At 57.9% G+C, this 65,581-nt stretch overlaps 5 protein-coding genes and 1 long non-coding RNA gene across 18 annotated transcripts in view; 2 read left to right on the top strand and 4 right to left on the bottom strand.

Moving 5' to 3' along the window:
* NPR2 (natriuretic peptide receptor 2) overlaps window positions 1–19,001 on the top strand; it is a 32,201-nt gene extending 13,200 nt beyond the window's left edge. Inside the window, exons 2-22 of one of the 4 annotated variants that reach the window (XM_088153042.1) lie at window positions 5,938–6,140; window positions 7,467–7,580; window positions 11,535–11,670; window positions 11,909–12,003; window positions 12,176–12,302; window positions 12,626–12,710; window positions 12,906–13,026; window positions 13,193–13,267; window positions 13,354–13,431; window positions 13,550–13,654; window positions 13,735–13,806; window positions 14,043–14,202; window positions 14,374–14,529; window positions 15,377–15,545; window positions 16,436–16,582; window positions 16,667–16,790; window positions 17,675–17,743; window positions 17,837–18,011; window positions 18,100–18,198; window positions 18,561–18,700; window positions 18,864–19,001. In XM_088153042.1, the coding sequence (XP_088009168.1) occupies window positions 5,938–6,140; window positions 7,467–7,580; window positions 11,535–11,670; window positions 11,909–12,003; window positions 12,176–12,302; window positions 12,626–12,710; window positions 12,906–13,026; window positions 13,193–13,267; window positions 13,354–13,431; window positions 13,550–13,654; window positions 13,735–13,806; window positions 14,043–14,202; window positions 14,374–14,529; window positions 15,377–15,545; window positions 16,436–16,582; window positions 16,667–16,790; window positions 17,675–17,743; window positions 17,837–18,011; window positions 18,100–18,198; window positions 18,561–18,700; window positions 18,864–18,917 (2,504 nt within the window). In that variant the 3' untranslated portion in view covers window positions 18,918–19,001. Of the gene's footprint in view, window positions 1–5,937; window positions 6,141–7,466; window positions 7,581–11,534; window positions 11,671–11,908; window positions 12,004–12,175; window positions 12,303–12,625; window positions 12,711–12,905; window positions 13,027–13,192; window positions 13,268–13,353; window positions 13,432–13,549; window positions 13,655–13,734; window positions 13,807–14,042; window positions 14,203–14,373; window positions 14,530–15,376; window positions 15,546–16,435; window positions 16,583–16,666; window positions 16,791–17,674; window positions 17,744–17,836; window positions 18,012–18,099; window positions 18,199–18,560 lie in introns of all 4 variants that reach the window. The other 3 variants (XM_088153043.1, XM_088153038.1, XM_088153041.1) reach the window with 3 other exon arrangements.
* A 475-nt stretch (window positions 19,002–19,476) lies between these two features.
* Window positions 19,477–24,821, bottom strand: SPAG8 (sperm associated antigen 8). 3 transcript variants are annotated; one of them, XM_088153044.1, is made up of 7 exons: window positions 24,676–24,821; window positions 24,164–24,461; window positions 23,632–23,806; window positions 22,119–22,164; window positions 20,103–20,220; window positions 19,935–19,997; window positions 19,552–19,690 (listed from the first exon to the last, which is right to left on the bottom strand). In XM_088153044.1, exons 1-7 carry the CDS (start codon window positions 24,687–24,689, stop codon window positions 19,568–19,570), a joined length of 837 nt encoding a protein of 278 aa, XP_088009170.1. In that variant the 5' UTR covers window positions 24,690–24,821; the 3' UTR covers window positions 19,552–19,567. The 3 variants fall into 3 exon arrangements, with proteins under 3 accessions (XP_088009171.1, XP_088009170.1, XP_088009172.1); XM_088153045.1 differs by lacking the exon at window positions 20,103–20,220 and having other exon boundaries at window positions 19,477–19,690; XM_088153046.1 differs by lacking the exon at window positions 19,935–19,997 and having other exon boundaries at window positions 19,568–19,690.
* Window positions 24,822–40,392: 15,571 nt separating this feature from the next.
* On the bottom strand, window positions 40,393–42,287 carry HINT2 (histidine triad nucleotide binding protein 2). 4 transcript variants are annotated; one of them, XM_088152948.1, is made up of 5 exons: window positions 42,097–42,237; window positions 41,727–41,861; window positions 41,542–41,646; window positions 41,255–41,327; window positions 40,393–40,617 (listed from the first exon to the last, which is right to left on the bottom strand). In XM_088152948.1, exons 1-5 carry the CDS (start codon window positions 42,154–42,156, stop codon window positions 40,478–40,480), a joined length of 513 nt encoding a protein of 170 aa, XP_088009074.1. In that variant the 5' UTR covers window positions 42,157–42,237; the 3' UTR covers window positions 40,393–40,477. The 4 variants fall into 4 exon arrangements, with proteins under 4 accessions (XP_088009074.1, XP_088009076.1, XP_088009077.1 ...); XM_088152949.1 differs by lacking the exon at window positions 40,393–40,617 and adding an exon at window positions 40,820–40,982; XM_088152950.1 differs by lacking the exon at window positions 41,542–41,646 and having other exon boundaries at window positions 42,097–42,287.
* Window positions 42,288–42,359: 72 nt separating this feature from the next.
* TAF1C (TATA-box binding protein associated factor, RNA polymerase I subunit C) lies at window positions 42,360–47,481 on the bottom strand. Of its 2 annotated transcripts, XM_088152938.1 has the most exons (12): window positions 47,152–47,481; window positions 46,968–47,063; window positions 46,807–46,877; window positions 46,400–46,650; window positions 46,174–46,302; window positions 45,971–46,088; window positions 45,658–45,729; window positions 45,024–45,159; window positions 44,767–44,895; window positions 44,327–44,504; window positions 44,070–44,207; window positions 42,360–43,461 (listed from the first exon to the last, which is right to left on the bottom strand). In XM_088152938.1, the coding sequence occupies exons 1-12, from the start codon at window positions 47,479–47,481 to the stop codon at window positions 42,437–42,439; spliced, it is 2,673 nt and encodes an 890-aa protein (XP_088009064.1). In that variant the 3' UTR covers window positions 42,360–42,436. The 2 variants fall into 2 exon arrangements, with proteins under 2 accessions (XP_088009064.1, XP_088009065.1); XM_088152939.1 differs by lacking the exon at window positions 44,767–44,895.
* Window positions 46,836–52,497, top strand: LOC112542999 (uncharacterized). Its single transcript, XR_015798294.1, has 4 exons — window positions 46,836–46,988; window positions 48,280–48,396; window positions 50,243–50,404; window positions 51,283–52,497. It is a non-coding gene; the product is annotated as an uncharacterized LOC112542999 (long non-coding RNA).
* On the bottom strand, window positions 50,084–64,345 carry FAM221B (family with sequence similarity 221 member B). Of its 4 annotated transcripts, XM_088152943.1 has the most exons (7): window positions 64,195–64,341; window positions 63,214–63,722; window positions 62,421–62,564; window positions 61,852–61,962; window positions 57,976–58,179; window positions 51,218–51,337; window positions 50,084–50,415 (listed from the first exon to the last, which is right to left on the bottom strand). In XM_088152943.1, the coding sequence occupies exons 2-7, from the start codon at window positions 63,713–63,715 to the stop codon at window positions 50,216–50,218; spliced, it is 1,281 nt and encodes a 426-aa protein (XP_088009069.1). In that variant the 5' UTR covers window positions 63,716–63,722; window positions 64,195–64,341; the 3' UTR covers window positions 50,084–50,215. The 4 variants fall into 4 exon arrangements, with proteins under 4 accessions (XP_088009069.1, XP_088009071.1, XP_088009070.1 ...); XM_088152945.1 differs by lacking the exon at window positions 61,852–61,962 and having other exon boundaries at window positions 64,195–64,344; XM_088152944.1 differs by lacking the exon at window positions 64,195–64,341 and having other exon boundaries at window positions 63,214–64,188.
* Between the last annotated feature and the right edge of the window lie 1,236 nt (window positions 64,346–65,581).

Raw genomic sequence — 65,581 nt, 5'->3', positions numbered from 1 at the left:
ATAAGGGCCCGTAGTATTTCTCCTCCCTTATTGCATCCTCCGGTAGTCATCTGATAGCCCTATTTAAGATGACCCAGTCATCTGCTGGGAAAGGACAGGCCAAAATTATATCTGCAGGGCCACTGTGAAAAATATTCTAATTGTATGATGGATAAAACTGCTCAGATCCTTGTGGAGGTGGACTCTGACTGGGCAAGTCCAGTTGAGGAGCCCGGGGTGGGGTTATCTGGGATGAGTTTATGACTCCTGAGATTGTGGACAGGGTCATCTAAACTCTGAGTTTGGCCACTTGTCTAGTAGATCCAGGTCCCTTCTGGGTTGTCATGGCTGCCTGGGAGGTGACTTGTAGTTGGGTCCATCCTGTACTCTTAGTGTCTTGGAGGCAGCGGTGTGGCCCCCACTCAAGGAGCTAACAATTCTGGATAACTATCCTGGACCTGACAATTCTTGAAAACTATCATCCTGTCTCCAGCCTTCTTCCAGACGCTAGGAAACAGCCTTGACAGCATTCCTTGGCCTGGGGTAGACGTGTACAGTTGTGTGAAAAAGAAAGTACATCCTCTTTGAGTTCTATGGTTTTACGTATCAGGACATAATAAAAATCATGTGGTCCTTAGCAGTTCTCAAAAGTAGGTAAATACAACCTCAGACTAACAACAACAGACGACATATTACACCATGTCATCGTTTATTTTACAAAAATAAAGGCAAAATGGAGAAGCCATGTGTGAAAAACTAAGTACACCCTTACTGCTTCCATAAGTATGAAGAGGCTAAGTAGCAGCCAGGTGCTGCTAATCAAATGCCCTTGATCAATTGATCATCAGCAAGTGTGACTACCTCTATCACAGCCGAAGTTTTAGGAGTTTGCTGGTCTCGAGCATTGAGGTGTGTGTTAACACAATGCCAAAGAGTAAAGACATCAGCAACGATCTTAGAGAAGCAATTGTTGCTGCCCGTCAATCTGGGAAGGGTTATAAGGCCATTTCCAAACAATTTAAAGTCCATCATTCTACAGTGAGGAAGATTATTCACAAGAGGAAAACATTCAAGACAGTTGCCAATCTTCCCAGGAGTGGACGTCCCAGCAACTTCACCCCGAGGTCAGGCTGTGGAATGCTCAGAGAAATTGCAAAAAAACCAAGAATTACATCTCAGACTCTACAGGCCTCAGTTAGCATGTTAAATGTTAAAGTTAATCACAGTACAATTAGAAAAAGACTGAACAAGTATGGTTTGTTTGGAAGGGTTGCCAGGAGAAAGCCTCTTCTCTCTAAAAAGAACATGGCAGCACGGCTTAGGTTTGCAAAGTTGCATCTAAACTAAACACAAGACTTCTGGAACACTGTCTTTTGGACAGACGAGACCAAAGTGGAGATGTTTGGCCATAATGCACAGCGCCACGTTTAGCGAAAACCCAACACAGCATATCGGCGCAAACATCTCATACCAACCGTCAAGCACAGTGGTGGAGAGGTGATGATTTGGGCTTGTTTTGCAGCCACAGGACCTGGGTACCTTGCAGTCATTGAGTCGACCATGAACTCCTCTGTATACCAAGGTATTCCAGAGTCAAATGTGAGGCCATCTGTCCGACAGCTAAAGCTTAGCCGACATTGGGTCATGCAACAGGACAATGATCTTAAGCACACCAGCAAATCTACAACAGAAGGGCTGAAAAAGAAAAGAATCAAGGTGTTGCAACGGCCCAGTCAAAGTCCAGACCTCAACCCGATTGAAATGCTGTGGCGGGACCTCAAGAGAGCTGTGCATAAACAAATGCCCGCAAATCTCAATGAACTGAAGCAATGTTGTAAAGAAGAGTGGGCCAAAATTCCTCCACAATGATGTGAGAGACTGATGAAGTCATAGAGAAAATGATGACTTCAAGTTATTGCTGCTGCTGTGGTTCTACAAGCTATTGAATCATAAGGTGTACTTAGTTTTTCACACATGGCTTCTCCATTTTGCCTTTATTTTTGTAAAATAAATGATGACATGGTGTAATATGTCATGTGTTGTTGTTCATCTGAGGTTGTATTTACCTACTTTTGAGAACTGCTGATAGGTAAAACCATAGAACTCAATGAGGGTGTACTTTCTTTTTCACACAACTGTATATCTGAGGATCATCCATGCCAGTGACTGCCCACTGGCTTCATGTAGATGTTAAACAGGAGCAGGAAGGGTGTAGAGCCCTGAGAGGCTTGGAGGGGATAGCTTCCTCTCTAAACACCAACTGGTCTAGAGGAAGAAGGAGGACCATACAACGTCGTGCCCCCTGCTCCTAGTATCTGAGCTGGTTCAAAAGGAAACCATGATCAATAAATAGTATTGAAAGCTGCTGAGAGATCAAGGAGAGCCAGGATGATGTACCACTCACATTCTTCTCCCACCAGAGGTCATCCACAAGCATGATTAATTCTGCCTTGGTACTATACCCTGAAACTGAAAGAGGCCCAGATAATCCACTTCCTTCAGAGCTCTGTGAGGCAGCACCTTCTCAAGAACCTTCCCTAAGAAGGAGACAAAAATCCAATAACTCGTGGTCCAGTGATAGTCTCTTGAGTGGATGGACCATCCCCTCCCTCAAGGATCAATTCCAAGCCCTGGTATCGCCCTACTGGGTAGACCTGGCCAGGAGATGAGCCCCGCAAGCAGCACCAGAGCTCTGTTGATAGAGGCTATAATAACAGAATCTCAAAGGCTGGCAGGATTTCTCTTTCCCTCACTCTTATGCTAAAGAGAGTCTAGACAGGGACATCTTTTAATTTATTTCTTCCTGAGCTTAGCTGATGTTTTTGCGATGGCTGCCCCATATTTTGTTCAAGGCTATATCTGTACCTGGACCCAAGCACACATCATCTCCCAGGAAGCCTTAGCTAACCAGGAAGAATATCAGAACAAGTGGACCAAGTTGCAGCCCTGAGGACCCTGTCCACTTCCTCAAGATTAGCAGGTTCAAATTCTTGCCAGGTAACCAAGGCAGACCGTGCCTTGGTTAGCTCCAGGGCCTGCCCAGCCAAACTCCTACTTGGAGCAAATTCTAGTGACTATCTGGGAGATGCCTAGCAGGTTCAGCACAGCAGCCCTGCAGGTGTTCCTTCGCTTCCCAGGAAGGACCGAGTCCCCTTGAATAAGGCTGCCAGTTGGCTGTCTACAGGCCTGACAAACAGTTATCACCCCGAAGTCGTCCTTAAAAAAGGCTCTTACTGGCATTCAGTCAGATTTGCTCTTTGCCTTTCTTCATCAGCTTTCCAGGTGTTTCAGCTGTTCCGTCACCCAGCATTTCTCCAAAACCCAGGGGAAACTCTGGGATCCCCAGACAGAGGCCGCCCAAGCGAGGTTGTTCCTCATTCCAGGCGGCGGCTGAGGAGTAGCAGAGTTCAGGAACAACCCCAGGCTCCCTCTGAAACCCAGCAGGGCCCATCGGGTGCCTGTGGTGGACCAGTTAAGGAGGCCAGGTCTCCCTGAGGTGGGGAGTAGCACCAGAGCACACCAAAGCAATCGGGCAAGGGAGTGAGTATAACCTCCCCCATATCCAGAGCACACTGCCATTCCCTGAGGAAAAAAGCAGATCCAGCGTGTGACCTCCGCTGTCCATTGGGGCTTCAGTGACCTGGACCAGGTCTCTCCTGCTTGGCTTCTGCCTGCCCCTGCTTGCAATATATGGCTTCTGCTAGTATGACTGTGTGCGTCTCGTCAACTGCAGTTAGCGTGCGCTTACAGCTAAATTCTCCACATTCTTCTGCTGAAACTTAGCGGGCGGCCTCTCACAGCTAGCCCAATCTTGATCATCTTGTTGCGTCTTTGGGTCCTCCTCTTTCTCTGGATGCCTGCCCTGGGTAGGCAGATCCTACTGTTTTCTCCTCCTCTAGCTGGTTCCCCTGGAACGATCTTGAATCGCCTGGAGTTGCGTCTCTGGGGCTGCCTGAATCTGCCCCGGTTTGCTTGCCCCTGCAGGGAGGCCAGCCCCAGCGCGCCTGTTTTTCAGCTCCTTGGCCCATCTCAGCTTGCCCTGCTGGTCTGAGACATGCCTCACCTTTTCTTTTTCAGCAATTCCCCCGACTCTGATTATTCCCCTTAACTGCAGTTTGTACATTTGGGCAATCCCAGGACGGGATGGCCGAACATGTTTGCCTTCTCTGTTCTGTTGCATGGCTTCCGGTGCTGCTAATCAAAAGGCATTGTCGTGTTTTCCATCTGAAACTGACCTGAGCGGTTTCCAATTATATAGGGACTCTGTCTCATGTTCTTAAGGGGAACAGGATGAGGGAGGAGAACTGCCCAAGAAGAGTATTTTCTGGAAGCCCCCAAACTGCAGTTACAAAAACCAAACCAAGAAGGCAGCTTTGGGAAAATGGAATCACCTGACCAGGTGGCTGGTGCCCTTACCTGAGGGTGAAGAGTGACAGGTGGAGTCAAGCTAATGCTCTCCATTGCCTTTCCCTGCGCCTCCCAGGGGCCTCCTTCCACAGAAAGTTTGCTGCTTAGGGGCTCTTTGATCTTGGGGTCTTCTTGTGGGCTTGACACAGTGGCAAGGAGGACCTGTTTATTTTATTTTTATTACTAAGCTTGTATGCCGCCCATCTCCCCCAACGCGTGACTCTGGGCGGCTCACAATAACAAAAAAGAACAAACACACCAATCCCTCCAACAGTAACTAAAATCCATAAATAATTAAAATACAAACATACATTAAAAGCAGTTTGCAGCTGCAGGGGATGGGTCTCTCAGTGGCATCCATTCCTGGAGAGGTCTGAGTGGCCACTGCTATCCACAAGTTGCCCACCGCCCTTGGGATGATTGCAATGCGCACCTCGTGGGGGGAAAGCTCGGAAATTCTGGTGGCCGGGTTTCTCTGGGGCTTCCCAACAGGAACACGTGCCGTCGGCTCTGAGCAAGCTAATCCCGCTGCAGTGCCTGTTACTCCATAGAAATCCCTAAAAAGTTTGAGTCCCGCCTATCTGGCGGAACGGCCCTCCCCACCGTTGCGCCAGGGAGCTGTGGTCTTTGGCTAAAGGCTTGTTTGCACACGCTCATCCGGGAAGAGGCCCACCTGGCGTCAAGCAAGGCCCAGTCTTCCTGGTGGTGGTTTTGGTCATATGGTGTTCCCTCCCGCTGAACATTCAATCTGCATCTTCTTTGGCTTCTTTCAAGAATTTGAAGGCCCATTTTACACTCTAGTCTGTGTGGTTTTCTATGATAATGGCCAGTATTATGCGATGTCGGGTTCTTTCATTTTTTAAAAAGTCTTATATTTGGTATACCTACTTTTGTATTTATTGTTGCTGATTATTGGATGTGGATCAGATTTCTTTGCTGCACTATGAAAGATAATTAAATATCTTCTGCCCCAGATGCATCAGTGGGGTCAGGTGGGGTTCAGCCAGAGGCATCTGCAGCCTTCCCTGTTGGAACCAGCTTGGGGGTTTCAACATAGTACCCAGCCAACTTTTGGGGAAGGGCAATGTACCAGCTGCAGGAGCCCGTCTCACAGTCATGGAGCAACCACAGAAGAGGCCCTAATGCGTGCTTCTGCATGCTGCTGCTGGTGGCCATCATGCGGCTGCAGGCATGGCCTTCCTTCCGCTGTGCAGGAGTGCGCTATCTTTTCAGGCCGAGGCTGTATGTGTTCTCTGAGCACAGGGGACTGCGCTCAAACAAAGCAATAAATGTGCTTTTATCTGATTTAAATGTAAGCTATATTTCACATTTACTGAATACAATTACACTTGATGCGTCCCATGACAATGTGGTGGTAACTTTCAGAAACATTTGGGAGCCACACGTGGCCTTGGGTCCGCAACTGTCAGCTGTGTAAGGTTCCAGGGAGAGCACCAGCAATAAATTGGTCTCCAAGGAGACTGAAAAAGAGAGCAGCTGATCAAATTGGGGTTCCTCCCCCCCTTTTGTTCCTTGCCTTTCTCTTGGCAGTCATCTACATCTGTGGTCCCCTGGAGATGCTGCACCAAGTCATGCGTCGAGCCCACTACGAGAGCATGACCAACGGTGACTATGTCTTCTTCTACTTGGATGTCTTTGGAGAAAGCTTGCAAGGGGAAGGGAGACAGGGAGCTGCCAAGCCCTGGCGGAGCAAGGAGGGCCAGGACCCCAGCACCCTACGGGAGGCCTTCCAGGTCAGTCCAGAAGCATGCCAGGGTGGGGGGAGAGAAGAAGGAGCCCTGGACCCATGGACTGCTCAGGCTTGGGGAGGAGCCGGCGGGAGTGGAGTGGGCCAGTGGAGTGGGCCAGTAAGGAAGCCAAGGCTTGCTTGGGAGGCTGACGGGACTCACCTCTGTCACGTAGCACCTGAGGTTAGGTAGAAGAGTTCCTGGGCCAGGGAGGATGGAAGCACACCAGCCACTCTTCTAGACATGGCTCTAACCTCAGGGACGAAGATTCAGACTGTGGCGACCAGGGTGAAGCCTCCCCCTCCCGTGCAACTGGGGGAGCATTTGCACCTCCTCTGCTCTCCAGTTCTCTTCCTGTGCCAACAGCTCTTGACTCAGGCCTCTCTTGCTTAAAGGGGAAGAACTCTAAGGAGGAGCCGTGCATGCCTTTTTCCTGCCAGGGAGCAGGCCTGGCAGAAACTTGACTGCTAAAAGAGCTGAGCTGTCTGGTGTGGAGTGTCAGGGAGGATGTACCATGGGGCTTCACCACTTGCTACCGTGGCCTGCCCATAAACTGCTGCCAGCCTTTTCTGGAGCCCCCTCCCTGTGCCGCAAGGGGAGAAGCAAGGATTCTGGAGCTCTTGTGCAAAAGGAGTTTAGAGGGGACGGGAAAGCTGTTCTGAGACCAGGGAGCCAACAGAGGGGCCAAGGCATTCTACCTTTTGCTGAGGGGCAGTGTGGGAGGCCAGCCGGGCAGTGCTGTGAGGGGTGAGCAGAGTAGAAGCATCTGGAGAGCAGGCAACTTCAGACCTCAGGCAGCGGTAGCTTCTTTTACTCTCCCGGTGCCTCTGGCTCTGAGCATTCAGCCAGACTTCTGTCCAGCCAACATCTGCCAGGCTCAGCTGCTTGCTTCAAAATGGGGGAGTTGTGATGAAGCCAGACCTCACTGGAAGTGCAGACCTGTTTCTTTGCACCTTCATCTCACACACTTCCAAATGCAGATCTTGAGCCTTGACAACAGTCTTTGCCCCTCCCTTGCACACCCCACTAAAGAAGCCAATGCTTTGCAGAAATGTTCAGGAGCAGATGGGAAGGGTGAGAGCGAGGCCTGAGGCAAGGGGAGCCATATGCAGCCCTCCAGATGTTGAAATGCACCCACACGTTGGCCGTGCTGGCAAGGCAGATGGGAGTCATGTTGCAGCCTGGTGTGAGATTTCCAGACAGCTACGTGCGGGAAGCACTGGTGGGGGGGGCAGGGTGTGATTGCGGAGAGGGAGAAAGCTGGTGCAGGCACCTCAGCTTGCAGGGGCACATGGGCTCTCGAATCCCTTCAGCCAATGGCTTTTGTTGCAGACGGTGCTGGTGATCACCTATCATGAGCCCCAAACTTCTGAGTACCGAAGCTTCCAGAATCAGGTGATCCTGCGGGCTCGGCAGGAGTATCAGGTGGAGCTCAGTGGTTCACTGGTAAGCCCCCTTCCCATCAAGGCACCCTTTCCTCCTCCCTCTCCTTCTAACCAGGGCAAGAAGAGTCCCCCAAGGTCAAAGCTCCCTGGATGGTTGGAGGCCTTTGGGATTTTTCCAAGCGTTTTACAGAAAGGGATGCCCAGGGTAGTGGCCATGGATAAACATCACCCGTGGCCGGGTTCACCTCACCCACAGAGCCCCAAGCCAGGCACAGCAAGACCTGGGCACAGACCAACTAGCCTCATGCTGCTCATGGAATGAAAGAGGGTGGGGTTCACACCCCTGCTCTGGGACCCTGTCTGCAGCAGAGCTGGCCGGTCAGCCTGCTGGGGCTTTGGATTGGGAAGTCACCCTTGCGAGCAGCAGCTCCTTGTTCTACTTAGGGCTTGAGGTCACTAAGGTCATTCCTAGAGACACGAATGGAGCCCCTGGGTTATCTGTCCATCATCTTTATATGCTTGCAGTGAAGTTGCTACTGTGTGGGGCCAACTTTAAAGTGTCCTAGAAATAACTCCTGGTTCTATTTCCTGGTCTTGGCTGAAGACAGCAGAGAACTCCAACATGGCTGTGGAGCACCCTTCTTGAAGCATTAAGGCAGCCACGTCCTTCATGCTTGGCTTGGTGCAGCTGCTTTGAGGGCCTTCCCAGAGCGTGTGCTCCATTTCTGCTGGAACCGTCAGCAGAGCTGCTGGGCACGCAAGCATGTGCGCAAGCAACTGGCGAGGGGCCTCGAAATAGCGGCACCAACCTTTGAGAGGACACGGCTGCCTCTGCATCGAGAAGAGCACTTCACAGAGGCTAACTCGCTTTGCCAAGTGCCCTTTGAGTGCTCATCCCAGTTTCATTGGTTGCCAATTAAATGCTGGCTTCCCTAGAATGTGCTTCAGATTCAGCCAAACCACATGGATGCATTTCAGTACTGAACCTTAAGCCTCAGGTTTGCACAGTGCGCTGCCCACAAAAATCCTAACCAACCCAAACCAGGTTTAGCTTGTGTGAGTGCTGGGGTCAATTAAGACCTTTGTATGATCATGGCTAAAGTATGACTAATTGAAGGGAAGGAGAATGTCCAGAAAGGAAGTCACCAAACTGGGAGACCTTGGGGTTACGTCTGTGAGTCGGCTGCATTTCCCACTTTCCACGACTCTTGCAAGAGGAGACCTGCCCTCTGATTGCAGGGAACTGGTGGCTGGGGCCCCTCCCAGAGGATCGGGTATACTTCCGAGCCCCCTTACCACCTTCCCCAGGTTGGTGGAAATGGAGGCCCTCAGAGGGATCCAGCAAGCGGATCCATGAAGGAGAAAGGCCTTGAATGGCACTGCGGTGCCTCGGAGCCCTCTGCACGGCCATGGGAGGTCATGGGAAAGCCTCAGGGACCATTTCCATATCAAAAAATGTGTGGTGGGTGAAGATGGGCTGCTTGCGATCTTAGGAAACTTGACGAAAGTGCTCACTTAGAGAGCAGCCTTCCAAAAGAATAGAAATTTTGTGTTTTTCTGTGCTGTTGACTCTGTGACTCCCTGCGCCCTTCGCTCTCTGCAATACGTGTCAGAGTGCTGGAAGAGAGAGGGAAACAGGCTCCCCAGATTGGTGCACCCCAGTTAGGGAGTTTCTGTTCATAAACACCATTCTTCAGACGCGCGCACACATGAATCCCCTCTGCAAGTTGTCTAATCCTGTCAAAAACCCCACCAGCTAGTGCATTTCAAGGAGTTAGTGCCAGATCTGCCAACCTATTTCTCATGGACTCAACATTCTTCCTCTCCTGATGGTTGTCTAAATGTTTCTGTACATCTCACCCTGTTTGGTGGAGACCGTTGCATCTGCAGGGATCAGTGGGAGACACACAGATTGTGTGTTATAACAGGACCAAACCACAAAAACCCGCAGAATGAAAGGGACCCTTGCCCCACGCAGTCCGCCCGTTGGTGGAGGTCATGACGGTGTTCCTGCCTTTGCAGGGATCCAGAGAGTTTTGGCTCCCTTCCTGAATGGGGGGCTCTCGGGGTTCTTTCTGGCCTTTGCGCAGCAGGCCAGGGGAGCCTCTCCCAGATGGGAGAGTCCTTGCTGGAGCCGCCAGGTGCCCCCATGCTGTTGGGGGGCTTGGGGTGGTCTTTCTCGGCCTCCTGAGGATCTGCTTGCAGCCTGCTTTGAGGGGCTGGCATGGCGGAGGACCGCAAAGGCCGTAAGCCTGTCCAGCACTTGGGGGGAGCCATGCAGGTTCTTGGCTGCCCAGAGAAGGGCCCCCCAACGCGCTTCTGGTCCCTCTTCAGCTGCCGATGGCCAGTGCTACGACTCCAGGGGGCTGGGCTGGGCTGTGGGGGGGGAATTCACTCTCGGTCCAGGCAGCCAGCAGCCTGGGGCCTGGCGGGAGGGAGGTATGTGGCTGTCACGCCCATCCAGGCCAACAGCCATCCCGTTCTAAAGCAGAGCACATGCCCAGGCTCTGCTCAGATGGCTGCTCCCTGCTGGGTACCCGGAGCTGCCCCAGGATAAGCTTCATTGTGCCCATCCCGGTTGGCACAGGGGAAGGGAGGGAGGGAGGGGAGAGCGCTCTGCTTGAAAGAGCCCTCGACCCAGGCCCGCCTCTGCCCTCTCCAGCTCCTTGAGGGAGGCTGGGAGGAGGAGCTTGCCTGTCTCTGCCCCCCACTGCCCAGGTGATTGGCGCCTCCTGGAGAGGGGTTTGGCCTGGAAGCCCTCAGGAAGAGCAGGTGGCCACCCCTGCGGGGAGAGCGTTTTGGGGTGGGAAAGGACTGCCTGCCATCCCGGGGTGGGCCACACCTTGCCTTGGGAGGGGGGACCATGCAGTCCCCTTCTGCCAGAGGTGGATGTGAGGAATTAACCACTTCCTTCCCAAGGTGGAAGAAGGAGCGGAGCCAACTCTGGGCGCAGGCAGGAAGCTGCCTGCCACCCTCCCACACACATCCTGCCCCCTCCCCACCCGGTGCTGCTCCTATTTTTAGGCTCCCCTTCCCCTCCCCGCTTTCTTTGCAGTTTCCCAGGAATCCATGCAGAAAAAAGTGCTAAAAAGATAACCTCAAGGGAACCCAGGGGCTGCATTCCCACCTCTCCCCTAATCGCTTCCTGGGCTCTTCACGTGCCTTGAAGAATGTGCTGACTGCATGAGCCGGGCTTGCTCCACGCGCTAAGCCCCAACAGAAGCCACAGAACGGTCCAGCTGCGTTCCCCCCCCCCCAGGAGGCCCACAGCAATAAAGCCCCCAGCTCGCCCTGGCTGTCTTCCGGGAGGGCGGCAGGCGAGCAAGAGCCTCGAGGCGCCTAGTCCCACTTCAGCCTAGCTTAGCCTGGTGTGTGAACCCGGTCAGGGTTCTTCCTCCCACCCGCCGTGGTCTTTGGGGCAGAGAGGCGTGGGGCACGGGAAGGCAGCAGGCTGGAGACCCTCTTGTCTCTGGGCTGCAGCCCCATCGGCAAAAGCTGAGGCTGGCACTTAGAGCAGTTCCGGTCTCGCGTTTTAAGAAAGTGGAAGGCACAATGTTCCCGTTTTCTGCCTTGAAAGAGGGGCAAGTTCCAGCCTCTTGATCAAAGAGCCTGGAGTCATGGGCTCCTCCTGATCGCAGGGGGTGCACTGGGGGAGGAAACTCTCTGCCCCCGGGGCGTGCCAGCCCCTCCGTAGCAGAACAGAGAGGGGCTTCTCTGTTCTGGGGGTTAGACATTTTTGCCTGCTGTGGAAGGGAGACCAAGAGGAATGTGGTGGTCTGAAAGGAAAGTTCCAGCAGCTGGGAGCAGCCAGACTTACCTTCTTGGAAGGCACAACCAATGCCAAGCTGAAGGAATGGGGGTGCCATGCCATATACCTGCTGCCTCCCCAGACAAGGGGATCCTCATGAGGGTCGTCCCTCCAGCTGTGAACGAGGTCACGGCATGCTACGAGGGTGTGCCTTGGAGGGCACAGAGCAACGCCTTCACCCCCTCTGTTTTGCTCCCTGCCACACAGAAAAACCTGGTGGCTGGCTGCTTCCATGATGGCCTGGTCCTCTACACCATGGCCCTGAACGAGACCATCAACGAGGGCGGAACAAAGGGGAACACCAGCCGCATCCTGGAGAAGATGAAGGGGCGCACGTTCCAGGGTACTGGAGGGTGGGGAGGGGGCTGCAGGGAGGGAGGGGGCTGCCAGACTGAGAGTGAGGCTGAAGGGGCCTGGAATGGCCAGAGGGGCATCCAGGTCTGTGGCCTGGGCCAGCCTGGGTGACCTGCTATGGGGGAGTGGCACGTCCGCAGCTCCATCCGAAGGGGGGCAGCGGTGCCAGCCCCAGCTGCCCCTGGAGGGTCTGACCAAAACGCATTGCCGGACTTCTGCTCCTCCAGGAGTCACCGGGACCGTGAGCATGGATCAGAACAACGACCGTGACACAGACTTCAACCTGTGGGCCATGGCAGACGTGAAGAGTGGCGAGTACCAGGTATGCTGGTGTCCAGGCCCAAGCAGCACCCTGCCCTCCCTGGCCAGGGGACTCTGGCGCTGCTTCTTCTGGACCAAGAGGGTCTGGGGCAGATACCGCCACTCCCTGGCCAGGGGCCAGAGAACTGTAGTGTCCAGCCAGGCGTGCTGACCATCCCCGCTTCCCCCCACAGGTGGTTGGACACTACATAGGGTCGGAGAAGCAGCTGAAGTGGCTGGGGCCCATCCACTGGGTGAAGGGGGAGCCGCCTCTGGATAACCCCCCCTGTTTTGACATAGACGACCCCTCCTGCGACAAAAGTGGGTCTCTGGAGGCAGCAGGGTCCCTGTCTTGCTTCCCAAGTGAAAGCTGGGGGAGAGACAGGGGCTCCCTTTACCCTAGGAGAGCTTTGGGGAATCCCTGACCCCCACTTTCTGCCCAGCGCTGCCTGCCGGCTACAGGCAGCTGGTTCTCTTCTGGCACTGCCCTCCCAGCGAAGGGAAGTGGGCTCATCCCCCCTCGGCTCCCTCCCCAGCAAGACCCACCCCGATGGCACCCAGCTGCCTGGCCATGCCCCTTCAGGGTACCTTTGTGGGTGTGGCCGGGCAGCGGAGCCCCTCCCCGACTTGGTGTGTCCTTGCAGGTGCCCTCAGCACCCTGGCGATCATGGCACTAGGGGCCGGACTCACCTTTATCATGTTTGGGGTCTCCAGCTTCCTGATCTTCAGGTGCGTGAGCCACAGGGCAAACTCTCTTGGAGGCAGGTGGCCGGAAGGGAGGGCCCCCAGGCCAGACAGGCGGTGTGCAGCCTGGAGGAGGAGTGGGGGCTGCTGGAGCCGGGCACCCCTCTGATGTTTAACCCTGAGCTCGGGGGCCATGGCTGGGGCACGGAGCTCAGACCGGCTGCTGGCCCTTCTCCCTAGGAAGCTGATGCTGGAGAAGGAGCTGGCCAGCATGCTGTGGCGGATCCGCTGGGAGGAGCTGCAGTTCGGGAGCTCGGAGCGTTACCCCAAGGGGGCAGGCAGTCGACTCACGCTCTCACTGGTGGGTAACCGTGGGTCCCCCCTTGCAGGGTCCGGGGCCCACCAGGCGCCACAGGAGCCCCATCCTCCCCAGCTGCTGGGCTTCAATGGCGCCCTCCCCCCACACTCCTGCCCAGCCACCTGGAGGCCTTGGCTGGCTGTGAGTCTGCCCCTTCTCTCCTCTCCAGCGCGGGTCAAGTTACGGCTCCCTCGTGACCGCCCACGGCAAATACCAGATCTTTGCCAACACGGGACTCTTCAAGGTAAGGCCCCCCAGCCCTGGCTGCATCGGGAGGCCAGGTGCAGGCCTGCATCACCCCACCCTCTTCATTCATCTGTTGTCCTCCAGGGAAACGTGGTGGCCATTAAGCACGTCAACAAGAAGCGAATCGAGCTGACGAGGCAGGTGCTCTTCGAGCTGAAGCACGTATGTATGGGGGGGCTGTGGGGTGGGCGGCAGTCTCTGGGCAGGAGGGCACAGGCGACAGCTCCCCCCGGTCCATGTTTGCTCACATTTGGGGGGCGCTGATGTCTCTGCCCCTCAGATGCGGGATATCCAGTTCAACCACCTGACGCGGTTCATAGGGGCCTGCATTGACCCGCCCAACATCTGCATCGTGACTGAGTACTGCCCTCGTGGCAGTCTGCAGGTGAGGCGGCTGTCCTGGGAGGGGGGCAGGGCTCGGGGGCAACCAGGGCAAGCACTGACCCCTTCCTTGCCCTGCCCCAGGATATTCTGGAGAACGAGAGCATCAACCTGGACTGGATGTTCCGCTACTCCCTCATCAACGACATCGTCAAGGTGAGGGAAGTGAGCGGACCAGCATCGTGGCCTTCGGACTGCCATGCTGTCCCCGCCCCCCGCCGGAGCTCCTGAGGGTGTCTCTGCAAGCTTCTCCAGGCTTCTTGCTGTGCATTCCGAGGACCCCCAGCTCCCCCCTCCCCACTGGGGCTCAGCCTCAAGAGGGCCTTCCTCTCTCCTTTGGGGATCCCCTTTTCAGCTGGTTGTCCCCCTCTCCCCCCTCCCGCCCCACACAGGGCATGGCCTTCCTGCACAACAGCATCATCGGCTACCACGGCAGCCTCAAGTCCTCCAACTGTGTGGTGGACAGCCGCTTCGTGCTCAAGATCACGGATTACGGCCTGGCCAGCTTCCGGCAGAGCCACGACAGTGAGGGCAGTCACGCGCTCTATGCCAGTGAGTGCCCGGCAAGGCCCCCTGCGCCCCGCTCTCCTCCTCTTCTCCAGAGCAGTAGGCTGCGAAGGAGAGGCATCCTGGGGTTTTGTGCCCCCCCCCGTGCTGTTCCCCAGGGAAGCCTGGTGAGCCCCCGCACGGCCTCTGACCCAACTCTCCGGCTCCTGCTCTCAGAGAAGCTGTGGACGGCTCCAGAGCTCCTGCAGAAGGGGACCCTGCCCCCCCCGGCCATGCAGAAGGCAGACGTGTACAGCTTTGGGATTATCCTGCAGGAGATCGCGCTGCGCAACGGGGCCTTCTTCGTGGAGGGCCTAGACCTCAGCCCCAAGGGTGAGGAGGGGTTGGAGGGGCGAGTGGAAGCACGCAGCCCAGGAGCCATTCCTGGCAAAGCCCAGCCCCGCTCGCCTCCAGCCTGGCCTGACCGAGGGGTGGGGCGCTGATTTACAAGCCTTGCATTATCCCCCAGAGGCGTCAGGAAACGTAAGCGGCAGAGGCCTCCCTCCCTCCTCCCTCCCTACCCGAGCTGCATGGGCAGGAGACCTCTTGCAGCCGAGGAATTCCTCTGGTCTGGATGGGCTCGGCAGCAGTGGCGGTCCAGCCATCTGAGACGTGCTGGAGGAGGAGGAGGAGGAGATCGCGATGGGTGCCCTTCACCTGTCGTCTTCTTCGGGTGCGCTGGAGAGGCGCTGCTGAGAGCCCCGTGCCATCAGGCCAACAGTTGGGCTATGCCTCCATCTTCCAGGGTTCCTCATCCTCAGAGGGCAGGCAATGCTTCTCACCTGGGGAGCCCCCTGGAGGCACCCCCAGCCGGTGTCCATGCCAGCTCACTCGGGCTCTGGCTGGGATGGGCCGGGCCTGGGGGGGAGGGGAGAGAGGGGAGGGGAGGGGAGGATGGTGCTACCCAGAACCAAGACTGGGGTTTCCATGCGAGAAAGGGGAAGGGGCGATGCCGTTTGCTGGTTTTGGCTGCTTTTGACCACACAGGTTTGACCCTGTGACATCTGTCTCTCCGGTCCTCCCCATTGTCCTTCACCACCACCCCAGGACGCTCATGCTCCCCTTCTCGCTCCTCATTGCCCCAGCGGCCTGTCACCCCTCCCCCCACGAGTCAGCTGCGCCTCCATCCCATCGCCCACACATTCACTCCTGTGCATCCCGCCCCACTCCTCCTCCCCAGAGATTGTGCAGAAGGTGTGCAACAGCCAGCCGCCCTACTTCCGGCCCACCGTTGACACCCGCCTGCACAGCGAGGAACTGGCTGTGCTGATGGAGCGCTGCTGGGCGCAGGACCTGGGTGAGCGCCCGGATTTCACCCAGATTAAAATCTTCATCCGACGGTTCAACAGGTAGGGTCTCCATTCCACACCCGCTCTTCTCCCACCATGCGGGGCTGGCGTGCATGGGGGGCACGGGGAGTCACAGCAAGAGCCCTGGTTTCACCTCCTGCCCCTCTGGGCAAGAAAGCGCAGAAGGTCTCCTCCCCCCACAGCTCTGGGGACCCATCCCGAGAGGGCCCGGGCAAGGCGTCTGGTTGCAACCATCCCCAGGTTTCCTTTTCATCGTGCCAGAGATGCCAGCATACCTCAAGAGGGCACCTGTTTTCCCCGAAGAGGATCTCCCTCTTCTCCCACTGACAGAAACAGGTCTGAGCGTGAGCTGAGCGCCTCCATTGCGGAGGCCCCCAAGGGCCTATGGCTGCTTCTGCTGCAGCCCCGAGACAGTTGCGTGGCAGGACAAAGCTGCGGCAGGATCTGTCGCAAGCCAGAGAAAAACCGCCAGTAGAGGCTGCGCGTGAGCGTCAGTGACATGCTCCCCAGGGCAGCATCCGTCTCTGGGTGCGATACCGATGGCTCCCGTGAAAGCTTCCGCAAGTGACTTTGGCTGTGTGGAAAGAAGGGCTCCCAGGCTGGGTCCCTGCCCCCAAGTCAAGCCAGCCTTGACCACCCTTGCCTCACTGCCCCTCCCCTCCCTGAGAGCGCCCCCGAGAAGAATTCCAGCAGAGCTCCAAGGAGGGCCTTGTCTGGAGGAGAGGCCAGTGCTGACGGAGGTCGACCCGGGGGGCAGATGCTCCCGTGGTCTCTGGGGGTAGGCGCAGTCCCCTTCCTGTGATGGAAGGATCCGACAAAGGCCTCCACAGTGAGGGGCTCCTGGGTGGAGGCGTGATGCCGTGCGCCTGGCCCACCCGCTCCTGGAGCTCCCTCGCCCGCTTGCGCCAGCCTCACTCTCCCCGCCTCAGGGAAGGCAGCACCAGCATCCTGGACAACCTGTTGTCGCGCATGGAGCAGTATGCCAACAACCTGGAGAAACTGGTGGAGGAGCGCACGCAGGCCTACTTGGAGGAGAAGCGCAAGGCGGAGAACCTGCTCTACCAGATCCTCCCTCAGTAAGCCCGGGGGCCCGGGGCCCGCTCCCGCCTCTGAGCGCGTGGGGCCGAGGGGTCAGCAGCTCCTGTCCTTTCCTCCCCCAGCTCGGTGGCTGAGCAGCTGAAGCGGGGCGAGACAGTCCAAGCCGAAGCCTTCGACTGCGTCACCATCTACTTCAGCGACATTGTGGGGTTCACCTCCTTGTCAGCAGAGAGCACCCCCATGCAGGTAGGGGCGCGGGCGGGCGGGTGCCTTGCTGCGTGTCTGCAAGGGATGCGGCTGACTCTGGCCGTCCTGGTTCGTGGTCGGGAGGCCCTCCTCGCCCAGCCCGCCGAGCAGTTCCCACGACAGACCAGGGATCTTTCCTCCCTGGAGGGGGAGCCGGTCCTTGCTTTGGCTTGCTTTCCCCACCCGACCCCGCTGCGGAGCCACGTCCTACTCGCGCGCGGCGCTGCGGCCGAGGAACACGGCCTGGAACCTCTGGCCGGCCTTGCAAACTGCACCAGGCCAGTCCTCAACTGCTGATTGCTGAACAAACCGGAACGGCTGTGTTAACCATGGCCTGTGGTTAGGACCGTAGCCAGCAGGCCTCAGTGGCTGTGTTCTTATGCGACCCATTGCAGTTCAGGACAGTTGGGAATCTGGCTGCTACTTTTAAGTCCTCTGGTAAATCATTGATTTGGGCGTAGCGCATTACATGAACACAGCCGTCCTGTCTGCTGGCGCAGCTTTAGAGTGCTGTGGAAACACAGCCGCAGAGAAGCAGAGGAAAGGCGGCGCTTGCTATTAACGACACCCCCAGTTCTTGGCGACCACTTCCGCAGGGCCTGTGTGTGGTGCCCCAGTCGATTCTCTCTCTTTGGGCAGCCCTCGCCTCCCCCCTCAGCTTTGTTAATTGTGCTCTCCTTGCTTTCCAAAAAACGCCTTTCCGCCGGCCCCTTTGCTCCCAAAAGCGCCTCCCTGCCTTAGGCCCGTGCGCACCTGCACAGCTTCGCAGCCTGATCCGCATCGTCCACCAGCAGTCTTGCCCCAGGATGGTCACCTGCTCTTGCTAGACTAGACTCCCCTGGCCAGCCCAGCCTGCTCACCTGCGTCTCCCCCAACCCCGCCAGGTAGTGACGCTCCTCAACGACCTCTACACGTGCTTCGATGCCATCATTGACAACTTTGACGTCTACAAGGTGAGCGCTGCTGCGCCCGGAGTCTCCTCTCCCAGCCCGGGCTCAGAGCAGCACCGCTGGGAGAGCCCGGCTCACGCTGCTCCTCGGCCGTAGGTGGAGACCATCGGCGATGCCTACATGGTTGTGTCTGGCTTGCCTGTTCGGAATGGCAAGCGTCACGCCCACGAGATCGCCCGCATGGCCCTTGCACTTTTGGAGGCTGTGAAAACATTCCGCATCCGGCACCGGCCCGGTGAGCAGCTGTGTCTGCGCATTGGTGTACACTCGGGTGAGTCTGAGGCAGGCAAGACCCCGGGCCCATCTCATTTGGGGGGGTAGAGCACCCCGGTTAAGCCCCTTCCTCTGCCTCCCTCCAGGGCCGGTGTGTGCAGGAGTGGTGGGCCTCAAGATGCCGCGCTACTGCCTTTTTGGGGACACAGTCAACACAGCTTCACGCATGGAGTCCACCGGCGAGGGTGAGCCTCCACCCTTCCTGGGGAGCCAGGCCCCGTTGTCCCCGCAGAGCCTTCGGCGGCCGCTTCTCCCAGCCTGGCGTTCCTTCCGGGGCCCGCCCGGCTTCACCAGGAATTTCCTTTCCCTTTCTGTAGATGCTCCGGTTGGATGCAACCCATCGTGCCCCATTGATGGGAGGCAAGGGAGGCTGAGGCCCAGAGGCCTTGCTTCTCCTTGATGGCCCTGTCCTCTTGAAAGCGAGGGGGGCTCCCTCAGGAAGAGTTGGGGTTTCATTAGTTTATATTAATTCACTTTTTATTGTGGTACTTAAGAATTGTTGTGAACCACCAAGGCTCACAAGCATGCCGCCGCCCCCATTTGGCAGGGGATCGGGGGTTACTGGTGCCGACCCTCTACCACCGGTTCCTTCCAGCCTTGAAGATCCACATCTCTTCCACCACCGAGGAGATCCTGGACGAGTTTGGCTGCTTTGAGCTGGAGCTGCGGGGTGACGTGGAGATGAAGGTGGGCTTGGGAAGGAGCACGCCGGCCCCCCGCGCAGTTGGGGGAGGGCAGACCACGGCTGCGCACCTCGCCTTCACTGCTTTGAGGGGGGGGGGGTTTGCAAGAAAGGGGGCAAGGCTCTCCACACCCTTTATGTACCGGCTCCATTTCTGCTTCCCGGCAGGGCAAAGGGAAGGTGAGGACCTACTGGCTGCTGGGTGAGAAGAGCATCATCTGATTGGCTCCTCCCTCTTTGGGCACTGGGCAGCCACTCCTCCCACGAAGATGCCTGGGAATTCACTTTGCCTTGGAGCCGGGAGGGCAAGGAGGGGTCAGCCTGCAGGGAAGGACGCCCCCTGCCTGGGGAGGCTGCGGCTAGCCCTGAAGGCGGTGGCCGGCCTCTTGCTGCCCTGGACACCGAGGGTCTCCCTTGCCCAGCCTACAAAAGCCGTGCACCAGGTGCTGGAGAACCCCCTGCCTGAGCCCAGGTCACACAATGATGCCCTTTGCCCAGCCGGGTTCCTGACCCCAGCCTGTGCCCCCTCATGGCTCAGCTGGCTGAGACAACCTCTCCCGCCCACTTTTTCCCTCTGGTTGTAAATACAGGAATCGGGAAAACAATGTGGTCAAAACAGAAAGAGGGAGGGGAATAGCAGCCCACTCCCCCCACTATTTAGCTGGAGAAAGGATGGCACATGGTCTGCCCAGCCCTGGCATGCTTTTGTGGCTGGGGGCCAACACGGAGGTTTCCTGGAAACAGCCCTGGAGTTGCCAGGGCTTTAGCTCTTGCAGGGGAGTCAGCTGTTCAAGGAGGGGTCTTCACACCCCCTCAAATTCCTGCCTAAGCTTGGTGCTTTTCCACTGGCCCGGATGGCGGCAAGCCTGTTTCTACAGCTTGGGACAGTTCTCCGAGTCGTACGGCAGCGGCTGGCCAAGGTGTTCGGGGACAGGTGTTGTGAATGTGGCACACTTCTTGAAAGGGGTGTCGCCAGTCCGGATGCTGGAGGTGCCCTGCGGGGAGGGGGAAAGAGCCCTGAAGAGCCAGCAGGCGTACCTGACCTCCTCCCGCGTGCCCTGGGTTGCTGGGCGCAAGCCGCCTGGGCAGAACATACCCTCCACACGAGAACAACAGGTGCTCGGGCTGCCAGCCAGCCAACCGTGCCCTTCACCGCCCTTCCAAGGACGAGCCTCAGGGGGAGGGGGGCAGTAAAGGCATGCCAAGCACCAGGTTGGCACAGGACAGGATGGCACTCACCGGCACCTGCTGGGCATGTTCGAGCCAGAATGTCTGTGGTTGCTCCAGCCAGTAGTCGTGGGGCTGCGGGGAGGAAAAAGTCACATGGCCCCCAGGAGCTTTCTGGGTGGGTCCGGGTGAGGGAGGCAATGGGGCCTGGCTGCTGCTCTGGCACGAAGGGGCCCTTACCTGGGTGGGGGGCGGGGGCACAGAAAGGAAGCCTTCCTGCTTATAGTCCCGGCGGGTGGTGGAGAGGGACTCCATGGGCTCCAGCGGGGGGTAGACCTCGTCCTCAATCAGGCTCTTGCTGCAATGAAACGCCGCCGGCGGCCGCTAAGCCAGAAGCTGAGCACAGGGCCTGGGCCCAGCCCGGGCGGTGGCTGCGGAGCCGGCTCCCTCGGGCCCCCAGGGCAGGAATGGCCTCCGGGCCAGCGGGTGCTACAGGGGACCTCCAGCACCATCAGCAGCATCGATCCCAGGAGACCTTTGTCACCAGCAATTTGGGAAATGAAGGCTGGGGAGCCGGTCCACCCCCCAGCAGGTAGAAAACTCATCCTTCCAGTCCATTTCCCGGAAAGATTTTATATGTTCACTTTTTAGACAAAGACAGTAGAACGGTGAGGCTTCGTTTTTCAACTTCTTGTGCAAATGCTTTAAGAATAAAAGGGAGCACCCAGCACCGAGTATGGTTATTTCATTTCTTTCCTGAACAAAGTGGCTTTCTGCAGGGAAACGGCCCCACTGGAAGGTTTCTTGCAGGGCTGCTAATGCTAATCTAAGAGAAAGTCAAAGAGTGCCACTCCCACTGGGTAAAGGGTCGGGACCACATGGCAAATATTGATCGATCGGGCTGTTTCTTCCGTCAGGGCCAGGCTCTAACTTCGCTGCCCCCTTGGCTGTCAAATCACAGCAGCAGATAAGACCGCAGCCGGGGGTGGGACCGCCCCCAGGTCACGGGAAAGGGGGCCAGGAAGGGCTCGCGCAGCCCGTGCTGGATTTGTGCAGCGATGCCCATCCCTGCTGGGCGGGGCTGGGGGACAGGAAAAGGCCAGCAAGCAGCAACCCCACCGCGCAAGGGAGCTTCTGCTGGCCAGGATCCCCCTTCCATGGCTGGTAAACGCACTGCAGTGGTGCTCAATGGGGAGAGCTGGAGTGCGGGCGTTAGTGCTCTTTGTACAAATAAGGGGGGAGTGGGTTGTGCCAGAAGACTGATCCGCGCTCCTTGGCGGAGCCCTCTCTCCAAACCGCTCTGCAGCTGGGATATAGATGCCTTCCTGGGGCTGCCACGGGCCCCAACGTGTGTCCTCGCAGGCGTGCTGGCTAAGGGCTGCTGCTGCCATCGCCCATCTGGATTTCTTTCAGCCCAGGGACCCCCCCCCCCCGTCAAGCGGGAGGAGACGGTGCTTTGTGGGAACGGCCTGCCTCCCCTTCCCCAGCATCTCTGCTGGCCTTTCTTCCGCTTGCAGAAATCCACACGCCCGTTGCTGGTTGCCTGTGCTGCTGCCGCCCCCTGCCCCACCATCCTTCACTCGCCCATTTAATTATTTCTGCAACATCCCGCTTGGGAAGGACCGCAATAGTCGTTCCTCCCTTGGCCTGCCCTGTTTCCCCTCATCCCCTTTTCAGCTTCAAGGGTTATGCAAGGTGGCCTCCCGCCAGGCCTCTGGCAAGACTCCCAGGCAAAAGGCCCTTCAAGGACCCCACCAGTTCATGCCAGCCCTTGCCCTCTCCTCCCTGGGCAACGAGGAGCCCTTGGGAAGGCTCTGCTAAGCAGGCTGAGGAAGCCCACTGTGCCCGATCCCCCCAGAGCATTCCTTTAGGCAGCTAAAGCAAGGCGACCGTGACTCGAGATCCTCGCTAGCTGATGTGACTAGCTGCCTAGGCTGTGGGGAGCCAGAGAAGGCCCCTGACGTAATGGGGAAGGGCTTCCATGTTAGTATTTGAAGCGTCACCCAGCCATCTGACACAGAAGGGCGACACTCTAATCTGCTACTACAGAAGTCCTCCCACTCTCTGCCGCTCCGTGGCCTACAATAACCCCAGGGCCCTGGTCTGGGTCACGGCTCCGGACCCGCGGGGGGCAGGCGGCTTTAGGAAAGTCCAGGCCAGTCGGAGTGCTGGGGAGGAAAGAGGCCCGTCCTTTGGCCCTGAGAGGCCCACAGGTTTCTGGCTGCCTAGTGGGAGGGAGAAGGTCCTGATCCTTACCTGTGCTTCTGGTACAGAAGATGCTCCATCATAGCCTCTCGCTTCCCTGGGGGAAAGAACGCCGTCCTTAGAGGAGCTGAGTGGGAGAGGGTGAGCGCAGCAGCGGCTGGAGAAGAACCTCTCCTGGGGAGGGAGGCAGGAGGGGGGCTCTCAACCCTCCGCAGGGAGGAAAACGGGAGAACGCCCCCCACCAGCGCCCACCCTGGTGTCCCAAACTGACCCAGGCATTATACCAATTCCGACCCACCCCCGACCCCCTGCATTTCATGCAAGGGAGAGCCACATCGGAGGGCCATCCGCTGGAAGGCCCAGCTTCCTGTCCTGAGGCAGGTTATTTGGCTCCCCAGCTGGCTCAGGGACCCCGCACAGCCTCCTCTAAGAGGCTCTGGGCGGGCTCCTATCTCTTTGATAGCAATGAGCGAAATCCAGGCCTGCACACCATGCAGCCTGCCATTTTCCAAAAAGTCGTAAATTTACAGCTGCTGCCCTGGAAGGCCCGCTGCCAAGCACCTCCAAGACTCCTGCAGCCACCAGCTCCGGCGGTAGCCACAGAACAGCTGATCGGCCCACCAGGATTTTTAATTTAGCAGCGTGGCCCTTTCCCCCAATGAGCTGTGCAGGCCTGGTATAATCCAGTCCAGTGCAAAATCGCTTCAGGAAGTTAAAGCCCTTCCTAGAAGCTGCTTCCTTTTCTCTGCTCAACCCACCCAAAGGCGTCCAACAGAAGGCAGAATCCACCAGTCCCAAGGAAGGAGATGACCTCACCAAGGATTGCAACTTGTCCCTCTGCAACCAGTGGTTTCTCCACCTTGGCAGCTTTTAGATGGTGGACTTCAACTCCCAGAATCCCCCAGCCAGCACGGGGATTCTGGGAGTTGAAGTCCACCATCTGAAAGCTACCAAGGTGGAGAAACACTGCTCTGTACTTTTTTACAGTATTTTTAAAAATAAACCTAGACGCTTTAGAGGAAAAAACGGGGGGGGGGGGGTAGAAGCCAAATAATCTTTTTGAAGTATCTTCCAAAGGAGCTGCTGTTCGCAGAAGAGGCTGCCCCAAGGGGCTGTTTGGGGGAAAAGGCCTGGAAACGGCAGGGCTGCAGTTGCACAACTGGACTGTCTATTTGCTGATCGGAAGCAGGAGCGAGAAAGGCCCTGCCGGGCGGCCTGAAAAGGAAAGCCAAACTCCGGACTCGGCCCGGGGTGCAGAGGGTTCGGTTCTGGCCACTAACGACAGCAGCGTCCTGGAGACAGCATTCTGGGGAGCGAGGAGCCTACCCTTCCAATGCGAGTGGAAAGCAGGGACCTCAAGCGGGCAGGGGGCTACGGGCTCCACCATAACTGGGTCTCTGGAGTAGCATCGCAGCACACCCTAACCCCAACCCCCTTCCTCTCTCTGCACATTTGGTTGCTTGATGAGCCTCAGCTCCACTGGACCAGCTCCGGTGCCCACACAGGCATCTTGAGCCTCCTCCTGGGCCCCCTCCCCCTCCCCACCCCCTGTCCTGCTGCCCACCTCGCACAGGGAGCCCCGTCTTCACAGGCCAAGGGTAGGAGTCCTTCATAGTGGTGCTCTTGGCCACTCCAGCTAGAAATTCAAGGGTGAGGAGGCCAGGATGCCCGTGCCGATAGAAGAATCCCTCGGTGCCATACTCAGGCCTCGGCACACGGTCCAGATCATTGGTGGCTCTCTGGGAGAAGTAAAACCCAAAGCAAAGAACGTTCTCCCTCCCTGCCCCCCCAGCATGGAGGGGCTTCCAGTCACTTGCTCCCCACGCCCACCAAGGAGGGCAAGGCTTGGGTGTGCCTCCCGCTTTGGCTCTGCAGGGCAGGAGTGGAGGGGGGTCCCCCTCAAGCCCCTGGTGAGGCCCTGCTCATCCCACAGACTTGTCCCAGGCTAGGCTAGCGCTGGAGCTGCGGAGGACGGGGAGGGGAGCGCCTGGAGGAGAGCCAGCCAAGGGGCAGAGGGATCCCAGCGGTGCCCGGCCTCTCGCGCCAGGGCCAAGCCTGCCAACGGGCAGAAGGGCCAGCCCGGAAGCCTGCCTCACCTCTTCCTGCCAGTTGCGCATCAGGCACTTTCCGCGAGCGGGCACCTCGCCCGGCGGCTCCGGGGCGCTGAGCGGGGGCGGCTGCAGATCCGCGGCCGGCAGCTCCCCGAGGTAGGGCCCTGGCACGCCGTGGCAGGGCGGCAGCTCCACCGCGTACGTGGCTGCCGCCTGCAGGCCTGCCTCGGGGCCCGGCGGCATCTCCGCAGGGCACGGGGCCGTCTCTGCTGCGCATGGCCGGGGCTCCTCCGCGCTGGCCGGGGCGGCGGCGGCGGCTTCTCCGCGGCTCGGCGGCTGGGGCCTGGCGCAGGGAAGAGACAGGAAGAGCGCCGGGTCGCGGGCAGCCGGCGCTGGGAAGCGGGAAGGGCGCGCCGCTGCTCCGGCGACCGACGGCCCTGCCCGGAGCGCCGCCGGGCCCAAGGACTCCCCTCCCGCACCCGGAGCGGCCCCGCTCCCAGACAGCCGCAAGCCGAGGCGCGGGCCGCGGGGGCCGCGAGGCCAAGCTCCGGGCTCACCCGTCCGGCTCCATCCCGGGCTGCGGCGAGCCGGCGCTTCGCTGGTCTCCACGGAGACGGAGACGGAGCCCGGCGTGGGGCGGCGCCGCCGGGCGGGACCAGGGAGGCGGGGAAGCAGCCGGCGCAACCGTTGGTCAGGCGAAGGGGCGAGCGGGCCCTTCCCCCGGCGCAGGCGAGCGAGGACGGGCGGGGAGCGGAGCCCCGCCGCGCGCAGCCCTGGACGGGAGTCTCTGCGGGGCGCGCGAAGCGAGGGAGCCGAGAGCGGTTGCTCGGAGGCCGGCGGCCGAGGGGTCCTAGGGCCCGGCCGCCCCCCGCCTCCTCCAGCCCCGGGAGGAACGGCCCGGCCCCGCCCCGCCCCGCCCCGCCCCGATCACACCGGGCCCCCGGCTCGGCCTCCGGGCTCCCGGTCGGGGGCTTCCGAGGAGGAGGGGCGGCCCAGCGGCGCCCGCTTCTCGCGCGCTTTCCGTGGTCCTGAGAGGGCCTGGCTCGGGCTGGCGCGTGCTGCGTGCCCGGAGGTTTCTCGACCTGGTGCGCTGGCGGGCCCCGTTGCTGTCCTCGTGGCGGACCGCCGGCAGCCTGGCTTGATAGTGGCGGGTCCAGAGCGGTCAATCCAGTCGTTTCCGCTGTGTTCGGCCAGCGCCCCACATGCGGGCAAAAGTATCGTGGCTTGTACGGGAGTCGCGAGACTGGGGATCCTGGGTCTGTAAAATAGCACGGGGGGCGGTCTGCGGGGTCTGGTCAAAAAAGTCAAGATGCCAGTTGCGACAATGCGATTAAAGCTCCACCCGGTTTTCAATGTGTCACATGTTGTCCAGGCCCTGGGGGGAGAGGCCGAGCCCCCAAGCCGGACGTGGCGGGAAGGCTGCATCTCCGCACGCGTGCAGCTCGAGCTCGGTCGGTCCAACCCCAGAGAGCGGTGTGAACCTCACGACTGGATGCTTCGGAGGGGACACACAAGTTTCCCAAGGCTGACCAGACCTACCCACGGAGGCGGGGACTCCCTCCTTGCCCCGCACCTACGGACGGTTCTCAATCCGCCAGCCCTCAAGCACAGGCTCCTCAGCCCTCCCGGGTCTACTTCAGCGAAGAACGAGGCTCTGGAGGCTGAAAAGCCTTATCAGGGCGGAGGGGGGGGGGCTCTTTGGACAGCATGCATAAAACGCGTGGCTCGCTGTCCCAGCTGCCCCTAGGGCCAGGAGGCATCTCTGCCACAAAGCAGATGGCCGCCACAGCAACAGGGGTTCCCCAGGCAGGGTTTCAGCTCAGGACCCTGGAACACAGGCAGGAAAATCCCAGAGCGATGTGCTGGCCATCCCTTAATCTCACAGGTGTGTGTGTGTGTGTGTGTGTGCACAGATGCACACACGCACCAAGGGAAGGAGGGGTCCCTTCTGTCCAATGTAGATGGAAAAGAACAGTTGAAAGTGGGTGTGGGGTGTGTCTGTGTGCACACAATCCGGAGTGCCAAAGAGGGTCCTTATTGCCCTTTCACCCATCTGGAGGTAGAGAATCTAGGTTCCTATCATTGGTGCCATGGCTAACCCCAACCCAGCACTAATTTGTTTGTTAACTAAATGTCCTGCGTTTCCCTGAAGTTGGCTGGCAATAATAAAACTAGAATGAAAAGCAACACCGAGCCTAAAGGGTGGCAGGGCCACTCTGGAGTGGGAGGAGGCCACTTCAGCAAGAGCACAAGGTCACCCTCTTAGAGATCTGCTCTCCCATTTTGGTTCCTGTGCCAGCCTCAGCACCAAGGAAGGGAGGAGGCACTCTGGAGACCTTTAGAGAGCCCATAGCTGTGGCCTCAGGGGCCCTGCTCTGAAGCAGTTGGGTGGGCAGGCTGTGTGTAAGTTGGACCAAGGACAGGTGGAGGGTCCTGCTTGAAGCCACCCACCCTGCTGCCCAAAAGATGCCCTTCTGGAGTTGCTGGACCGTGTTGCCCAGGTAGTCCTGGGGAATTCCACCTCCCACACTCCTTGTGGGATGTGGCAAGGCTCTGGAGGTCATGGTTTTCATGGTGACCCTGGGCCTATCCCAGGCCTGACTCACAGTGTCATGCGGGAGACCCCATTTTTGTTTCGGAGCAGTGGCTGGGTGGAGGAAGCGACTTTGACCAAGCCAGGCAAGAGGTCATGTTGGAGCATTCAGTGTGGCGCAAAGGGTGGTGAAGCATCTGGACTTCTCAAGCTTTCTTGGTCAGTCCAGTGACCCTGAGTAAGGTGGCCCCATTCCCAGCTGGGAAGGGATGGCTGCAATGTCTGTGACCAGCTATTGTGATGTGTCTGCGCAATGTTTGCCAATAAAGCTGCTTGAATTCCCCCAAACACTGATGCTAGGGCAATGTCCGGTAATGTGACCTTGGACTTATTTCACCCCACCGACTCCTGTGCAGCATGAGCTCTGCCACGTGGGCCTTGGATCCACACCCTTCCTGGCCTTGCAGGGGCGGGGCACGCACACGAGTGGCTGGATCCAGAAAGCTTTCAGGGCCTCTTTTGGGGAGGGTGGATCACTGCAGGTGGTGGGGCGGCGCTCCTGAAGCAGCTTTCCTTGGATCCAGCTATGTCCAATTGTCAAAATTCCACTTCCCAGGGGAGGTAACTGGGAAGGTGGTGGAGCTCCATCTGCAGAGCACCCTGGAAGTGGATTCTCTGGACACTTTTCAGTCAGGGTCATCATCACAGCATCGGTCACTCTGAGGGATGACCTTGTCCAGAATGGGGAGGTACGCTGACTCTGGCATCCTTTCAAAATGCCATCAAAGTCAAGTTGTTCCTCAGGGCCCCTGAAACTTAGCACTGCTCTTTGTTGGGTGGCCATGTCTGGAATAATTATTGCCATTTACTTGTTTTCACTTCTTTGGGGTAATTATATCAATGTTTTTAACTCTTCTTGTTTTTAATAATTTTTAAAGTAAACCACCATGAGCTGTAAGATTTGGCAGTATACAAATCAATGCATAATTCAATGAAAACTGTATTACAAAACCAATACATAACATCGAAGGTGTCATCTGGTTTTCCGGTATGCTTGCAGATGATCCCCAAAAAAGTCTGGAAAATCCATTAGATGGGACTTCCTTTGCAGGAGCCATGTGAGTCTTCCTCCGCGGGACTCGTCCTCCTACATTTTCTTCTTTAATAGCGCTTTGGTGCAGTTTACCCACAACTGGCATTATACTGGCCAGCTTGCAGTTTCCAGGTCTTTTCTAAACCCTGGCACCGCGCTAGGTCCTTCCCAGGCTCTCATACCGATGATCGTATTGTACTGGCCGGTGTTAATCACAGGACCCAAAGTTCAAAGAGGCCACTTCTACTAGGGTTTCATTAGGGGCAGAAGACTCTCAGAAGAGGAGTGCAAAGGAAGTGAACGTGCAAGTTCTTCACTTTCTGCCATTAGGGTGGTATCGTCTGCATATCTGAGGTTGTTGATGATTCTCCCTGCAATCTTAATTCCGGCTTGTGATTCTTCCAGCCTGGCATTTCTCATGATGCACTCTGCATATAGATTAAATAAGCAGGGTGACAGTATACAGCCTTGTCGTACTCCTTTCCCTATTTTGAACCAATCGGTTGTTCCATGACCGGTTCTGACTGTTGCTTCTTGGCCCGCATACAGATTTCTCAGGAGACAGGTAAGATGGTCTGGTACCCCCATCTCTTTAAGAATTTGCCACAGTTTGTGGTGATCCACACAATCGAAGGCTTTTGCATAGTCAATGAAGCAGAAGTGGATGTTTTTCTGGAACTCTCGTGCTTTCTCCATGATCCAGAGAATGTTGGCGATTTGATCTCTAGTTCCTCTGCCTCTTCGAAACCCAGCTTGTACATCCGGTAGTTCTCGGTTCACGTACTGCTGAAGCCTAGCTTGTAGGATTTTGAGCATAACCTTGCAAGCATGTGAAATGAGTGTAATTGTGCGATAGTTTGAGCATTCTTTGGCATTGCCCTTCTTTGGAATTGGAACGTAAACTGACCTTTTCCAATCCCGTGGCCACTGTTGCGTTTTCCAGACTTGCTGGCATATTGAGTGCAGCACTTTAACAGCATCATCTTTTAGTATTTTAAATAACTCAGCTGGAATACTGTCATCTCCACTAGCTTTGTTGTTAGCAATGCTTCCTAAGGCCCACTTGACTTCACTCTCTAGGATGTCTGGCTCAAGGTCAGTGACCACACCAGCATGGACATCAGGGACATCAAGATCTTTCTTGTATAGTTCTTCTGTGTATTCTTGCCACCTCTTCTTAATCTCTTCTGCTTCTGTTAGGTCCCTGCCTTTTTTGTCCTTTATCATGCCCATCTTTGCACTAAACGTTCCTTTGATATCTCCAATTTTCTTGAAGAGATCTCTAGTCTTCCCCATTCTATTGTTTTCCTCAATTTCTTTGCACTGTTCATTTAAGAAGGCCTTCTTATCTCTCCTTGCTATTCTCTGGAAATCTGCATTCAGTTGCTTATATCTTTCCCTTTCGCCCTTGCTTTTCGCATTCCTTCTTTCCACAGCTATTTGTAAAGCCTCATCAGACAGCCATTTTGCTTTCTTGCATTTCTTTTTCTTTGGGATGGTTTTAGTTGCTGCCTCCTGTACAATGTTACAGACCTCCGTCCACAGTTCTTCAGGCACTCTGTCTACCAAATCTAATCCCCTAAATCTATTCATCACCTTCACTGTGTACTCACAAGGAATATGATCTAAGTCATACCTGAGTGGTCTAGTGGTTTTCCCTACGTTCTTCAATGTAAGCCTAAATTTTGCAGTAAGAAGCTCATGATCTGAGCCACAGTCAGCTCCTGGTCTTGTTTTTGCTGTCTATATAGAGCTTCTCCATCTCTGGCTGCAAGGTATATAATCAATCTGGTTTCGGTATTGACCATCTGGTGATGTCCATGTATAGAGTCGTCTCTTGTGTTGCTGGAAAAGAGTGTTTGCTATGACTAGCTTGTTCTCTTGACAGAACTCTATTAGCCTTTGCCCTGCTTCGTTTTGTACTCCAAGGCCAAACTTGCCTGTTATTCCGATTACTCCTTGACTTCCTACTTTAGCATTCCAATCCCCTATGATGAAAAGGACATCTTTTTTTGGTGCTAGTTCTAGAAGGTGTTGTAGGTCTTCATAGAACCAGTCAACTTCAGCTTCTTCGGCATCAGTGGTTGGGGCATAGACTTGGATGACTGTGATGTTGAATGGGTTGCCTTGGATACGCACTGAGATCATTCTGTCGTTTTTGAGGTTGTACCCCATTACTGCCTTTCCCACTCTCTTATTGACTATGAGTGCAACTCCATTTCTTCTAAGGGTTTCTTGGCCACAGTAGTAGATATAATGGTCACCCGAATTAAATTCACCCATTCCCATCCATTTCAGTTCGCTGATTCCCAAGATGTCGACGTTCAATCTTGTCATCTCATGTTTGACCACATCCAGCTTGCCTTGGTTCATAGATCTTACATTCCAGGTACCTATACAATATTGTTCTTTACAGCATTGGACCTTCTTTTCGCTTCCAGATACATCCACAGCTGAACGTCCTTTCGGCTTTGGCCCAGCCGCTTCACTCTTTCTGGAGCTACTTGGAATTGCCCTCCGCTCTTCCCCAGTAACATATTGGACACCTTCCAATCTGAGGGGCTCATCTTCCGGTGTCATATCTTTTAGCCTTTTGACATTGTCCATGGGGTTTTCTTGGCAAGGATATTGGAGTAAGTTGCCATTTCCTTCTCCAGTGGACCATGTTTTGTCAGAACTCTTTGTCATGACCTGTCCGTCTTGGGTGGCCCTGCATAGCATAGCTCATGGCTTCATTGAGTTACACAAGCCCCTTCACCATGACAAGGCAGTGATCCATGAAGGGGAGGAGTCCAGATACAACATCCCAAATGGAGGACTGCCTGGCCTTGGGTGTGTCCCTCCAGCAAAGGAGATCCCACCACCTCCTGTGTAATGGAACAGGACATCCTGTCAGCCCTTCAGGAAACAGACACTGCCAAAAATACTAGTAGCAGAATCTTGAGAGCCTGAGAGCATCTCTCCTTCCCTCCCTCTTATACCAAAGACCATCCAGGCAGGGCAATCTTGAGTTTCTTTCTCACGCCTTCCTTTTTTCTCATGCCTAGGTTGTCACATCACTTCTCCAAGGTCATCTCTATGCTCCTCTACACCTACAGTTAGGACTTTTTTTCCCCTAACTGAATGTTAGAATCTGCCTTCCTAGAATGTACTCATTGTTCCATATCCTGCACCCAGAAGAAGAGAGAAAAGACCCTTCAACTAATTGGAAGAAGGTCCTAGGTAATATTCTTTCAATTAGTTAAAGCCTATCATAGAGTTAAGCTTTCAGTTCCTTCAGTCTCTCTTCATAGACTTAGAAAATACATCAATATCGACTCATTTTAAAATTGCATTTGTCTTTTTTGCAGCTATGTCACACTAGCTTAAATTTTGTATTTGTTTTTTATTGGTCTGAAAATAAATCTACTACTACTACTACACTGGTGTGGGTGTATCTATTAGGTAACCAACTCCTGTTCCAAGATCTTTTACACAAGTACCATTAGTGTCCCCCCATCCTATAACTGCATTTCATGTGTGCTTCTGAAGGGAAGCACCTCACACTCGTCTCTGTTAAATGTCATTCTGTTATTCTCAGCCCATTTCTCGGAACTATTGAGATAGTTTTTAATTATATTTCTGCACTGTAATCTCTCTCTTTCTCTTCTTTGGCACGGTTTTATTTTTCACAAGTTGATGTTCCTTCCTATTCTAATCTCAGCAGGATTTCCTCCTTCTAAATAAAGCCATTTTGCCGACAGAGCTGGTGACTTGTTGGAAGCACCTTCCCGACCTGCAAGAGCTGAGCTTCCATTGTTGTGGTTTTGAATAATTCTTCACCACTTTGGAAAGACATGGCCTACCGATTTCCCACTTCTAAAATTAGGTGCGACTGTGCTGTACTTCTAGGGCAGTTTCTTCCTCTCAAATCAGTCTGAGGGCACTGTGATCAATGCTCCAACTGGTTCCCCAACATTCACATCTAACACAAGTGCTTGGCACCTCTTAGGGCCAGCTTCAGAGCAGCTCTCAGAGGTTTGTTCCTTGTAAGGAGTTACTCAATGTTACTCAAAATCTATGCCTGCATTTCTCCAGTGTGTGCGAGGAGTAACTGAAGGCCCCCATTTCACCATGCTTCCTTCTTGGGTGGGTGGGGGCTCCTGATTACATCATTCATCCTGAGGCCTCCTGAGCCGGTTGAACCAGGGATGCGCAGCCGTGCGTTAGGCCCAGGGAGTCTGGCCCTTCAAGGTTTCTGTTTCCTTGCCCAAAAAGGTATGTGGGAGGAACAGGCAAGACACAGTGGACATATGGGTACAACCTGCTGTACCCCTTCATTTAAAGAGTTAGAGCCCTCATCTGCAAAATTTGCAAAACTGGCTTGCTTCTAACTTTCATTAAGGGTCTTGATTTTCTGGGCTGTTAGTGAGTCGTGTGAACCCAGACATTTTGTCCTTCAACATTTGTGCAATCCCCCAAATGGCTGAAAATGCCCAGCCCGGAAGGTGTGTGCTAGAGGTCATAGAAGCTGAGGACTAGAAGGCCCCTTGAAGGTCTTCCAGTCTAACTCCTTGCCCAAAGCAAGGCACCCTTAGACCACCCCAGAGAAATGGCCGTCCAACCTTGGCCTGAAACCTCCAGCACTGGGACGCCCACCGCCCCAGGAGGCAGGCTGTTCCACTCACGAACAGCTCTCAGAGTCATGAAATGCCTCATCTCACGTTTGGATCTCCCACTTTAGAGCTTCCACCCCCTGGTTCTTGCCTTACCCCCCGGCACTCTGGAGAATACATCCCTGGGCAGCCCCCCAAGAAGGGGAAGACTGCTCTCATGTTTCCCCTTAGCCTTCTGTTCTTTAGGCTAAACGTACTCAGATGTTTTAAGCATTTTTACGTTGGATTAGCCCAAACCCCTCACCATTTCTGTTGCTTTTCTCTACACTCTTCCCAGTTCCTCAGTGTCCTTCTTGTACTGTGGCTGCAGTCTGACCAGTGCAGCAGAGAACAGAACTATTACTTCCCATGACTTCAGCGTTATACCTCTCTTGATGCAGCCTAGGATTGCATTGGCTTTTTTGACAGCTGCAGCACACTGTTGGCTCATGCTTAATCTGTGATCCACCAGGACACCCAGATCCTCCTCACAAGTGCTACCATTGAGCCAGATACTGCCCGTCTTCCCACATGTGGCTTCTGCACTAATGCTAGAACCTTCCAAGCCAAGCTGGGATCAGGTATACTTAATTTTAAAGGAGACCAGGGAAGAACCAGAAAGAGAGTTGTCAACGAAGCCCGGGGACAGAGCAGACCCATTCATTCTCAATGGACCTCAAGCTTCCTTATTTGGCCGGTGACTTCTTGTCGCTCCGTGTAGCTGCTAGTCCTTCCTCCACCAAGCTGAGAGAGACCTCGGAAGCAACCAGGACCATCCCTTGCCAGCAACAAGGCCCATCTAGTCCAGCAGTCTGTCCTCACAGGGGGCAACCATCGGCCCAAGGAAGCCCACTAGTCTCCCAGCAGACACTTTCAGAGGCAGTCCCACTGCCGTCCGGGCTAATAGCCACACATCCCCAGGTCTTCCATGAATCGGTCCAACCCTTTTTGGAAGCCAGCCACGCTAACAGCCAGCACCACAGCTCACAACAGCGAATTCCACAGTTGATCTACACATTGCACAAAAAATTGCACTTAGTCTGTCCTGATTCTTCCAGGATTCCATTTCATGGGGTGACCCCTGGTTCTAGTATTTTGGGAAGGGGAAAACAGCTTCTCTTTCTCCACAGCATACATAATTCTGTACGCCCCCATCAGGTCCCCTCTCATTCACCTCCTTTCTAGACCAAAAAGCCCCCAATGTCACCACCTGTCCTTAGATTTCCTCCTCTGAATCTTCTCTAGCTCCACTATATCCTTTTTGAGGTGCAATGTCCAGAACTGCACACAATATTCCAGATGAGGTCGCACCACTGATTTGTTTAAGGCCATTGTAATACTGGCATCTCTGTTTTCAACACCGTTTCTTATTATCCCCGACGTGTCGTTGGCCTTTTTTACAGCAGACGATGCTGGGCAGACACCTGCATTGAACCGTCTCCCATCCCTCCAAGATCTCTTTCTTCATCGGTCACTGCTAGCTCTGATCCCATTCCTTTGTATGGCAGTTAGGATTTTTGGCACTACGGGCATCGGTGCGCCTCTCCCCGGGGCAAAGAACCAGACTTCACGCGAACCAGCATTTCCACAGGATAAAAGGACACACGCGTGAAGGAGAATGCTCAAAAATAAACCATGCCCGTCCAAGAGGCTCACGAGTAGCACACCGTCTTTGGTTCAGGCGCTCACGCTCGCCCACAAAAACTTTAGGAGCCTGGAAGCAGCTTTTCCGACTAACCGCTTCTATCAGAAGTGGCCTTTGAGGGTCCAGGGTCCGGCCCCGCTTTCCCACGCAAGGCCGCCACCACTTCCAAGAGCAGCAAAGAGCCATTTCTGTGCTGCATCAAGACAGACTCCCTTCACCAGTCCTGACCCACCAGTGGCTCCAGGGATGACCAGGCACAGGAGCTGCACACACCCAAAGGGTGCCAGGAGGAGGAAAGTGGGATCCAGTTCTAGGCCAACTGGTCCCACCTTGTACTTCACATTTCCCTGCCCTCTGGCTGCACTGCCTTCAGGGGTTGCCCCCCCAACTCCTCGGCAAAGATGGCTACAGCAGCCTTCGATGTTGGTTTGTGCACCTGACAAATCACATTCAGACCACAAACCTCTGGGCCACAGCTGCTGGGAGGTCCCCGGACGCCTGCTGGGGGCGGGGTAGCAAGAAACTGCCTCCCGCGAAGAAGCGGCGCTGCTGGGCCCCGGCCAGAGCGCCCCCGCGGCAGAAGCAGCAGGCGGCGCCGAAGGGGAGGGGAGGGGAGGGGAGCTCGGCAGCGCCGGGGACGGCTTCCCGAGGGACCCGCTGGGACAGCAGTGCGCACAGCGGCCCGCGGCCGGACCAGCGACGGGGCCTCGTTCCCCAGGAGCAGATGGCGGACTCCTCCAGGCGCCGGCGGAGGCCGCGTTCCCCGTCCCTCGCGCCCCCGCGGCAGCCTTCGCAGGCGCTCCTGCCGCTGCCGTGGGTCCGACGGAGCCGACGTGAGCCGGGAAGGCGCCTGGCAGCGCGGCCGCGGCGCGCGCAGGCACGGCTATTCTTAGCCCGGCGGGCGGCCCCTAATTGGCGGCTAACGAGGCGCACCTGCCCTAGCAGATGGCACGTCCGCGGCGCCCCTTCCGGAGGCTTTCCCCTTCCCCGGGCCTGGGCCTGGGCCAGGGCCAGCCCGCCCGCCCACCAATCGCTGGGGGCCCCGAGAGGGCTTCCCGGCGGATTCATTTTCCGCCTGGCTCTTCGTTTTATCCGGCCGGATGTTCGGCGCGGGATCTGTACGCTGCCGTCGATCAAAGCGAAGAGGCCGTTCAGTCGGGCCGACCCTGGGACTCCTCGGAGGGAGGGGGCTCGCGTGGCCTTCTCCCCCCGGATTCCTTCCAGGGCCGTCCGCAGGCTGGACTCTCGCGCCGCCGACTGCCTGGCCCAGCCGGGCCGCGTGCTTCCAGGTGGCGAGACGGGGGCGCCGCTTGCAAGCCGCCTCCGACGCCGTTGGAAGCAGGCATCCGGCGCTGCCCCGCTGCTGCGGGGGCGGAGGCGCGGACTCCCCCGGGGACCGCGTGGGCCACTGGCTCGGCGCGGCTCGGGCTCGCTCTCGGCGAGTTGAGTGGTCTCAGGTGGGTCCCGTGTCGGCATCAGGGGATCCAGCCTCTGCCCCCACCCCACCCCGGCTACCGATTGCTCCTCGTCGGTTCTCTCAGAAAGCAACCGGCGCCCGAGAGAGGACCCGGCGAGGGCGCGCGGCCAACCTGGCCCCCCCCGCGGTCGGGGGCGGGCCGGTTCCGCCTTCCTTGCAGCGCGGCAGCGCCCTCTGGCGCCCGCCCAGCGCGCGGCCCGCCCCGGGAGAACAAGAGGGGCTTTCATCCCGCGGCTCCCCGCGGGGCCGAAGCCTCCCCCCGCGGGCCTTCCTCCAGCAGCGGCGCTTCGAGCCCGGAAGGCTAAATTTAGACGGGGGCTGGGCGGAGCTGCTTAGGGAACGGGAGCCGAGCGACGACGGGCGCAGAAAGAGACCCTAACGTAGGCCAGGCTGGGGCGGGGGGGAGAGGGGACTTTCCCCTCAGCCGCCCCCTCCTCGCCCCCGAAGGAACGCCTTGCCTCCTGCAGGGCCCCGCCTGACCCGCGAGTCTTCTCGCCTCCCTGCCCCCGCCGCCCATACAACACGCAAACCCGGCCCTTGGATTCACACGTCTCCGGGGCTCGAGCCGTGCGTTAAACCATACGTTGCAGCCGCTAAGTTTTTTCTTTTATTTAAGGCAAAGATACAGTTGCAAAAGAGACGATACCGGTACATAAGTGGACAAAGAGAACTATAAAAAGAAGTACTGTATAAATCTTTGAGTCTGATGCCAAAATCTCCACTACTGTGCATTACTATTTATAATATTTATAATTATTATTATTACTGATGACAATAGAAAAGAAAAAGCAAGGAAGAAACCCTGCTAAACAGCGCAGATACGTACTTCACTGCCGGCGCCCCCCTTCTTTGCGCTCCAGTCCATCCGCAGCTGCCCGCCGGGGCGCCCCCTGTCGGGACGCCGGGAGCGCGCCTCCTCCGCAGCAGCGCCCGCCCTCGGGACCGGCCCCCCCCGCCGGGGTTTCGAAGGGCCTTAAGACCCGCCTCTTTGCCCAGGCCTCTGGAGGGGGCGATTGACGCCCCTTCCTCCCTTTCTGTTCCCCTCCGGGGCTACTTTCTTTGCCATCGTCCTTCTCTTGACTTGAGCTGTTTTTGCGGGTTTCGTGTTGTTCTTTGTTTTAACGGTTGTAAACCACTCAGAGTGGCTGGGAGTCAGGCAGCATGTAAATTTAATAAATTATTTTTTTTTTAACATAAACTTTAGAAACCATACTGTTTGTATTTACTTTGCCGTTCTTGCTTAAATATAGAAATTTAGTTTCGGCATTGCTGCCTATTTTCCAGGTTTAAGTTCCCAGTCAGATAGTGCCAGTATGTTGTCTTTTCTCCAAAGTTGCACAAAGTTTGTCCTTGCAGCCATGAGCATCTATCTGAATATATTATGGTATTTGCTAATTATATGTTCTGGAATTATATCTACAGGTGGTCCTTGGTTAACAATGGTAATTGGGACCAGAACTCTGTCACTAAGTGGCACAGTCTTTAAGTGCAGTGTCATGTGACCATGCCACTTAACAGCAGTCCTGATTGCTGTCGTTAAGCGAGGATGGTGAGATTGTTAAGGATGATGTCACATGACTGTGACATGCGACTTCCTGCCAGCTTCCCCATTGACTTTGCTTGAGGAAAGCCAGCAGGGAAAGTCACAAATTATGATCATGTGACCATGGGACACTGCAACAGTTGGAAATATGGGCCTGTTACAGAGCACCCAAATCATGATCATGTGACCATGGGGGCACTTTAACGGCCACAACTACGAGGACCAGTCGTAAGTACCACTCGTTCAGTGCCATCGTACTTCGAACGGTTGTTACTTGTACTAAAAAGAAATGTGCTTTCATTTCAAAGCTAAGTTTTTACTAGATCTGGTTAAGCATGTTGTGTGAACCCAGCCAGCACCCAAATGTTATCCAGGGCCATCAAAGTTGGTTGGCACAAGCCTTTGGTCACAATCTTGGAAGGAAATTATCCTGGGGACACAGGATGCCGGCACTTCAGTTCCTATATGAACAACAGCCCTTACTCACTTCTCTGACTGGCATCTGCTTTGAACTTCTGCATCAATACAGAATGGCAGGTCAGCATACTCCAGATCTGCCAATGAATTTGGACTCTGCTGCCAACCTCTCAGGCGCTGTGCCCTCCTCCAACCCTTCAGCTCTTGGGGCGCTTCAGGCAGCTCTCCAGGGCCTCATAATCCAGGACAGGTGAGTAGTAGGTAAAGAGGAGCATTGAGAATATGCAGTGGTTCTTAGGTGGAAGGAGCCCCCACCAGGGAGGCACAGGTGGTCACAGATGGTCTGCTTGATGGGACCTGGCACCAAATGGATGGAGTGACACTGCTCAGTGCTGCTGGGGGTGTACTCTTTGGGTGGCCAAAGCATTCCACAGCATGGGGACTCAGGCACCTCTTTGGGCCCCCAATTGGGTTCACTGGATCGGGGGGGGGCTGCAAAGATCAGGTCCAGAATATCTAAAAGGCTGCCCTTTCACTGTCAGTTCCTCAAACCTTAAGGCAGAGACGTGTGTACAGATGTGCCTGGGCTTCTGCAGCAGCAAAGCTCAGGGTGCGGGAAAGGCCTTCCCCATCAGCCACCCACTGACGTGTTTCAGGGGCCTCGGTGCTGCCCTCTGTCCTCGAGTCCTAGGGGCAAGAAGCCCGCAAGCAGCTTTCCCAACCTGGGGGTTGCATTTGCCAGAAAGCACAGCTGCCCCAGTGCCTGTTGGAGGTCACCCACTTGATTGCTTTGTGTCTCAGGGCAGTTGTGATGGAATTTGGAGATGAAGTTAACATCGGTCCTTTTGTCATGGTCAGATCACTCCCCAATTGCTATTGCCGCCTCCCCCTCCCCACAGGGAGATGGGGCCTGTTGGGTCAGTCTGCCCCAGGTGCTTGATGGGACCCTGAAGAGTTCCAGAGGGCACTTGGGATGTTCCCTGAGGATCTGGTGGGCACCTCACCGGAGGCCATGGTGCCGGCTGGAACAGGCAGGCAAGGAGGGCCTTGGATGAAACAGCTCCTGTGCCGCTTTTCACGGCCAGTTGTTCTGGGGGACTCCCCGGCTTTCCAAGAGGCTCCAGGAGATGAAACAGCAGAAGAGATGCACCACGGCACCACTGGAGGAAAACAACAGGCAAGTCCAACCAGAGGTGCCTAAGAGCCACGCCAAGGTTTACGCTGTGGCAGTTGAGAGTGCCAAAACAATTATTTCTCCACTCATATCATGTCTGTGCAATCAACCGGCAGCCCTTTTCTGAGGAGGAATGAGCCTGGAGCATCTGTTGGGCTGCTGTGAGAATTTTGTAGGCATCTGGCAGAGAAAGTTGCTTGGATTCAGTTGGAGCCTGACTAAACCGATCCAGTTGAGGTGTCAGAGGTAGACTTGATGGCCTGGGAAGCATTTAAGCTGTAACTCCTGAGGAAGTGCCCAGGATCCTCAGTCCCTCCTGGTCGGCTGATGGCCATGCAGTGACGGCAGCTTCTTTGAAGGCGGGGGTGGCTCTGCCAGTCCCAGAGGAGGCAGTGCGCACCCCCCAATCAAGGGGCCTTCCCTGCAGCCACCATGCTAAACCATTTCACCGTCATACCCTTTTGGGGGAAGGCTGTGGGGTCATAGAGGGACCCAGAAAGGTGGATGAGAGAGGCCCTTTTCGGTCAGGTTTCAGGCCAGAGCGTAGCACGGAAACAGCACTGATCATCGTGCTTGCGGATAACTTGTGGTGCAGCCTGTGTGTGCGCATCCACACGCCACCATTCTGGTTCTCAGCAGCTTTAGATACCGTCAGTCGCGCTATCCTTCAGGACCAACTGTGACGAGGGGGGCGGGAAGCACGGTGTTCGGGTGGTTTTCCTTTCTCCAGAGCCGGTATTGGCAAGAGACAGCCCAGCTCACTGCTGCTGATGTGCAGGGTGCCTCAGGGCTCAGCGCTCTGGCCCTCCTATTCAGTTCCTACACGAAGCTGCTGTGTTGGGTCATCTGTCAGTTTGAGACCCTGCATCGTCATTACCCTGAGCCGCCCAGTTTGGCAGAAGATGGGCAGCTACGCCATGTTGCCCGTCAAGCCAGCCAGAGGTGTTCAGTTGGGTATCTTGACCCCAGGGCCAGCCAGGCGATGCTGAAGGCGCCTCGCAGTGTTTGGAGAGACTGGGGTTTGGTTGGGCGGAACAAACTCAGGCAGTGGGCGTTTGGGCCCCCTAGTGCTGGGGACCTCCCACCTTTGGCTCTGAATGCAACCACATTACCCTGCTTGGATCTGGTGCACTATCTGGGGGCCCTTCTGGACTCACAGCCCCTGCTTGAAGAGCAGGTGGCAGCCCCGGCCAGGACGGGCTTGGCAGAGTTATCTCGTGTGGCAGTTGTACCCCTTCCTGGACCAGGAGACCCTCGCTATGTCCCTCACACCTTGGTCACCTTGTGAACGGACTACTATAATGTCCTCTACACAGGACTGCCCTCAAAGATCATTTGGGAATTGCAGCTAGTCCAGAATGCAGCGGCGTGCGTAGTAACGGGCAGGCTGTGCGATGCCTGGGTACCACCCATGATTCATGGGCTGCGGCTTCCAGGTACAATCCAAGTTAATGCTGTCACCATTAAAGCCGCACACAGCATAGAGGCTGCTTATCTGAGAGACCGTCTGTCGCCCGCAGTTTAAACTGTAAATTGTACACCCTTTACATGGCTCACTCTGGGCCCCGTTGATTAAGCAATGCCGTCTAGCAGGACGTAGGAAATGGGCTTCCTCCCCTTTCAAACAGCACCCCCCCCTAGAAATTAGGACCCCCCCCAGCCCTGCTTAAGGGCCTTTAAAAGAGCACTGAAAGCCTTGCCCTTTCCCCAGGCCCTTTTCTGTTTCCGCAGGAAAGCCTGGATGCTCTTTCCTACAGATAACGTTCTGTTGGGTTTTATTCTTGGTTCTATAAGCTTTTATATGTCAAACTGCTGTTCAGAGTCTATTGGTCTAGAACTCTGATTAACAAATAATCCACGGTGGCTGGAGAGAAGGGAGATCACCTCGGCCAATTCCCGCAGCACACGTGTCCAGTTCAGGATCCAGCCTCCCTGTCCTGCCCAGGCGGTCATTTGGCCAAGCGCCAGGAGACGCAGCAGGAGCTGTGAATCACAAGGTGGGGGGCTTGACTCCCGGTGTTTTCTTCACCACTATCTGACATCCCCCCTTTTCAACTTCCCCACTTAAAATCAAAGCCCTGGCATCTCCTGGTGGCCCCCCATCCAAGCACTAAACAAATCCAGTGCTGCGTCAGCCAGTGCCAGCAGAGGCCGGCCAGTGGGAAGAAAGACGCCCACGCAGACCCCGAGTCTCGCCGCAGCCTGGTCCGAGCGCGGACGTTTATTGACAGCAGCTTCTGTACAGCGCAGGTTTGCTCAGCCGGGCGGCCAGCCCATTTGGCGCCCCCCCAGCACGTGAAGGTGCAGATGGTAGACGGACTGTGCCCCCTGCTTGCCGTCGTTGAGGACTGCAAGAGGAGGGAGACGGACGAGCCTCGGGAGGGAGCCGGGACCCTGTGCAGCGGGAGGGAGAGCCAAGCCCCCGCCCCCCCGCCAGCTGCGCAGCCGAGAGCGTGACGGCTCGGCTCGGCTCGGCTCGGCTCTGTTCGCCGCAGGGCCCCCTGCACGCCTGCCGGCCCCCTTTCCCGGGGAGGGGACGCGGCTCTCCCGGGCACAGAGCGGCGGGCACCGGCTCGGTGCGCGCGCCCATCTCCTGCGCAGGCGGCCGCCCCCTACTCACCCACGCGATAGCCGTCCGACAGGCCCTCCGCCCTCGCTGTCCGGCTGGCGACCACCAGCAAGTGCCCCAGGAGCTGGGGGGGAAGGGAGGAGAGGGGAGGGGGAAGATCAAGGCGCGGCCCGGGCCCCCGCCGCCGGCGCCCCGCCCCTCCCGGCCCTGCCCGCGACACGGGAAGAGCGAAGGCCCCGCAGCGCAGCAGAGGGGAGGGGCGCGCCAGCCCCGACGCCTCGCCCGGTCCCCGCCAACCGCCTTCCGGCCGGGCCGGGCCGGGCCCGCGCGCCGCTCACCTGGGCGTCGCTCTCGGCCACGCGGCTGATGCGCGCGATGGGGCGGCGCGGGACCACCAGGAAGTGCACGGGGGCCTGCGGCGCCGCGTCCCGGAAGGCGATGCACTGCGAGACAGCGCGGTTCAGACCCTGCGCCGGGGCCCCGGCGGCAGCCCCCCGCCCCGTAGCCCCGCCCCGCCGCCCACCTGGTCGTCCTCGTAGAGCACGTGGGCCGGGAGGGAGCCGTCCAGGATGCGGCTGAAGACTGTGGGGCCGGGCTCCTCGGCCGACCGCTGCGCCCGTTCCACCTCCTCGCCCGGCCCTCGCGCCGCCAAGGCTCTCTGCCGGACAGACGGACGGACGGGCGGGCGCTGAGCTGAGCTGAGCCGCACGGTAACACGGGGCCACCGGCCTGCAGCGGGGAGGCGGGCACCGCGCGAGGCCGCTGCAGGCCGGGAACCTGCGCAGGCCGGCTCTACAGGCAGCAGCGCCCGCGCCCGCTCGAGGGCTGGGGGCCGCCGCCCTCCCCGCTTCTCCAGCCCTCCGCGGACCTCCCGCCAGCCCCCGCCGCCCTACCTGCCCGAGGCGCCCCCAGCCGCGAGCCAGCAGCACCCGCCGCGCCGCCGCCAACGCCATGCTGGCTGTTCTGCGGGCGCCGACGCGCCGCCCCCGCGGCTGCTCCGCCCGGCGGCGGGCCGAGGGGGCGGGGCCAGCAGGGCGAGCGCAGGGGCTGCCGCCACCCCGCCGCTCCGCAGGCAAACGCAGGAGCCAGGAGGGTCCCGGGTGGGGACGGCGACTCCCGCTGGACGCCCCCCAAATCAGAAGGCAGTCATCCCGACTCAGAAAAACACATCCTTTATTTGCAGGGCCCCAAGGGGCATCGTATCTACCAGTCCCCAAAAGCAGAGCCCCCTCCTCAGAAGCCCATGCGGGCCCGTTTCAGCTGGGAGCCTTGGGAGGATGAGGGGCCTCGCTGGCTGCCGCCCAGGGCCGACATCTGGCTGGCGGGCAGGTCCTCCTCCGGTGGTGGCTCAGGAGGCTCGTCCAGCACAGCCAGGTACCTGCGCAGGGTCTGGCGGCGCTCCCGGGGGATTCCGCAGGCATGCAGGGTCTGCGAGGAGAGCAGCTCCGAGTCCTCCCGGGAGTCCGGCTGCAGCACGGGGGGGGCGTGGAAGGGAGGCTCCGAAGCTACGGCCGGAGCTGGCCGGGGGGCAGGGGACTTGCTGCCCCCCGACCAGTCGCTGAGGTCCGACTGGTAGCTGGTGGAGGAGGTGAAGCTGCCCGAAAGGCTGCGGGTTCCCCTGCGCCGCTTCGCCCGCTGCCGTTGCTCCCTCAGCGCCTGCCGCCGCCGAGCCGTGGCAGAGCCCAGCTTCTCCAGCCACCAGGCCGCCCAGTCGCCAGACCAGGAGGCTGCGAGTCGCTGGCCAAGTTCGCCTGGGGGGCCCTGGGGGGCGGGGGGCATGGGGGCCCTGCTCTCGTCCCCCCAGGAGCAGAGGAGTCGCTGTTCCTGCATGGCTTTGCGCAGGTGGCAGGCGGCCTCCAGGGAAGAAGGGACGCTCCCCACCAGCTCCCTCATCTCTCGGTGGGTGAAGAGGCTGCTCTGGCTGATCGTGGTGGGAGGGCGCAGGTCGCCCTGGGTGGGGGCCCACTTCCAATTCCTGAGGAAGGCCCTCAGCCAGCGCCGGTAGAGGACCGCGGCCGCGGGAGTACAAGCTGTCCTTGAAGACGCGTCGTCTGGATGAACGGAGTCCCGGCATGGCGCGTCTGCTGCAGCACCCCCGAAGCTGGCCTCCGGGCCCGAGTCAGTGGGTGCCTGCCCCTCAGCCTCCTCCCCGCCGGCCTGCGGGAGCAGCGGCTGGTAGAACAGGTCTCCGGCCTCGGAAAGCTGGAAGACCAGCAGCGTCTGGGTGTGGTCCTGCTGGCCGAGGGCTGCTGCAATGCCTGGATTGGGGGGGAAGAGGCAGGATGAGGCAGGGGGCCGGCCCCATTCCTGACGCACACGGGTCAGCTGCAAATGCTGGGGGGACAGCTCAAAGGCGTGGGTCAGATGGAACTGGGGTACTGCCTTCCTGCTTGGGGGCGGCCCCAGAGCGCCAGGGTCAGGCAGTATACAAGAGATCCGGGGCAAGCCCCCTTCAGTCTCTTGGAACAGTCCCAGGTGGGACGTACTTGACCACGTGCAGAAAGGCTGCGGAGGAGATTTTCGGCAAGTTGGCAGGGAGGGCACGCAGCGGAGCAAGGCAAAAGGGAGGGATGTTCGCTCCCGATATAGCACATGCTGAGCTGGGAAAGGTTCTGGGCACCCAACCCGGCTCTGGATTCCAGATCAGAAGAGCTGCCCCAAATACGGACTTGCTTCCTGCACCAGGTTTTGCTCCTATTGGCAAGGACGGGGGAAGGAAGGCCAACCTGGTTCTCGGTCCAGGTGGGGGGGGGGGGCGGCCGCTTCTCCAGCTGCAGAGCACTGGGCTCTCCAGAGCCCTCCTGCTGCAGGCTGTGGAGTCCACTTTCCTCCATCTTCAGCCCCACCTCCCTTGCCCAACCCCTACCTGCTGTGGGGACTGAGAGACGCTGGCTGAGGGCGCTCTGCCTGACAGGCACTTGTGCCGGGAAGTGGGGCAGGCACTCCTTGGTGGATGGCAGCTTCTGAGGTGCACCTTGGAGCTGGCAAGGGAGGCCATGCCCACCTGTGGAAACAGCCCAGCAACCTCAGAGTCCCGCAGCACCTGGGCTGCCTTCCAGGCCACTTGGCAGACCACCCCCCAAGGGCTGCGGGGAGGTGGGGAGAGCTGCTTCCGATCCCCACCTGAGTACTGTAGCAGGAGCAGCTCCTGGGAGTGGTGGGTGCCCAGGAGCACCGTGTGGCTGTGCTGCAGAGCCCCGGCAGGCGTGAGGTGGGCATAGATGGGCGGCCACTGCATCATGTGCTCCCAGCGCAGGACGGGCACCAGGGGGAAGCGTTCGTCCAGCACAAAGGCCGAAAACTGAGGAGGAAGAGCACTGAGGGAGTGAAAGGGTGCCCAGGCACAGGGACCATCTGCCTCTGCCAAGCCACATGCCAACTGGGATACCGGAAGGGGGCATCGGGGAAGGCAAGCTCCTCCCTAAAGCCTACCCCCCCTCCCGTGCAGGAGGGGGGAGGGGGGAAGGCCTCAGACTGGGGCCCAAGTCAAGACAAAGGACTCTGTACAACAGAAGCTGCCAACGCCTACAATTGGCCCCGAGCCCTGAAGTTCCCCCGGTTACCTGCGTAGCCACTAAGTGGTGGTAGGGCTCTGAATGGCCCAGGTACTTGGACAGGAGCAGGCGCTCCCCACGCTGGCAATCTGCTTCACCCCCGACCTTGAAGAGCTCAAAGTGGCCCCCAGAGGGCACCTAGGGACAGTGTGTGAAGGTCAGTGGCCAGGCAGGCCCGCCGCCGAGGATGCAATGGAGAAGGGCCAGGCAGCCAGCAGCACTGCCCACACACCCACACCCACGGGCCACCCTGCCCAAAGCCTCACCCTCTGGTCAAGACCCTTCAGGCCCGTGCGGTCAGCAAAAGTGAGCACACGCGGGTGGGCAGAAAACTCGCTCCAGCGCCAAGGGGAAGGGTCACGGAAAAACATGCCGTCGCCGTCCTGGTGCAGCCGCCGAAGCCTGATCAGAAAGGCAGTCAGTCCCTCCCCTTCGCAGCCGAATCTGCCAGCCCGGCCATCCCCTCCCTGCCCCGCTGCAAGAGCGTCAGATCCTGCAGAGGCCAGAAGAGAGGGAAGCCTCAGAGACTCCCAAGCCACTTAGCCAGAGAGCCCTTGCTGACAGCCGGCAAATAACATTTCTGAGCCCTGGCTTCCTTTATCTGGCCAGTGAAAGAACAGCACACACGCGTGTGCACACCACACACCACTTTCAGACCACAAGGTTGGGCCTACTTCCGCTAAATGGTTACCAAAGCACATTCTCCCCCCACCCTCCAAAAGCGTTCAAGGGAGCCTCTTTGATCCTGTCTTCTCTCTGCCCACCCCTGCCACCACATTTTGGCTACAGCTAAGCAGAAAATTTCCCCTAAGGTGCAGGACTCATCCCAAAGCCATCCAGATTTGGGTCCCAGCGGGGTTTGACTCCTAGAGAAAGGTGACCAGCCCCCACATTGCTCACCCCATCTCAACATGCCACAGGTAAACCGCTCCTTCCAGGGTGCAAATGGACAGCTCGCCGGGCAGGTGGGGGCTGCAAGGAGAAAGCGGAGCTGGGGAACCCCTCCGCCCGTCCCCAGAGGGCAGAGAGGCCAGAAGCCCCTCGCCCCTGTCCCCCAAGCAGCAGGGGCAGCCATGGGGCGTCCCCTTGTCCCACCGGCAGACCTCAGCCCCTCGCAGCAAGGGCTGAGGAGCAGCCATGGGAGCCCCCATCCCAGCCTGCAGGGGCTCAGAGCTGGAGGATCCTGCCTGACCCTCCCTTGCAATGTATGTACCTGACTGCGATGGAAGAACAGGGGGCATCTGTGCGAACCACCTGCAGAGGAACAGGGGCCCTTCCACGCTGCCGCCTCCATGCTGCACAAAAGTGGCCTGAGCGAACCCCCAGGAAGTCTGGGACAGAGGAGAGAGGCCGCGCTTGGTACCAGAACAGTAGGGGCCGGCCGCAGTTCCCGGTGACTGTGACCGTCATACTCACCGCTGCCCTCCAGGCGCACGGCTGCCACTTGCCGGACTGCCCCGTTCAGCTCAAACTGCGCGGGGCAGCCCCGGATTCGAGGTCTCAGGGAGCCGTTGGCCGCCGGCCTCAAGGCCACGTCTTGGAAGCCTGCAGCAGCAGCAGCAGCTAAGGAAGGCGACAGCGGGAGTGGCCCCTGCCGCCCTCACCCCCCGCCGCCCTCACCCCCCGCCGCCCCAGAGGATACAGAGCCGGTTCGCGGCCGCCCCCGCCGGGAACACCAAGCAGCCCCGGCGCGCGGGCTCTCCGCGGGCGCCGCCAGGCAGCCACGCCAGGGCCCCGCCGGTGGGGCTCTCGTCGAAGCAGAGGCGCGTCCACCGCTCAGCCAGCTCCTCGTGGGCCCACTCCGCCACCAGCGGCAGCGGCAGCTCGCACAGCCAGTCGCGGCACAGGCAGCTGACGCCGGACAGCGGCCGCCGGGCGCCCAGGGCGGCGCGGCTGCGGGCGGAGAGGGGAGGAGAGAGAGCAGCGTGGGCGGGGGCGCCCGGGCGGCCCGCCCCCCCCCGACGGCCGCCCCGAGGCCGCGCCGCCCCGGGCGAGCCTCTTTCCGGGCGCCACCCGCACCGCCGAGCGCGTCCCTGCCCGCTCGCTCACCCGCCGGGCCGCGTCCGGTCCTCCAGGGCGCGGAGAAGGCGGGTCATCCCGCAGACGCCGCCGGCTCTCCTCTGCGGAAGACGGGCGCGGGTCAGCGGGCGTGGCCGGCGGCCCCAGCCGCGCCCCCGCCCCCCCCCCGCGCGCCCCCCCGCGGCGCTCACCGGGCCCGGCGAGTCGCCCAGGTAGACGTGCTCGTGCAGCAGGCGGGCCGTGGCGCCGAAGGCGGCCTCCGGGTGGTCCAGGAAGAGCGCGCGCAGCTGCGGGGACAGGCGGAGCGCGCTCAGGGCCGGGCCGGGCCGGGCCGCGCCGGGCCCGCGGTGCCCCCCACCGGCGCCCCCCGCCTACCTGCCCGGCGAAGTCCAGCGCCGCGCCCGGGCGGGCCGCCCACCCGCCGCAGAGCAGGTCCCCGGGGCCCGCCGCGGGGGCGCGCGGGCCGGCGCCGGGGGGCTGCAGCTGCAGCGGCAGCGGGGCGGCCTCGGCGGGCACCCACCTCTCCCGCGCCCTCCGGCGGCGGCGGGGCACGAAGCGCGGCGGCGACCCCGGCCCGCGCGGCGCGACGCCCACCGGCCCGCGCTGGCCCCAGCCGGCCGCCCTCCGGCCGCCCCCGGGGGCGTCGCGCCCGGGCGGCCCCGCGCGGAACGGGCCCGGCAGCAGGGCGCTGGGGAAGGCCGCCATGGCCCCGCCGCGCATGCCCAGAGCCGCCGCGGCCCTCGGCGGCCGCGCGCGCCCCCTGGCGGCCGGAGGGCGGCGCCGGCGGAGCTCTCTGCGGCGCGGGCGGGGCGGGAGCCGCGGAGCCCCGAATCTCGCGCGCCCCTCCCCGTGCGGAGGGGCGCGCGGCGGGTAGTCGCGGGGGCGGCCTCCGAGCGGCTTTCCCGACCTACGTCCAGCATTTCTGAGCGGGACGCAAAGGGGCGGCCGGCAGCCGCTGAGCCCTCGGCGGGGGGGTCTTAGCACGTCGAGAGTGCCTCGTAAGGGCAGAGACGTGCAGGCGCGTGGCTGCTCCCCGCCGCCGCCGCCCCGAGGGTCTCCGCAGGGCGCGGGAGGGCGGGGGCCGCGCCCCCCCATGCGGCGCGAGTCGAGGGGCCCGATGGGCGCGCGCCCCGCCCCGCCCCGGCGGCTCGCCTGAGCAGCGCGGCGGAGCTAGCGCTGAACCGCTCCAGGGCGGAGCCGAGCCGGGGCGTAGGAAAGGCCGGGGCCCCGGGCGGCCCTCGCCCCCTCCTCGCCTCCCCGGCCAGCGGAAACCAGTGGCGATGCCGGCTCGTCTGGGGGCGGGGGGGGAGCAGGTCAGTCCAGGGCGGTCAGGAGGAGCCTCCCGCCGAGCCGAGCCGAGCGTCCGTCGGGGGAAGGCAGGTGCCAGAGGCAGCGGGACCCCCGGACGAGGCCTCGGGCGCGGGGGGCTCTGGGCCCCCGCCAATCTTCCCGGGAGCTCCTCTCCGTAGCCCCCCATTAGGCAGCTCTCGTTTTCTCCTTTAGGAGATGGGCCAACCTTGCGAGAGAGAAACAAAACCAAGCAAAAATAAAACATAAACGCAGACGTTCATCACTGAAGAAGATAAATTGCAGAACCTGCCTCGCAACAAAAAACAGCCGGTAATTCGGGCAAACAAAAGAAACACCTGAAAGAAAGCGGACGCCCCCAGAAGACCACAAGGTGGTGATGGCTGGATATGAATCGAGCCATCTCTGCTCCAGCATCTCTGTCCAAAGACAGGATAGGGGATTCCGGGTTAACACGGCTGCTTACAAGGCTGTGCAGAAATATTGCAGCTTCAGGAGCCCAGCCCGAGGGCTGAAGTTTGCGGTCCGATCATGCAGCTTAGTGGGGGGGAATCGGCCTTGCGAAAAACCATTTCGACAGACAAAGACGAGTCGTTTCCTCTGTTTCGGTTACCCGGCCCCTCTCTAGCTTGGGGAGCAATCCCACTTTAATGGGAGGCTGCTCTCTCCCAGCAACTTGTTTTTAAAAGGACCCAAACTTTTCTACCCGGCTGGGGTAATCTGGCTCTGTACGCGACCGAGAACCGCGTCTCATCTCCTCCGGGAGGATGTGGATTCTCTCTGAATTAGCAGCCTGCACGAGGGGTTGGCTGGCAGGCCACATTCACAATGCCCGTGTTCTGTTTCACGTTTGAAACGTGATGTGCTTTGTGGAAATATTTTGCACACCCTCGTAACCTAATTGGGTTTGCACATGGGCAGGCAGGGAGTTCACACAGGTTCTGGAAGCGGGGGGGCACTTTGCTTCTGAGAGGAACAAAGAGAAACGGGAGGGGGATTTGCAGTGCCCCAGACCGTGCAACCCCAGAGGATGTCCCTGACTAAAGGGAGATTCAAAGCAAGCCCCCCGGACCAGAAAAATCCGCAGGGCCCCTGCCGCCCCTTGTAAGGGAATGCCACCAGTGCTGGACCGCCCCCCTGCCCCTGGTGGGAATGGCGCTGAGCTCAGACAGACACCAAAGCTGCCTGCGCCACGCCTGCCACCTGAGCGAGTGACCGGCCAGGCGGAATCAGCCGAGGAGGAAGCTACGAGGCCGTCACAGGCTGCTCTGTGCAGTTTTGCTGCCCAACTGGAACAGAACTCCAGGATGGCAGAAGGAGATGCCCGGCTCAGTGCCTTCCAGACTCGCCCCCTGCCGGCTCCGGCTGCCTTACCCAAGCAGGGGGTGCTTTCTGAGGTGGGAGCTCCTAGGAGCAACTGCCCGGCCCCGACCGAGCAGACAAACGCTGAGCCACGCCAGCATCCCTCTGCTGGAGAAAGCCCTTTTCAGTTCATCCCAGCCTGTTTCTGCTCATCTAGCACGCTTGGATGCCTGCTTGGAGGGAAGAGGAGCACCTGGCTAGCTTAATGCCCTCCGATACTGCCAACCGCACCCTCCCGACCAGGCACAGGCCTTTCTCCTGCAGTTAGCAGCTCTTTCCCCGGGGATGTGCTGAAACTCTCCTGGGGCTGCACAAAAGTGGAGGGCCTGGACGCCGGCAAAGGCGAGGGCCGAAGGGGCTCCTTTGCCCTGACCGTGGAGGCCTGGGGTGGAATACAGCTCCAAGGAGCTCAGGACCCGCTCCCGGCCCACCCGTGGGCAGCACAGAACCGTCCCAGAGGCTCGGCTCTGGCGGCTGGGATGGAGCATCAAGAGGGTGGGTGATTTTCTGAAGGAGGGACTGCTCACCTGTCCCTTAAGCTTCCCTGCAGAGCTGGCAGCTTGGGCAGGGGACACCCACACCCTGCTGGGCACAGAAGGGATCCTGCCAGCCACCCACCCGGGGGAGCAGAAAGGCCCCCACCTCCTGCCCTCAGCCTGTCTCACGCCCATCCTCTCAGGGCTCCGAAGACACGGCCATAGACACGCCTGCCGAGCAAGCTCCCTTTATTGCCTCCTGTGGCACACCAGGACGTGTGGTAAGGCTGCCCTCAAGCCTTCTTGTCGTCTTTCTGCAGGAGCCGCCGGGGGCCTGGGGGGGGAAGAGGCAGAGCCCGTGAGCCAGAGGGGGCAGGCAGGGCCTGGCAGGCCTGGCCCGGCAGAGCCCAGGAGGCAGAAGGGTCCTCGCGGCGCCCCGTCAGCACAGCCTCGCGCAGCTCGGGCAGTTCAGCAAAGGGCAGGTAAGACTCTCCTGGGGAAAGAGAGGCCGCAGGTGTGGGACACGCATGCCGAGGGCCCCCCCGGAGCAGCAGTGGGAAACGAGTCCCCAGAGAAGGGACGGGCCTGCCACCCATGGGGTTTCTGCTTCAGTTTATAAGCAAACCCCTCATCCAGCTGCAGTTGATGCCCCAAAGCACAATTTCCTGTCTTGGGGTGAGGTCGGTTCCCCCCTCGGGTGGTCTCTGTCCGAGGCCTGCATGAAGGGCCTCCCGTCTCAGCCGGGCCCCCACGAAGCCCAAGGGCGCTGGCTGGCTTTGCACCTTCACCCGAGCGGCTTGGGATTGCATCAACAAGGGAGAAGAGCAGGGAGCGAATTCACCCCTTGGCAACCTCAGGGCTAGAGCCCTGCAAGGCATTCTCCTTGGGACAGCCCTGGATGATGGTCACAAGCGTCAGCGGAGGCAGAGTCCTGCTGAATGGGTGTGGAGTAAGGAGCCGGCTTTGGGGAGGGCCAGAGGGCTCCGCAGCCTTTTTTCTGTTGTGGGGGAGAGGAGGGTGCTGCGCTGCCTGACAGCCCCAGCCCCAAAGGCCTTTGTGTGAACAGCTCCTGAGGTTCTGGGGCAGGTCCTCGCCAAGGCCAAAGGTGAGGACTCCCCACCACTGAAGGACTCTGAGGAAGCCTGCGGTGAGACAGGCAGTGGCAAATTTGAAATATAAATAAAATAACTAAATAAAAAGCCCCTGTGGCTGCAACTGGACAGCAAGGACATGGGAGGGGGAGCTGAACTTTCCAAGGGGAGGGGCTGCAACCTTCCCTGCGACCCCCATCATACCGCATGGCCGGCCACCTTTGCGGCGTGTCTCCTCTGACTCAAAGAAGGTTTCGTGCTCCTCCCAGCACCGATCGCAAGCTGCACACAGGAAGCTGGATGCAAACGCCACACAAGAGCAGCCTGACGGGACAAGAGGAGCAGCGTCGGGGCCGGCAAAGCCAGAAACGGCGCGGAAGCCGCACACCGGGAGCAGTGGTGGCAGCAGAGCAGAGGCCCAGCCCTTTGGAGAGGTGCCCGGGGAGTGGGGAAGACAGTTCCACATCCTGCCCTGAAGCTGCAGAGTTGGTGTGAAGACCACCTGGGGATGCTCCCCTCCCCGTAATATGTGGGATATCCCCTCCCCTCCCCCGTAATATGTGGGAATGACCTTGGGAGACAGGAGGGGTTAGGGGCAGGGTTACTTTCAGTCTTGCAAGATTCTGTTAATGTAACCTTACAGCGAAGACAGCATTGGCACTCACAGTTCTGCTTCTTGTCTGGACTACCTCGCAGGGCTAGCACCAATCTTGCAAGACTGAAAGTATTTCTCCCTCCCCCTTCCCTTTTACTCTCCGGAAAACTAGGGAGGGTCCCTTCTAAAACGCTCCCCGTGCCTCCCCCTCTCCTTCTGTGGGCTGAGACATCTTTTACATGCCAGTTGTGCCATCTGCGGCTCTTCCTCCTGCCTCCCAGGTCGTTCCCACGTACGGTTACACCCTCTCCCCCTTGGCCAGAATTCAGGGAGGGATGCGAAAGTGGGCCAGGAAGACACTGAACTGCCACAGATTGTCCCTGCTGGCCTTGGCTGGTTGCCACTGCCCTCATGTCCCCTGCAGGAGGGCTGCCCTCTCCCTGGTCAAGCTTTGGACAGAGGGACATGTTAGGATATTCTCATGGGAAGAACAAATTGCCTATCTTCAAACAAAATTGTTTGGCTGCAGAAGTCACGCCACCTGCACTGGCCTTCTGGTTTGCACGTGTACTGCTATTTACTGCCCCCTATTGGCACCTGCATGCTAGTTACCTAAGGGGAGGTGCATAGTTCCAATAAATTGTGGGTGATTGTATGCCTCACTGCCTAGTAGGATTTTAGTCATCATGTAATCAGTTTTATAGGTTATGTAGTTGTAACCAATAACTAAGTAGTGTGCCTCTTCTCTGAGAGTTTTTGGCTAGAGACTGTGTTGAACTTGTGAATTGTTAAGTCTTGGATGCCACATAAATGAGAAGAAATGATTTTTATATGTTTTGCATGAAACTTGTATTTTATGTAGTTTTATTTTTCTCAATAAACTACCAGATATGTTTTATACCTTCTGGCTGGATTTCTTTGGAGAACAAGATAAGGACATTGCATTCTTTAAATCTCTCTAACACTGGTGTGTATTTTTGGTGTGGAATGTAATCACACCTCCGCTGTACCTAACAGGACAACCTGCCCTTTTAGCCATCAGAAGAAATGCTCCCCCCACCTCTCAGGCTGGGAACCAGCTGCCCGACTGGGGGGGGGGGCGGTTGAAGGGAGAAAGGAGACCCCGGTGCTGTCAGGCATGGGCCAACACTTTCCCCCACTTCACCCCACAGCGTCCCCACAGCCACCACGGGCCAGCTGCTGTTCGGGCCAATCCAGGTCCCCAAGAGACTTGTTGAGGGTAGCCAGCTTGAAATAATGAGTCTCCCACTGCCCAAAGTGAAATGGCCCTGGGGGACAGTGCGCAGATCCAGAGGGGAGAGTGTGCGCGCACACCAGCCTAGAGCAGGCCTCCTTAGCAGTGACAGCTCAGGGAGATGGTGCCAGTTTGGAATTGGCAGGCAGCCAGGGCCACAGAAGATAAACTACCGTTGTTTGGGGAGGGGGGCTCTGCAGAGGCTGCCACGACCCACCAAGAGTGCTGGTGACTGGAAGAGGCCCAGATTTGCCCAGGGCACTGTTTCCTACTAGTTTGACTGGGGCTCCTGGACTTCATTGCCTTGGTGAGAGATGGGGGTCTTGATGGGTAACCCCTGGAATCAGACAATGGGGAAATGGGGCTTGAAGTGAAGGAGCACTAGGCTGGTATGTTGGCTTGGTAGGACGGTAGAGGTGATAAGAGTAGAGAGGATGGCCTTGATGGGCAGAGGGAAGATCCGTTAACAAAACAGTGATTAGATAAAGGTGTCTTCAACCCAGACCAAGAAAGAGGTTTAGGGAAATACCTCAGACAGCCCCCCCCCTTCACATGACGATGAAAGAGGGAGGAGGGGGAAGCACATTTAGATCGGCAAGACTCTGTTGCTACAGCCGTTCCAATAAAAGTAGCTTTAGGCCTGGCACGGCATCTGTTTCTCAGCCTGGCCTACCTGACAGGGCTGACAATAGATGTGTGTGTGTGGTGAGCCAGGAGGAGCAGCCTTGGCTGGACATCTAGCCCACCTCTGGTGAGGGAGGTGGGTGGGGTGGCAAGTGGGAGTGGGATGGTGGAAGGGCGACCATCCTCGCTCTCCTTGATCTCTCAGCGGCTTTCGATACCATCGACCACAGTATCCTGTTGGGACGGCTCAGGGAATTGGGGGTGGGCGGCACGGCCTTGTGCTGGTTCGCCTCCTTTCTCGGGGCCGATCCCAATCGGTGGTGATGGGGGGTGAGAGGTCCCATCCTCGGCCCCTCCTTTGTGGGGTGCCGCAGGGTTTGGTTCTCTACCCGCTCCTTTTCAACATCTACATGAAGCCGCTGGGTGAGATCATCCACCACCATGGGATGAGGTATCATCACTATGCTGATGATACACAGCTATACATCTCCATCCTGGGTGAAGTAAGTGATGCCGTGGCCGTCTTTCTCGGTGCCTGGAGGCTGTGAGGGTCTGGATGGGGAACAACAGGCTTCGGCTGAACCCTGGTAAGACGGAGTGGCTGTGGGTTGGGGGCTCCTCTGTTTCTGGGACTTTGTCATCTTTGGTGCTGGATGGGGGTAGCACTGCCCCAGACAGACCCATTGCGTAATTTGGGGGTCCTCCTGGACTCACGGCTCCTGCTTGAAGAGCAGGTGGCAGCCGTGGCCAGGAGGTCTTTTGCACAGCTCTGGGTTGTGCACCAGTTACGCCCTTTCCTGGATGGGATGCCCTTCAAACAGTCACTCATGCCCTTGTTATCTCCCAGATAGACTACTGCAATGCACTGTACATGGGGCTACCCTTGAAGAGTATCCAGAAGCTACAGCTGGTCCAGAATGCAGCTGCGCGGGCTATTTTTGGAGCCCCGAGAAGGGGCCATGTAACACCGTTGCTCCGCGAGCTGCATTGGGTGCCAGTTTGCTTCCGGGTCCAGTTCAAGGTGTTGGTTATCACCTTTAAAGCCCTACATGGCATGGGGCCAGGTTACCTAAGGGACCGCCTCTCCCCCATGACTTCAACCCGTCCCACCCGATCACACAGAGAGGGTGTGCTTCGGACCCCCTCAGTAAAAGGACTCCATCTAGTGGGGTCCAGAAGACGGGCCTTCTCTGCGGTAGCCCCCGCTCTTTGGAACATTCTTCCCCCGGAGGTGCGATGGGCCCCCTCACTCCCGGCCCTCCGGAGGGCCTTGAAGACCTGGTCCGTCACTTGGCCTGGGGTGGGGAGGGAAGACATCAAGCGTGGGGATGGCTAGCCCCATAGAGGCCTGCTGTCTTCAGCCCCAGATCCTTCATCTTCTTAGACTCTCTTCCTCTTTTTTAGTAATGTTTTTAAATTTTTTATGTTTTATGTATTTATGGTTTTAAGGTTTTGTGTGAACCGCCCAGAGGCCCCCATTGGGGGGAGATGGGCAGGGGAGAAATGTAATAAATAAACAAACAAACAAACAAACAAAAATAAGCAGTTAGGTGTCTGGGGATCACTTTGGTCTCCAGCTGGGCCTCAGTGGTTATGCTGGTTAGGCAGCAGGTGGGCTGCAGAGTCCTGGGGGGGGATGAGTGGAGCAATTCTGGTGACGATGGCCCAGGAGAGGAACAGGGGCAGCCCTGGGCTACTGACCCTAACCCTGGATTTAACCATATTGGGCAACTTCTGCCCCATCTCCAACCTTCCCTTTCTGGGGCAGGAGCTGCAGAGCGCTCTGGATGGAGTGAATTATCTCAACCCTTGCATCAGTCTGGTCTTGGGACAGAAACAAACCACACTGTTTGTCTTCTTGTTAATTTGTTGTTTGTTACAGTATTGCTTTACCTATTATTAGGTTTTTTACTGGTTTTAAAGGGTAAACTGGAGGGAGTAGTACTTGGAATACAACAGTATCTAAATGCTGTAAATAAACAAATAAATACAGTTGCATGCAAAAATGTAGGCAGTCCAATTGTCTGTTTTAAGGCATCCCTAAATAAATAGAAGCTGACACAATGTTTACATGGTGCAATATTTCTGCAATTTTGAATGCATACTTACAGTACAGTTTTTTACTAATTCAGAATAGGAAAACAATGAATATTTGAACACCCCTTTAATCTCTACTTTATAACACGTCTTTTGGCAGAAATAAGAGCTTCCAATATTTCCCATAGTCAGCTAAAGGTCCTTCTATTCTTGCTTGTGGATTTTTTCCCCACTCTTCCTTGCAGAATTCTTCTAGCTCAGAAATATTCTTAGGTCTCCTTGCAGGCACCCCACGGCTGAGATTTCCCCACTCATTTTCATGGCTGTGGACTGTGAAGGCCATTCCAAAACCTTTATCCTTCTTTTCTGTAAGTACTTCATGGTTGATTTGGAGGTATATTTTGGATCTTGTCTTGCTGAACTATCTAGTTTCATTTCAGCATCAATTTCTTCACTACCAGGAAACATCACTTTCTAGGAAGCGTTGATAATGACTCGAATCCATTCTTTCTTCCACTCTCCCAGGTATCCTGGGCCACTGGCTGACACGCAGTCTCAGGGTGTGAGAGAGCCACCCCATGCTTGACGGTGGCTTCTTTTCTGCAAATATTTCACCCTCTTTTCTCCAAATGTGTCTTGTGTGGCTGTGGCTGAAGAGTTCCCTTTTTGTCTCGTGTCAGGTTTATCGAGGTTTTCTTTGGCATACTTAGGCAATCACTTGGTTTCCCTCTGACAATGATCCCACGCAGGTCATTGTCGTCTAAGCAACGCTGTGCTGCGGGGCGTGGACAACTCCTCCAGCATCAGCTCCACTTTTCAGCCGGCCGTTAGCAGTCATCTGTGCCTCCGTTCTGCAGACCTGGACAGTTCTAGCAGAGGTGGCTCTTGGCCTTCCAGATCTGGCCTTCTCTTCAACGGTCCACACACGTTCTGCTTCTTAACGATGCTTCTCCCAGTTGCGATGGCTAGCTGGGAGCCTGTGTAAGAGCGAGTGGTCTTCATGGGAAGGTGCTCAGGCTGCTGCTTAGAGGAGCCCACGGTGGTTGAAAGCAGAGAGAACAACAATCACAACCTGAGAGTCAGAAGGGTCAGAGTATTTGTTCCCCTGTGGAATTGCCTTCTCCTGGGTAAATGTAGGCCCAATGAGTCAGTCGCTTTTTTGCATCTTATTACAATTAAATAAAAAAGTAATACTGAATCAACTGGGTAGGTGTCCAAACTTCTGCATTGGCCATATTCACTGAAAACAACTGTGCATAAATGCTACATTTATGCATTCAATTTTGCAGGAAGGTGTCATCACACGAACGTACAAACGGGAAGGGTTGGACTGCACTGCTATAGGTGCTAATTTATTTGCTTTGACCATGCACATACACACACAGACACACACACTCCACAGACGCTGCTGGATGTTGTGTTTACACCATGTAGAGGTTGTGCCAGCTTCTGTTCCCTTAGGGATCTTTATTCAGGGTTGCAATAAAGTTGGGGAAGCGAGTGAAGCTGGTGCAAAGCATTAGGGATCTGCTGTGAGAAGCAAGGAGGTAACTTGGATGTTAGGAATCTGGATACAGGAAAGAGGACATAAACAAGGGAGAAACACGGTAATCAGGTCCCAGGAGATAAAATGGCAGGTGGCAGAAAGAAACCGAACGTAGGGTTTGGACAGGATATAAAGGGCATGGAATGGCAGGCACAAGAAGGGTACACAGACACTACCAGAGGGTCTGTGAAGTGCACCCAAAGAAAATTGCTTTGGAGGGAAACCGCGCTGGAACTCCAGGAGAACTTTCAGCTGCCTTAGGTATGGCCTGGGGCCAGAAGGGGCAACATCTCAGGATGGCCTCGCCTATGCTGCAGTGAGGGGCGGGGGGGCCTGGAAGGCGGCCTTTACGGCAGATGCATCTTGTTCTTTTGCTTGGATGCTATAGAGGGGAAGTTACACCCTCCAGCTTTGGGCCTCTTTGCATTTCTCCCAGTTGAGGGGGAGGCGCACACAGACCACGCATGACACTCTCCTGACCTGCCTGCTTCACTCCCTCCATGTGCCCCAGGGCTTCTGCAAGCCATCCAACCTTCTCTTGAAGGGAGGGCTCCAAAGTTTCCCACCAAACAGGATGATTCCTCAAAGACCTTCAGACTGTGGCCCCCAACGGATAAGGGCACAGATGCCTCCCCCTCCTGGACTGATGTGAGCCAGGTGTGGTTGGACCTCTTACACCCGGGCAGAAGATCCCCAGCAGCACCGGCTGGCAAAGGGATCCTTTCTGCCCAAGTCCCGTGAGGGAATCTCTTTTTGCAAGAGGGAAGCCGGACCCGCAGAAACGCATGCAGGGGCGCATCCTCTCTGCTCGGTGCAGAAGCAAGGCCTGCTCACTAAGAGTAGGAGGGTGCCCAGACCGGCCAGAGAAGCCAGCAGCCTGGAGTGGCAGAGACACAGATGCTCACCTCGGACACAGCATCCACGTGCTCCAACTGGCATGTGTTCCTCGTGTGTGTGCTTGCACCGGCATTTTGCTCGCCAGGCTGCCACATCAAAGCCAGTTCTTCGCCGAAGCCAGAATTCACCCACCTCCTCCGGGCACGAAGGAATGAACACGAATCCTTGGCATTTGCAGTCTGCAACCGTGCAGGGCACAGTGGCTCGTTTCTCTGAAACACAGAGTGTGCTGTCAGGAGCGGGGAGGGCTGGAAGTAACGATGGCAGGGTCTCCAGAAGTGGGTGGGGGGCGGACTCTGGCAAAGCTAGCTGGAAGCCTCAGGTACCCAACGCCTCCAGCCCTCTGGAGGGAGAACCATGTGGGCCAGCCGGCTGAAGAACCCACAAGCAGTAAGTCAAAGGAACCTCGAGTTCTCTTGCCCCTCTTCTCATATTTGGCTTTGTTTTATACCAGATACAGTATTTTATACTTGATTAATTTAAGGGAAAAGGGCAGGGTGTAAAGTCCTCTTAAAAGTCCCCATGCATGCAAGACAAGAGCGCTAATTGAGGCAATTGTTGGGTGCTTAATTTTAAGAGTCCAAAATCTTTGGACTGGGCAATATAAATATTACGGCAGCAAATAAACTAATTAAATGGGGTGCCCTCCAGAGCCCCACCAGAAGCCTGTCTCTCAGGCTGACTTCGGAAGAGCAGAAAACAGGCCGGACGGCCACATTCCGCTGATGGACTGAAAAGCTCGAACAGTCCTGAAAACACAGGCCGGCCTTCCAGTGGTTAGGCCCCGAATGAAGCGCTGCAAAAGACAAAACCGGGCCCAGAAATACACCAGACCCACTGGAATCGAAACAGCCTAAAACGGCTCATCCTCAACCACCGGAAGGATGAAAACAGCCACATTCTGCTTCGGAGTCACCCCCGAAGGCAGCTCTGCGCGCAGCCCTTCTCAGCAAGAGGCACGCAGAATCCCCGCGGCCGGTCTGCTGCCCGTGTGCTAAGCCTCGGGGCGCGTGCGGCATCGCTCTCCGCTTTTACTTGGATGAAACTTATCGTCGGAATTCCTTCCTGGGGAAATGTATGTATTTATTTGAAGATTTATATGTCTGCCCACCTTGTGGCACACAGCTCTGGGCACTTAACAACAGTGACGAACACACAAGCAATAGAAACAATGCAACAAAAAATCAAGAAAAACCAGGCGCCTGATCCATCAGCTGCACCCGTTCATCTACGCAGTCCCCTGGGCTCCAACCTCACCGTGCCAGCAACTGGAGGGAAAGCCAGCTCTTTGCGGCTTTGTGGGAGATTAAGAGGGTGGGGGTCTCTGATCGCAAGGGGAAGGGGGTTTCACGGGGCAGGGGCTGCTATGGGAAAGGGAGGCTAGACAGCGATATTTAAAGGGAGGGAGCTGGAGCATGCCCGCTGCATCCAATCTAGTGGGCAGGCAGATATCCTCAGAGCAAGCCTCTCCCTGTGCCATGCAGGGCTCTAAACACGATAACCAGCACCTTCAATTGCACTCAGAAAGAAACTGGGAGCCAGCACAGCTCGTGCAGCAACAGTGTAACATGGGCAAACTGCGGGGTGCCCAGTGCCATGTCAGCTACCACGTTCTGCCCCAGTTGTAACTCCTGGGTGGTCTTCAAAGGCAGCCTCACGTGCAGCGTGTTCAGAAGTCCGACCAAGACGTGACCAAGGCACAAGTGACCTTGAGCAACTGCTCCCGGTCAGGAATGGGCACAACTGGCCCACGAGACATATCTGTGAAAGGCTCCCCAACCACGCCTGCCACCTGCTCCTCAAGCAGAAGCTGTGAGTCCAGGAGGACCCCCAAATTGTGCCCAATCTTGAATGGGGAAGTGCTACCCTATCAAGAGTCAAAGATAACACATTGCCAGACCGAGGGTGGCCAAATCCCCAAAACTACTCCATCGTGCCAGGGTTGAGCTGGAGCTGGATCCTCCCCACCAGGTCCCTCATAGCCTCCAGGCACTGGGTCAGCAGTGAAACAGCATCACCTGCCCAGCAGGGGTGCAGATATCATCTGCATACTGACGATACCGTGCCCCATGCCGAGAGATGACCTCATCCAGTGGTTTCATGTCGATGTTAAAAAGGAGTGGCAAGAGACCCGAACCCTGTGCCACCCCACCAACACCAACTGGAACTGGGCACAAAGGGAGGAGGAGAACCACTGCAGATCAGTACCTGCAGAGCCAGTCCAGGATATCACGGCTGATGGTATCAAAAACCACCGGGAGATCCAGGAGGGTCAGGACAGTCGCACCGTCTCTGCCCCAAGCCCTCCAGTGACCAAGGCTGTTTCCGTACTGTAACCAGGCCTGAACCCAGGCTGAAAAGATCCCAGATAATCCACTCCATCCAGGACCCTCTACAGCTGAAGGCCAACCCCCCTCTCAACAACCTGCCCCAGAAAGGAAAGGTCAGAGACTGGGCAAAAGTTGTCCCACAGGTTCAGGTGCAAAATAGCCCGAACCGCCCGAGTGGGCAGTTTACACCAGGAAGCAGTCAGAGAGCTCCCGTCCTGGGCAGCCACACCAGGTTTCTCAGTAGTCTTTGGTGCCGTCTGGTCTCCTGGCCCAATGGGAGCTGGGGCACAAATTTCCACAGCTCCCCTTCCTATCTGGCAGCACACCCCCGCCTCCCGCAAGAGTTAGTGGCCTGGCAGCTTTCTCAGACCATCTATGACCCCCTGGCTTCACATGAGGCTGGTGGGGGGGGCACCCACTCACTGCTGCCACAGAGCCATCATGCACAATGGTCCCAGTAGTCACCCTGGGGGTCCTCCACATGTGGCCAGCCTCCTAACCATGGAATGCCCCTCTGGTTCCACTTGGAATGGGAAGAACGAGCACCATCCTCCCCACGGGGCATCGCGCGTCTCTGGCCACCACTGGCCTGAGGACTCTTTTATTGGCTTTAACATGGGGCTGCACCCAAGATTCCCAGCGGAGAAAGGGCAGGATCTGTCACTGGAAGACGGAGCGGAACAGAAAGAAATAGCAGCATCACAAAGGAGTCTTCTACTGAAATCGAACTTAAACAAACACATATACAGGACAGGTATTCAAATATTTGTGCAATTTAAGTTGGTCAGAGACCGAAAGAGAGAGGACTGATCGTGCACGACTTGGATTCCTGTATCAAGGCCTCCTTCGCTGGAGGAAAACGGCTGGACAGCCGGATCCAGGCCTGCCTCCTTGGGGACAGACAGACAGACACGGAGCTGCTGTGGCTGCTGCTTTGGGGGGCTCCTTCGTTCTAACAAATTTCACCTGATATTTCAAATCGCACTTCCCTTTTCTGACCTAGTAAGTCCCTTGAATGTGACTAAGTGTGAAAGGACATTAAAATAGATAGCAAGAGCAAAAGCTGTAGGAGGAGAGCCATGTTCATCTACGGTGGCACAAGGTAAGATCTCGAAAAGGTGCTTCCGGATTCCTCCTGACTGTCTGCTCATTTGGGAGCTGATGCTTCCATGTATTATACAAACCCCCAAACACGTGCCAGCTAAATTGGGCAATCCAGGAACTCTCCTCTCTCACTTCCTCAGTCGAGGAAGTGGGGAGCTGCTGGGGGTGGGCAAGGGGCTCTCATGAGGATGGAGGGCCTTCTTGGCAGATCTCACAGGGGACAGCTGTGGCAACTGCCACAGGATGAGGCGATCCCATCACTTCACCAAGGGTCCTGGAAGGCTCCTCTCCCTTCCAGGATGCGGAACTGGGTCATCCTCCATCAGCCGTGATGCGAGAGGCAGCCGACCCCTTCCAGGCATCCAGAGGGCAGCCCACATCTTCCGCAGGATGCCCAGGCACCACCCTCAGCCAGGCCCACTCCTGTCCACCTCCTGCTCTGCCACTCACCCACGTACACCTGATGCAGCTTCAGCAGGTGCCCACAGAAGCACCGGGACTCATCGCCCACCCGGAAACAATCCCACAGGTATTCAGGGCAGCGCCAGCCTATGTAGAGACCTGGAGAGGAGGGGAGGGGAAGGGAGGGGAGAGGAGGGGAGGGGAGGGGAGAGGAGAGGAGAGGAGAGGAGAGGAGAGGAGAGGAGAGGAGAGGAGAGGAGAGGAGAGGAGAGGAGAGGAGAGGAGGGGTGCCCTCAGGAGGCGGGATTGCAGAGGCCAGGGAGGGACTCTTGGGGCGGCCAGCGGGGGCCCAGCCTCTGCACCAGGCAGCTCAAATCCCACCCAGCAGCCTCAATGCTCCTTCCTCTCCCTTGCCCGGGGAGGGGGGCGTCTAGGGGGCTGGACTCTGCACGGAGCTGTCAGCATCACCACGGGAGGGAGGCTCAGAAACCGCCCACTGGTGGCAATGCCCTCCTCTCCAGAATGATGTGGACATCGTCCCTACTGAGGCTTGTAGCTGGCATCACGGAGGCCCCTGGGGCCTCCCCTGGTCTTCTTGCAGGAAGGCTCCCGCCCACCTGTCTGGATGGACTTGAGTGCTGCCTCCTTCTCCAGGTGGAAGAGCTCCTTGACGTTCTTGGCGAATTTCTCGCGGTGCATGGCCCTGGCCACTGACACCAGCTCCTCCTTCTCAGCTGGCACAATGGCCCTCACCGTGTAGCCTGTGAGAGAGGAGCCTAGCCTCAGAAGGCAGCCCATCCTGGCCCCAGCTCTTGGCAGACTGGGCAGGGGCTGTTGCTTTATCACCAGCCACCTTCCAGGTTGTGACCAAGGAGAAGACGCTCCCAAGCTGTCCTCCAGACCTGGCTTGCCCTCTGGTCCTCTTCCTACCTGCCTAGGGCTTCAGCTGCTGGCTGGGGGGCTGTGGAGGTCTCTCTGCCTCCCTGCTTTGGCTCTCTGCCCAGAGGCAGGCCCCCCTCCCCTCCCCCTGTTCCCGAAGCTTCCTGCCTGGGCCCCGGGGCGCTCTTTTCTCCCCCGCTGGGCCAGGGCACTCAGGCCCGGCCAGGTGCCTCAGGACAAAGGGCCACAGAAGGGACGGACCTCCAGTGCTGGACAGCAGGAAACCACTCGCTTGGCAGCCAGCTGCCTCTCCCGCCGCCGGCCAGGTTTCCCCGCCGTTCGGCAGCCAGAGCCCAGCCCAGCCCAGCCCAGCCCGACAGGAAGCAGCAGCTCGGGGAGGACCCCGCGGCTCCAGCGCCCTCCTCTTCTCTCCCTCCCCGCCAGCAGACCCCTGGCCTGGTCCCGGCTCCGCTTCCTGGCGGCCCGCTCCCCTGGCCAAGCAGTCCCCGGCTGGCCGGCCGGCCGACTGACTTGGCGCGCCCTTCTTGACCGGTGGGGCCTTCTTCTTCTCCTTCTTCTGCTCGGCCCGCCCGACCGGGCTCAGCCCGGCCCCGGCCCCGGCTTGCTCCCCGCGGCCTTCCTCCTCCTCTTCCAGCAGCTGCTGCAGCCCGTCGCGGGACGCCTTCCAGGAGAGCGGCGAGGTCGAGGGCGAGGAGAAGGCGAAAGGGGAGCTCCCGAGCGGCGCGGAGGACGGCTCGCCGGGGCTGGGTCCCTGCGGGTCCGGCGACTCGGAGGAGGGGGGCAGGGAGGTGTCCGGGAGGTCCTCCTGCCCCGCGAAGGAGGTCGACCGCGGCAAGACCGTGTCCTCCTCGCTCGCCAGGGAGGTGGAGGTGGGCAGGAGGAGCTCTTCCTCCACCTCGCGAGCCGTGGACGACGTGCTGGCGGGCGCCGTGTCCTCCCTCTCCCGCCCCGAGGACTGGGACGACCCCCCCGGAGACAGCGGCAACGACGCTTCCGTGGGCTCCGCTTCCATGCTGGGTCTGCTGGGTACAAGCACGACAGGTAATCGGGCGGGGCGCGCGTGCCCGGCCAGGCGCGCAGGGCTGAGCCAGCGAGGGGGCGGGCAGGGCTCGGCCGAAGGGAACCGGGCGGAGGTCCAGACGCCTCCCGCGCGCCTGGCCAAAGGTGCTCGGGCTGCCGGGTTCTCTTGCGTCCAGCAGACTGTGCCACGCTCTGCTGCCGGGTCGCGCGTCTGGTGGGGCAAAGACGAGAGCCGCCCTGCCAGAGAGAAGAGCCCGCCCGCCCGCCGAGCCCCGCGCCCCGCAGGCCTCTTGATCTGCTGGCCGGCAGGCGGTGGAGCTCTTTCCCGGCCCTCGCCGCCTCCGAGGTCCTTTTTGCTGCGGATGCGGTGAAGAGGACAGGGAGAATTGGGGGGCAGGGAGGGGCGCAAGGCGGCTGGAGCAGTTGGGTGTGGGGGGATGAGCAGGAACCCCCCCCCGGCAGCTCCCCTACCTCCGCGGGGTTCCCCGTCGGGCAGGAGAGCAGCAGCGGCCTGGAGGCCTGGATTCCCCGGCTGAGGGCGGGGGGGGGGAGCGTTTCCAGGGCAACAGAAGCCTTGTTTTATTGGCACAGCGGCAGCCAGCTGGGTTCCGGCGTTGCTGCTCTGCTGCGCTCCTCCCCGCCCGCCCCCTCCCGAAGTCAGCCCTCTGCTGGGGCGCAGCGCATCCTTGCTGTGAAAGAAGGAGGCTCTTGGGACCAGCCCCCCAAAGCAGCTCTGGGAAGCCTTGGGGAAAGGGAGGGCGGCCCCAGGGAGGGCAGCGGAGACCCCTAACTTCCCTGAGAAGGTTCGACCGTGGCCTCCCCCCGCCCGCGGCGCTGTTCTCTTGGCTCGGAGCTCCTGGGGCTGAAGCTCTGCTTTGGCAAAAGGTGCTGAACTCGGCTGGGCTGATTCTTAATTAGTTTTTGTGGCCTTGCCTGTTGTATGAACGTAGCCTGCTCAAATAGGCCCTGGCTCAAAATCTGGTGCAAACCCAGAGCAGGAGTTCATTCAGTCATCCTTCTTCACTTTGGTGAGGATAGCAGTTCCCCTTGCTTTCTTCCACTTTCTGAGAGACGAAATTGTCAGCAAGAGAGGACTGGAAGGTGTTGGGCTTGGCAGAGTCAGATTCTCAGCAGATGTCGGGGTGATTGAAATCCCCCCTTATCACTCTTGCACGCCTCTCTGAAAGCCTGGTCATCTGATGCCGAAAGACCTCTTCTGTGTCTTCTGCCTGCCCAGATGGTCTGTAATAACCTCCCACAGCGGTATCATTTTTGTTTCTCGCTCTTTCTATTCCTACCAAATGCTTTCAACAGGGTTTCCGTGCTCCAATTCCTGAATGTAAGTGCAAGTATATATATTTATTTATGCACAGTGCAACATCTTTCAGTTGTCTGTTTCTTTGGCATTAATTGTTGGTTTAGCTTCTGATCCACCAAAACACCCAGATTCTGTTCACATATACTACTGCCATCCTGCATTAATGCCTTTGATTTTTTTTTCTATGCAAATATTGGACTTTGCATTTATCCCTGTCCAGAGTAATCTCCCTTGTTTCTGCTCATTACTACAGCTTTTAAAGATCATTTGAAGTCTTCATTCTATCCTCTGAAGTGTTTTATATCCCTCCTCTTTTGTATCATCTCCAAAATCAATTACTATATTTTCTAACCACTAATCCAACTTATTTATCAATATGTTAAACAACACAAGACCTAGAACAGAGCCCTGCAATTCAACCCTTCCTTCCAGCTGGACCTGGAGCCATTGATACACCCTTGCTGGGTATGATTGTTCAGCTCTGCATCCAACTAATGGTAGTGCAGTCCAGCCCACAGGTTGCCCTCTGTTTTACCAGGA

This window comes from Python bivittatus, unplaced genomic scaffold (assembly GCF_059951505.1).
Source record: "Python bivittatus isolate LINGU-HERP-01145 unplaced genomic scaffold, Pbiv_v1 ctg000570_np1212, whole genome shotgun sequence".
Lineage (NCBI taxonomy): Eukaryota > Metazoa > Chordata > Lepidosauria > Squamata > Pythonidae > Python > Python bivittatus.
The sequence above is the reverse complement of the archived record's forward strand: the minus strand, read 5'-3'. Positions and strand labels throughout refer to the sequence as shown.

Bases quoted from the DNA above. Each gene is read 5' to 3' on its own strand.
- FAM221B (XM_088152943.1), bottom strand. From the start codon at position 63,715: ATGGAAGCGGAGCCCACGGAAGCGTCGTTGCCGCTGTCTCCGGGGGGG. The intron at 62,565-63,213 runs GTCAGTCGGCCG...CCTCTCTCACAG, and splicing joins GGTCAAGAAGGGCGCGCCAA to GCTACACGGTGAGGGCCATT. The intron at 61,963-62,420 runs GTGGGCGGGAGC...CCTCCTCTCCAG, and splicing joins ACTCAAGTCCATCCAGACAG to GTCTCTACATAGGCTGGCGC.
- HINT2 (XM_088152948.1), bottom strand. From the start codon at position 42,156: ATGGCGTTGGCGGCGGCGCGGCGGGTGCTGCTGGCTCGCGGCTGGGGG. The intron at 41,328-41,541 runs GTGAGCGGCGCG...CTTCCCCCCCAG, and splicing joins TGGCCGAGAGCGACGCCCAG to CTCCTGGGGCACTTGCTGGT. The intron at 40,618-41,254 runs GTGAGTAGGGGG...TGTGATTCACAG, and splicing joins GTCGGACGGCTATCGCGTGG to CTCCTGCTGCGTCTCCTGGC.
- TAF1C (XM_088152938.1), bottom strand. From the start codon at position 47,481: ATGGCGGCCTTCCCCAGCGCCCTGCTGCCGGGCCCGTTCCGCGCGGGG. The intron at 46,878-46,967 runs GTGAGCGCCGCG...CGTCTTCCGCAG, and splicing joins TGGGCGACTCGCCGGGCCCG to AGGAGAGCCGGCGGCGTCTG. The intron at 43,462-44,069 runs GTAGGGGTTGGG...CCCCCAATCCAG, and splicing joins TCTCTCAGTCCCCACAGCAG to GCATTGCAGCAGCCCTCGGC.
- SPAG8 (XM_088153044.1), bottom strand. The intron at 19,998-20,102 runs GTAAGGGCCCCT...TCCTCCCCGCAG, and splicing joins TGCCCCCGCCCCCCACCCAG to CCCCACGACTACTGGCTGGA. The intron at 19,691-19,934 runs GTGAGTGCCATC...CCCTCCCCGCAG, and splicing joins AACATGCCCAGCAGGTGCCG to GGCACCTCCAGCATCCGGAC.